Source organism: Dendrobium catenatum, unplaced genomic scaffold (genome assembly GCF_001605985.2).
Source record: "Dendrobium catenatum unplaced genomic scaffold, ASM160598v2 fragScaff_scaffold_1564, whole genome shotgun sequence".
Taxonomy (NCBI): domain Eukaryota; kingdom Viridiplantae; phylum Streptophyta; class Magnoliopsida; order Asparagales; family Orchidaceae; genus Dendrobium; species Dendrobium catenatum.
In genome coordinates, this window is record NW_021320026.1 from 279,419 (window position 1) to 341,034 (window position 61,616).

The window sequence follows — 61,616 nt, forward strand, 5'->3', positions numbered from 1 at the left end:
AACGGTAACGATTTAAAAAGGAAAGAGACGAGACATTGAATGTGGGCAGATCACTAAGCTGTATGAAGTGGAATCATTCGGTAGATCAATTTGGCTTTGCTTTTAGACTGTGGCGGTGGGAACAGGACAGACGATGGCGGCTGTCGTTTTCGAGGATGATAGAAAGTGGAGAAAGCATCCACGTGGGACCAGCGCAGACGCAACGAGCCAACGCCATGTAGAGGCACGGAATTTATGATCTCATCACCCATTCAACAAAAATTCAAGATCTAAATATTTGATCGATCAATATTATAAAAAGTTCATTTAAATTATTTAAATTATATAAGTTCACTTAATTATTGTGTGTTAACGGTAAAGAAAACGATTAACATTTAATTTTGATGGAGATTAGAAAACATAATTAAATTTATAAGATATTAAAATTTTTAAATGAAAAATTAAAAAAAAAATCATGAGACTTGCGCAATCAAAATAATTCATTATTTACCTAAGATTCTAAAAATTTGCACTGAAAGGCAGAATTACAAAATCAAAACCACTTAGTATTATATTGGGGTGATGAAGATTGGATGATGACGGTCAGGAGACGGTATTAAGACAATAATAGTCTGTTAATAGCAGTAAAAAGATAACAGTTTGGTGATAGCGATTAAATAACTATGGTTGAGACATGTCATCGATCAATTAGAGCTGAGCAAGGACAATAACAATGGTTAAACTATGTATGTTAAGCAATGACGATCAATGGATTACGATCAAGTTATAGTGGTCTCTAGCAATAATCATTAGGTTCATATATCAAGTTAAGTTTCAAAGTTCTTCAAATTTTTAAAGTAGCCTTTAATTTTACCTCCAACGTCAAGCTCCCCCGTTCATGTGAATAATATGAGTATATTTATAATTTTTAAGAGATATTATCATTATTTTTTGTCAATATCACAAAATACTGAATCAAATGGAGATTTGATCATTTTTGTCTTTCAATTAATGTCCAAAAGTTTTAAATTTTTCAAGTGCTTATTTTTAGCCAATTTCAAAGAAAAATATATCATTTTTCTAAGTTATTAGATTCGTTTATTCAAGACATTCAATTCAATTATAAGTTCATTAAAATGAGAGTTTTGATGATCCTAAATTTAATGTTAAAAGTTTTTAATTGATTTGCATCAAGATTCATATTTAATTGAATATATTTTTTGGTGATAGAACATTTTTTCCCTACTATTGGATGTTAAAATTGGTTTCATCCGAAAATGCAGTCTTTGAAAATATTCAGTGCCAAATTATAATTTTTAAAAAATTACACAATGTGACCATTCCTAAGAGGTCAATATGATCGTGAACAAAATATATATAAAAATCCTTATCAGGTTTCATTTATTTATTACAGGCTTTTTAATTTCAAGTATTCAATCCACCTTCTACCTGGCCATGCAATGCTTCAGCTGTAGAGAGAGAAAGACTAATGGGATAAAATATTGAAAGACAGAGGGAGGAATGACTTTCCATTGTGGTTGGAATGATGAAAAGAGATTTTGACGCAGAGTTGCAGTGCTATTTAATTAATTATTATTTAAAATAATTAACTATTTAAATATAATTTTATAAAAAATTTATTGTTAACTAACTATTCATTATCTAATAATAATTATTAAATATTAAATTATCACTCAATTATTTAATTATTTTTGCACTGCTAATGATCTAATTAGTTACTATGAATGATACGTTTTACTTTTCCTCACTCCTTTTGTTCAACGGAAATGTTGCAGCCTCGCACTCATGACATAGTATGAACAGATGACTTAGTATGAGAGATCGCCTCTAAAGTATTTGGCTAAAGCTAAAATTGAAAGCCTAAAGGGGGCTTAAAGCTAATTGTTTTTTTTTGTAATTCTTACTTTTAAAGTTTTTTATTAATCCAGAGAAGCTACCAGCATTTTTTTTGGACACATGACAAGCATTAATGGTTCGCTTTCCCCTTTACTCCTCTCTGGCGACTCACAAGTCATGACCTTGAATGACTTTATTTGCATTCTTAATTTTGATCTTACAGCTCATCTTGGCTTCGGTAATGATCGAGACAACAAACGGAACTATTTTAATATATTATAACCTTCCAAATGAGACGACAAATATACCTATTTTAATTTAGGCCCCCTGAACAAAATTTTTAGCTCTTCCACTGTTATTTGATATTGTAAGGAAGTAAAGTATTTTGAATAATGATTAAACATTCTCCTCCCAAGATTTAACATAAAAAGAAAAGATGTAGATGGGAGCGTGTGCTGGAATATTCATGTTAAGAGTTGCCCTCTCATGAAGAGAATGAGAGGTATTAATAGGGAAAATATAAGTCAAGCTAATTTTAAGGAAAATTAAAATATATTTTTAATTAATAATATAATATTTATTAGAAAATATAATTTATATTAAATAAATATAACATTCAAATAGTTATAAAATGGCTAGTCAAATAATAAGTCAAAAAGTCTCCATATACATCCAAAAGAATGCAAAAATGGCTAGCTTGCTTACAATATTAAAATCACCTAATGTTTAATAAATCATTAAAAATTTAAATTAATTTTAACGTTGGGCATTTAATCTATCCATTTGTATCTATGGAATCTAATGAATCTAATGGAGTGAAAAGCAAACCATAATGTAGAAGCTATAATATAATATTTATTAAAAAAAGAATTGTTATCTATTTGGATCTATTTTATAATATATTAAATATTCATACAAAATTATGATGTAATATAGATAAAATCACTTATATATCCGTAAATTCTTATGAAAAAAAAAAAATAATTCAAAATGAATACTTAATAAAATTTAAAGCATATAGGCTTGACACTTTTAATTACCCCAATTAAGTATCTTTATGTATTTGATATATTTTATGCAATATATGAAGCATTTAGAAATATCTAAATTAATATATAATTTATTTAATCAAGGATTCTTATTGATTTCTATTTTAAGCATATTATCCTTAACTAACAATATGCAAAGCATATTAATAGATAAGTTAAATTCTGAGCAAACCAAATCATACAAGTAAATATTTATGGACCTCTAAAACACTTTTAAATTAATATAACTTGAAAAATTATATCTAAATATCAAAGCTATACATTATGCATGGGTTCTTCTATGATTAAATTTTGATTGAACATGAGTTATACAATATGCATCTCATGTAACCTATCATATTGCATATCCATCAAACCAAGTTATCTAAAATATTTAGCACAAAAATTAGAATATCCAAACATGTACTCATTATCATCAAAATAAATAGACTAGGTTATAATACTCATAAATCCAATAATTGGTGATTGAAACAAAAGATTATTAAGTTTTTTATTTATTTATAATGATATATAACATATTTACAAAAAAATTCTAAAAATTAAAAAATTTGTAAGAAATTCTAACCCATTATCTTCCCTTTAATTACAAGTACTCTTTATTAGGGGGTGAGGGTGTTGACCTCAATACTAGTGTCAAGGTTGAATCAATTATGCACAGTGATTTTTGAAAGTAAAAAAGCACGACATTGTACAACTCACCCAACGTGCTTTGACAAAAAAATCTAAATAATTGAAATAGCCTCTGTCCATGAAACAAATAATTCTAAGGAGTTAGGAGGAATTAAAATAGCTAAGATCGACACTCATATCGGCTAGAATTATCAATTGACAAAAATAAAAATTATGCATGCATGGATCGAGGCAGCATTGACGTGCTTAAATAACAATTTTTTACGGTGAATTGAGTCATAATTGATATACATAAATATTTTCTATTTAATATTAATTTTATGTATTCAAAATTAAAATAAAGAGATAGAAATAGAAAAATAATTAAATAAATAAAATACACTTAATCCCTCATTCCCACTCACTCACTTAAACCTAGCCACCCCTCGAACTCACGCACACGATAGCCCTCCTCATGACACAATCATGCACACACCCCTTTATCCCTCTCAACTCCCTCTCTCACGCATGTGGCCAACTTCGGTCGTTACTAGATGCCTACCATCACTACCAGCATATAGTCCTCGACCACCTAGGTAAACCCTTCCCCTCTTCCTCTCCTTCCTCATGTTCTACTTCTTAATTCTCCTTGTTTTCCTCCTCCCTTAAACTCCATCTTCTTATTTCTTTTTCTTTTTATTTCTCCTTCACATTCCTCCATTCTTCTTTTCTTCTTCTTCTTCCCCTATTTTTCTTCACCTTCTCTCAATTTTTATATTCTTTCTTAAATCTAACCCTAACCTAAACCTAAAAAACTTTATCTCTCTATAAATCCCTCAAATCACTACCTTCACTTAAAAATAACTTTTCACACAACCTCCAACTCCTCCTCTAACAAAACATCCCATCCTATTTTACTTTCTCTCTATATACCTGATGTAATACATGAGTCAGATCAAATATTTTGATGAATAAAAATATTATTGGATGCTTCATTTACTTATTCCTACATCACATTTTGGATATTCATTTTTTTTTATGCTCCTAACCTTTTAGGTCCCACATACATTACATCAAGCAAAGATTAAAAAATCTTTTCAAGGTAGTGTAGTGTTAGGGTAAAACTTAGTCTATATATTTCAAACTCTATATTTTTCATTTTTCTTAAGTCTATTTTTATATTAAGTGTATGTTGGCATAGCAACCGTGCACACACAAAAGGGCTTAAAATTGATTATTTTAGACGTTACGACCTTAAGATGAATCCCTTGAAAGTGTACTTTTGGCATCACGTTGGGGTTTAAGTTTCGTAGTGAGGCACTGCATAATCAAAATTGATCTTGCCAAAATTGAAGTTATCTTAAATATTTTATCACCTAAGAGCCTTACTAAATTAAGGTATTTTCAGGGCAAACAAACAAAAATAGGTGAAAGTTAGTTAGGGGTGTTAAACCTTTATGAACTAGACCGAGGCTAACCAAGAGGGAGGTGAATTGGTTATCTTAAAAATTCTCAAATAGAAATCATGATTCAAACCAAAATGATCACCCACATAAAATAAAATGCAAAAATGCAATAAAAAATAGCACACCATATTTTATAGTGGTTTGGTCAACTTGACATACATCCACTCTTAGGAGCCTCTCCTTCGGGTATTGCACTAAACTCAGTGACTCTTCTTTTGCTCCCACAATAAGATGGAGAAGCCTTTGCAAAAACTCTTTTCCACCGACCCTAGTGATGTAGAGAACCCAACTCCTTTCGCTTCCTCCTGAAGTAGGCAGAGAACCCGACTTCTTTTGCTTCCTCCTGAAGCGAGAAGAAAACCTTGATCAATCACTGAAGTAGACCTCTCTAGAACCTCCAAGGAACCAGGGATGACAACTGGAGAATACGACTCAGATCTTTGCTTGGAGCAAACTTTATGAAACCCTCACAAACTCCCCCTCACAAGATCCTCTCTCTCTCTCTCTCTCTCTCTCTCTCTCTCTCTCTCTCTCTCTCTCTCTCAAGCTCTCCCTCTTCTCTTGGCTCTCTCAGGTCAGGATAACAACAAAAGATATCATCTTGAGCAAACAAGAGATCTTTAATATAAGGGCTTCAAATTTGCCCTAAATTCCAATTAATCGATAAAGATCATCCAGGACGATCGACGAATTGTCCTGTATGATCAGTACAAATTTAGCTTAATCAGTTAGGACGATCTGAGGGAGGCTGGACGATTAGAAGATTTTTTTTGTTTTGATTGTTCAAGGTGATGGGTACATCATCTTGTATGATTAGTTCAAAACATCAAATATCATCAACACCATTGCTCTTTTTGGCAAGACTTTACATATTGGATGATGAAAAAATAATTAATTATCCAGGACAATTATTAGATCATCTTATACGATAGTTCAAATCAACAAATATCATCCAACACATATAATTATGTTAGTCCCGGACGATTCAGGAAGAAACTAAGGTTTATTTAACTGATCGTCATGGACAATATTGTGATCATCCAAGATGATATGATTGATTAATCAAACATTAATTACTTTTCTTAATCATCAGATTAATTTATGCATAATTATAATGCATCATACAGGATGATGTCCTGTACGAAGCCAAAAAATAATAACATGCCTAAAAGAGTTAGTGGATGATTCTTTTTTATTTGAGCATATCGTCTAAGATAATGTAAATATTGTCTAGGATGATTTGTTTAATTCGGCTGCCTTAACTAGGATGTCCTAATTAGGGTTTCTATTTTTAACTGATCATCCGGGATAATTTTGGATCGAATTAGGGTTTCTATTTTTAACTAATCGTCTAGGACAATTTTGGATCATCTTGGACGATATGATCAAAAACAAAAAAACTCTAAATTAGACAAAAGTTTTCCCCCTGAGTGTGTGTGTAAGGTTACTTAGCATCAAGATCCACTAAATTATATTTGACCCAAGAAAATATTAAAATACTGAAAATACACTTACAAACCGACTCAGTCATAATCTACCCAATCTTGAGCTGACTTGATAAGAAATTGACATTGTGGACCTGAAACGTTAGTATGCAGGGCAATAGTAGAAAAATAGAAATGTCAGAAATATTTGATATCAACAAAATTATAATCCCTGAAAAAAGATTCGCAATAATAGGAAGATTCATTTTTAACCTCTATGGAAGATGTTAACATTTCTCCTTCCTGGCCAAAAAGGATGTCAAATTCATATGGGATGATAAATGTCAAACTGCTTTCTAAAGTATCAAGTAATACCTCTCAAATCAGACAATTTTGGAAGCCCCTATTATGGGAGAAACTCTAATCCTTTATATTGCGGCCCTCGACGAGTATCTCGATGCACTACTAGCTCAAATCAATGTTGAAGGGAATGATAATACTCTCTACTACTTGAGTCAAAGACTTTTCCTTGCAGAAATCTAATATCCTTCAATCGAGAAATATTATTTTGCTTTAGTTTTTGAAGCTAAGGCACTACATGCTTTCTCACCAAGTAAACTTAATTTTCAATGTCAATCCCCTGCAACATATTATGACATGACCTACATTATTAGGATGTCTGGAATGGTGGTCAATGATATTGCTTTAATTTGAAATCACTTTTATTTCCCTACGTACTGTGAAAGGACATGATGTTAATAACTTCCTTGTGGCACACCCTCTGTTAATAGAATCTCATCTAAATGATGATTTACTTGAGAAAAAATTATGAGTTTTGAGGAATCAAATAATTGAGTCTACTAAATATATTTTGATGGTGGAGCGTCCTCCTAGTAAGAAAATATCCATCAATCTACTATTCCCATAAAAGTTGAAGTAGGCCTTATTTTCTTAACACTAGATAAGAGAATGATGCACTTTTCATACAACTTTTCAGAGCCTTACATTAACAATGAAGCTGAGTACAAAGCACTTATAACTAGCTTATAACTTGTAATTATGGTGGAGATTAAAGAGATTAAAATCTTTGGTAATTCTCAAATGGTGATCAACCATATTTCAAGAACCTATAAAATTTAGAATCCTAAGCTCCTGAAGTACCACCAGTATACTAGTCACCTACTCGAGCAAGTTCATGTCAAACTATATATAGGATTCCTCGTGGAAGCAATTTTTTTGCGGATACCCTAACCAAACTTACAAAGGATTTGCCTGTAAGAAGACTCCATTTATATAAAGATTCAGGATCATCTGGTCCTGTCTACTATAGATTTGGAGCACATCAATAAGAAATCTTCCTAGGTGAGATCTGCCTCTTCATCGATCAATAAAGAAGGCTACTAGAGAAGATAACTGATCAACTATCTTCAAGAAGGTAAGCTCCCATATGCTAGGTCACTTGCCAATCAAATCAAGAAACATGCCTTATCATATGCACTGATGAATAATACATTGTACCATCAATTATTTAATCATTTGTTGCTTTGTTATTTAGATAAATGCGAGGCCTTGAAGATAGTAAACAAGGTCTATGCCGGACTATACAATGCTCATCCATCGGGTCCTAAGATGAAGTTTAAAATCAAAAGACTTGGTTATTATTGGACTATGATGATTGACAATTAAATGAATATTGCATAATATTATCATTAGTGCAAAGTACATGGCGTGGTTTTACATCAGCCGCCTAATGTGTTGCATCCCACGAATAGCTTCGTGGCCCTTCGAAAGTTGGGGCACTGACATTATCAAGCCTATTGACTCTCCTTCTTTAAAGGGTCATCACGACTTATTATTTTTTAAAGTTAGTGGAAATAATTCCCCATATGCAATGTAACATTACATAATGTCATAATATTCTTTCATGATCATATCGCATATCGATTCTGAGTACTCCATAAAATCATATCAGATAATGGGCCCACCATCAAGTCTACAAAAATTAATGATTTTTTTAAATTAACTAATCGATTGGCTGATGCCTTCAACAAAACTCTGGTGCAAATCATCTAAAAGATCCTGGATGATAACAAACGTCAATGGGAAGAGAGGTTGGTGAAAGCTTTGTAGGTCTATCAGACCACTAATCTCAACTACAAATATATACATCAAATTCCCTATAAACTCATTAACAAGAAGAATATCATCAACAAAATGCATACACAAAGCAAAAAATATATTATCGATGAACTTTAGCAATGGACGGAACGGAGTCAACGAACTTTAGCAACAGATGATGGTGAACATGGGAAAGGTAGGCGGTGAACATCAGTGAGGGATCTGTCGCAATGGAGGCAGTGTTCGGGGCAGGTCTCAGATGCGAGTGGAGTGAACTAAAATAAAGAGGGAAAAATGAGAAGAAAGAAGGTGGAGCGGTCAAAATAGGGCTCTCTTTATCGGACTTTATGGCTGATTTTTTATCAGTGGTTAATATGCAAGAAATGTTTTTTAGAGTTTAAGTAAGACGATAGAATTTAAGTCGCTGATTCAGCCGATAATTTTTGGCTTAAATTACACCGTAATATAAAATATACTGGTAGAATATAAACTAGTACCGTCACGTCGGAATTTAAATCGGTAGTTCCACCATAAAGTTACCATCATATATTCTGTCGGTTACTCTACCACTTTTTTTGGCCCATATATGTCTACCGAAAAGTCTGACGGTAATGACAGATTTTTCTGTAGTGAAATTCTAACAACTACCCTTAATTACATCAAAACTATGTTATTAGAAGGGAGAAAGCAATCAGGCATTCAACATCCCTATCATAGTACTGTGAAAAGAAAAAGAAGAAAAAAAGAAAAAAGTGAAAAAGTTATGAAAAGAAAATGAGTGATGGAATATAAAAAACTAGTACCATAAAAGTCAAACTTTGCTTAAAAGGACCTATAATTAAGATTCATTAGGGAAAGTGTACGCATTCTAATGCATACTAATATTGGTAATTGAATTGGAAGGTTAACTGTAGTATTAAAATTTCTTAAAAGATAAATCATTCAACCTTAATAAGTAGTCAAGAATTGCACATGCACATGTAGAAGTTGAGCTTAGTAAAAATATTAATGAAAATGATTAATTATGATATTTGCTAATGATTGCTTTGATTGAGATTGTCAACCTTTTCCTTATTGCAATTAAAAACTTGAAGTGAAACATTCTTTTGCTTTTAATTATTCTAAAATGCAATTTCATGAATAGAAAATGATATAATTTATAAATTCATTGGAATTGCTTGAGGACAAGCAATAACTTAAGTTGGGGAAATTTATAAGCTAAAATTGTTTTAATATTTTCTAGAATATATTCCTGTGAAAATATTTGTTGTGGTTGTTTTTGTGTAGAAAAATTCAAGAAAATGCCATAAAATAGGAATTTGGCTCTAGTGCCATAGAGCTCTTTCACTACTTGCCTCAATGCCAACGATGCCCCAGCGCCACTCTAGAGCCTTGTGTTGTAAGTATGTTAAAATTTATTGCATATTAATTCAACAGCCCAACATTGAACCTTTTATCATTGACCATTCAAAGCACATCAGAACTATTATTTGGGGCACCATTACACCAATTATTTCTAGAAAATACACTATTAATTCAATGCCATGTGTTCTCTTCTTAAGAGTCCCAATGCCATGGTGGCATCGGGTGCCAAATTGTTAGTAGCACCAAGGTGAGGAAGTTGGAGTAGTTCACTATTGAAGCATCATGTCAATTTAGCCCAATGTCATAATAGTTACCAGACATCAACATAGTAATGCTAGTTCATTCAAAATGTTGTGATGCATACATGTATAATGTCATGATGCATGTGTTAGGTTTCTGTATTAAGTATAAATAGTTTTCATTTCTAATTTGTAAGGTTGGCCATATAATCTTGACAGAGATCTAAGGGTGCATATACTCTAATTCAAAACATATCTTAGAAGAGTCTACTCAGGAAAATATTGCATCCTTCATGATCATAAGTTTAGAACATTTTTCTTTGATTAAGTTATCATTTCATAAGTGCAGTAGTTTATTAGAAAACTAATTTCAACATGACTTAGTAGGATAAATTTTGCTTTTGAAGTAGATAATATTATGGGTATTTCTAGGACATAATTTTTCTCACTTGATCTACACTCTACTCAAAACTTTATTAATTGATTGACATGTGCACTTGTGTAGTAGTACCAAAAGCTTTCCACACCACAAATCAATTATATCAATCAGTTAGTTTATCTAATAAATGATGACTTATCCATATGTCCTTAGGTAACACCATATCATCTCCCTTATTAGGTAAAATAAAAACATTGATGTGCTGTAAAAAAGATTTAAATTCTAATGAGTAACATGGAGCAATCATATGTTTAAAATGTTGTCATGCCATTGATAAAATAATCTAATAACTTGCTTGATGCCTAGTTAAGCTATGATCGTATTCAACTATTATAATTGCACTATGTTTCCACTGCGCATCCCTTGCTCCATTTCTTTTGAGTTGTTTTCCAATTCTACCATCCAAACCTTAATAAAATATACTCTTTTTCAATTAAGTAGAGGAGATTAATAGAGTATGGAACTATTAGTTTGTTCCTCTTGTCTAATGGATCTATAAAATCTCCAAATAAGTACTTAGGATTTATTATACCACTCTTTTGATAATATATTAACTTTTTTTTTTTTTATCATTTTTACATATATTCTAAAGAGATAGGATAACATCTTCAGCTTCATTCACTGCATTATCTTTATTATGCATATGAATTTTAGAATTAGTAAAAAATCTACATCCTATCTTCCTTCTTCTTAAATACCTCATCTCTAACCCTCAAAACCCTCACCCCCGTCCCCTCAAAAAAAAAGGGTGGCAAGGATGTCCTCACTATCCTTCCTCTCCCCATACTTATATATGCTACAATCAACATCTTTATTCTCTTTATCCTTCATATGTGTAAATCTTTAAGCAAAATTATTTAGAGCATCCAATTTCTACCACAACCTAAGTTGGTTATTCTCTAATATGAACATATTAACTTTCAGATCCCAAGCAAATGCAAGAAAGTTGCTTCAGGTAATCAGAAGAGGTCATGAATTGACTAGTTAAGGGCATGGACTTGCCTATTTTTCGTATTCCATATAGTTCCTCTCTTATCTATTTCTCATTATGACCCACACTTGCCTATAATTTGTGACATTGTCCCCTTTTTTCTTCATAATGCTAAATAGGGGAGGTTGAGGAGGAGTAGGTATGATTAACTTATTAAAAATCATCTTTATGTACATTGTGCACTAATGTAGGGCTAATAATAACTAAAAAAAAGTATTTAATGTAAGCTTAAAAGCTAATTCCAAATAAAAAATAGCCTAAATTAAAATAAAGAATTTAGTGTACGTTATGCATATAATTTACATTTTTATTCATTAATATTGGAAAAATATATTTGCATGCCACCACTTTATTACACTTTCAGCTCAACATCCTTAGTGCAATCTTTCTAAGGTACTTTACACATTTCTTCTCCAATTTTGAGATGACTTCATTAGCCTACTAGTGTAATGTATGGCATATATAGTGATATTGTAATGCATCAAGGCTTTATTCTTTACGTCATTTCTCTCACAATATATTTATTTAACCATTTCAGTGTTTTCTTTCCAGAATCTATTCGTTAGCATCCAAAGAATAATTCCTCATCTCTAACCAATAATAGCATTTCAGTGAAAACCAAACTATACTTCTTATATTCGAGCATAACTCCGTCGACAAGAAAGTATAAATTTAATTTATATAGATAATACCTATCAGCACACTGTATGATGCAATCTACAGGTTCACATTCCTAAAATTATTATGTCCCTTTAGTTATTTATTAATTTACTTATTACTTATAGTCATCTCCTAAAGTTATTTTCTCATATGATAATTCACTAAATCATGAGCAATAAAAGCAAACCCAACAATTATAAAGCTTTTGTACCTCCAATATTGAACACGATGGAGTATCCATTGTTCTCTCCATTATGAATCATCTTTGTGGAAGTTAATGAATTAGAGCACTGAAAAGCTATAGCTTTAGAGCAAAAAAAATAAAATAATCATAAAGGGGGGTTCGTCAACTATTTCAAAAACATTATAAATCTCAATCTAAGAAAACATTTTATCCATTGCAACCTTATTATATATACGACCCGAGTAGTAATACTTCTCTACATGTATGATTAGCTCAGATCTATGTACATAACAAATTAACTAAAATGAATTACTTTTATACAAGATAATAAGAAGAAAAAGTTAGAACCTCGTTTGAATAATGTTCGAATCAAATTCGAACAATGTCTGAATAAATTTTGAACAATTTCAGAATCTTGTTCTTACCAAATTTAAACCTCATTAAAACCCTATTTGAGCCATGTTGGAACCTTCATAATCATCTTGGAATCATGCTTTAACCATATATAAATTTTGTTTAAATAATAGTAAAAAATGGCTCACACAAGATTCAAACATATTATAAATATTATAAAAACATTGTTCTAATAGGTTTTTATATAGTCAAATGGAGTTAGGGGTTAGTGTGTAATCTATGTTTGAAATTCTTATTATAGGTCTTATTAAACTTTCTCAATCCTTATTTTGCATCAAATATTCATATCCTAGGCTCCAAACAAATACTTCTAAATATTGGGTTTTATTTTTATTTGCTATAAATTTTAAGATTTTTCTTTCATCTCATTATATTTTAGGATTGTTAAGGTTGAATATGCAATGATTTCATTCAAATTTATGTAACGAGAAGTATCTGAAAAATAATCTTCAGTCATTAGAAGAGCTTGGTGTGAAAACTCCTATAACCGGATTATGAAACTAGTGCATGGAAAAGAGTTAGGGAGATTTACATACATATCACCCTATAATACTCTATTTACATATTTAACATCTAAAACTTTAATATTACATACATACAACCCTTAGTTTATTTTCAAATCAAATATGAGTGATAAAAATGAAATATATGAGTGGTAGGAAGAAAATACGAGTGATATATTTGATATTAAAATAATATAGAGTGATATGCATGTAATATTAAAGTTTTAAATGTTAAATATATAAATAGGATGGTATAAAATGATATGTATGTAAATTTCCCAAAGAGTTATCCGAGTGATTTTCTTAATCCGAATTTTTATATTATTTATAAATGCATGACTCATATTTTATTAAAAAGCAATTCATACGAAAAAAAATTAAAGGAATAATTCCCTAAAAAAATAAAATAAAAGCATTTGTCAAGTAAAATTTCAGGAGGCATATTCGTTGTTCAGCCATTCGACCTTCTCATGGAGTGCCCTCACCGGATACTCCCGCCGCCGCTTAACCTCCTCCTCACCTCCTTATCATGCTCTAGCGTCAGGCTCTCGCGGCTGTGCAACACTAGCCGAGCCGTCCGAACGAGCATGCGAGCCCATCTTGCTCTAACTGCTTCCTCTCACACGAATCCTCTGCGCTCATCTCCTCGGTTGCTTCAGGGTATGCCTTCCTATATTGTGGAAATTTTTTTTCTTAAGAAAATATAATCTCATGCTTCTATTGTATTCTAACATGCGGTTTTCGTTTCCATTTACTAGAATTTATTGAATTAATTCTTTTGTCACTCTGGTTATTTATTTTCTTCAGTAAACAATTGCATTTTAAATTGATTTCTTGGCTTCTTGACCGACTTAGCAACTGGAATTATAAGTATGCCAGTTTTGTTTTTGGGTGGTATTTGAAACTCAGTTCTTCCCTTTTGAGATCAAAAGCAATGTCACTCAATCAATAGTTTCCTGATTTGTATATTTTGCTATGATTCTATTTTTCCTTAATCATTCTAGAACATTGAACTCCTGTTTTGCTACTGGCTTTCTGAAATTATATGGGTTAGTCATCATCTTCATAATGGTTTTTCGAAATACATGGTAACCTATTTATCATGGTCTTCATTCCCATGCATCAAATTGTAAAGCCGACAATAATGATTATGGATAAAAGGAAGCGTTGGCACACTAGTTATTGACACTGATAGCCTCCTACTGACATATCCAACGAAGCTATTAACGCCGCAATGGGTGTCTCACCCGGCCTACCAATGGATAAGTTGTGTCAGGTTAGCCTAGTTTGACCTAATCATGCTTCAGTTTTTTATCTCTTAGCTTCCACTAAGCCATTTTTGCTTTAGGGAATGTTTGGTTTGCGGAAAAATGAATGCAGAGCATAATAAATGTAATGTACAAAAGAATGCATTATATTTGAAATGTTTTGGAGTCATTCAGATAAGTTTAAAATAAAATGTAAGAAAAAAATATATTTTTTATTTGGGTTGAAGTTAAATGAATACATTGTAAAGTTCGGTATTGGTGGTGCCTGGCTGTAGTTGGTGGGGATGGGGCTGCGGTCAGTGGCGGCCGGTGGGGTTGTAGCCGATGATGATGTTGATGGGTGACAGATGGCAGGAGCAGTGGAGGGTGCATCACCAATGGCAGTGGTGGCTGCTGGTGGGGGGTGGAGGCTGATGGTGGGTGGTGGGGGCCTGTAGTGGGAGGCAACGATGGCAGGTGGTAGGCAGCAGGCAGGAAACAAGTAGTGGTGGAGGGCGACAATAGAAAATAATATACATTGTATATGTAATTCTTCAAATCCAACGATTTTCAAATGCACAAAATTAAACTCGAGGGTCAATTTTAAATACTTAAGAATTTTATTTTGCACTCTTTTTTACGTCAAACCAAGCACTAACATTTTTAAAACCCTTGCATTTATAATAGTATACACCCATTTTACTTTGTATCCTTTGCGATAGCTTAGCTAGAGGCATTTAATGGAGTTGTCAAATGGTCTATCCCTCTTGTTGACATCGAAATACACTCTTTATCATGTTGCCAAATGCGGTGGTGGTTAGATGGACATTTATCAGTTAGATGAGAGTGACCATGGGAAACTCTTACACATACGCGTGATAATGTCACATGGCTCTTTCACAACTAACAGTGAAGTGACGACCTTGTGAAACTGACTCAGTAATTAACTATGGTCACTTCACAATTAAGGAACATTCTTGTTATTTCCATTTTAGCTCCACCATCCTTGGGCAATTGTGTCCCCTTATGAATTTATTTGAGTAATATACACAGCAATTATTATTCGTATATGATTACTAAGTGATGTAGTATGACATGACTATATTAGGGTTCGCCCTCACCCCCTCTCAAAAACTTGATGGTTGGTTGCCACTTGTATTTTAGGTAGTTGTTAGAGGTTTAATGCGGTGGTTAAATGGCCATCACTCTTTTGGGACTTACTAGCTTGTGCCCTTTCAGTGGTATTGGACCCTTCATGAACTATTTGCAAGCAATTTGACAAGGCTACAAGTATGCACTAGTGATGATGATATTTGTCTCCTCTTTATGTAAGGGGATGGCTTCCCACAACCCATTTTCAGTCTTGCTGATTTGTTACAACATCTTAAATTAGTGCACAATAGCTATAACCTTGATTTTTCTCAAATGATTATTAGGTTGCTAATAGGTTCAAATCAATCCAAGGCCCCGTTTGACCTCCTTATCCAAGATTCAATTGTGGCCCATTATGGAATTGGGTTGGCAAAGGTCTAACGCTCCCCACGCAACTAAGTTGGCCCATCTCTTTGATCATTTGGGTGGATTGCATGCACTTTGCCACCTTTGTTGATCTTCAAGAAATCATCAATGATAATAATAACCGATTCTCTCCATCACAATCATTTGCAAAACATAGAGCGGTTGCATTATTGATTGTCTCTTTGACCAAAAAGGATCACCTTCGACAATTCACTTCCTTAGCCATCATAATAGGCCATGGTTGAAAAAAATCATCCAAACCAACACCATCTTTATTTTTCCCTTGGGTATCAACTAGGAGGGGGCGATTATCGCCCCCCTCCTTGGAAGGTTGAACCCGTTTGCCAAAGCCTTGACTAAAATGACTTGGATTGGTATAAACCTATTAACCGCTATATTATTTGGTCCTAGCTCAGTTTAGACTGACCAAGACTATTTGGGTTTAGCACTTTCTGATTCATGTCATTGCTTAATCATCCTTGTACTAATCTTTAGGATGATGCGGCAATCAAATAGGACTTCCATATGTCGGGCTACCTTAATTAGTACCAATTTATGCATGATCCTCAGGGATGATAATTTTACTTTTCTTTATATTTAAATTTCTTGGTTTATTGGGTAATCTTGAACTGTATAAAGCCTACATGCCCAATTGCACTCGCAATGCTGCTATGGGACTCACCATAACAGAACTACAGTCACTTGACTAGCATATGCACAATTACCATAATGCTTAAAATGTCTAACTTAGGCTAAGCTGGTTTTTTCTCTTCTTGTTCTTAGGCTAACAGTCAAAGAGAGGACGGTTCAAAACAGTATTCTCCTCGTGCTTTAGTTTGACCAGGTACTCATATAGTTGATTTAAGTGCAATAGGTATCTTTAGTTGACCAGGTATTGCGAAGATATAGAAAAATCTTTTGTCAAAATATTATCCTTGATATACCACGTTCATGATATAGCACTCCTTTTCACATGGTTTGATAATTTTAATATTTATCTATTTTGTGCTTTGAAAACCATGTTTGTGTTAGACCATTGAAATAACCTTATTTCTTGCCCATAGGATGTTAATAGAAGTTTGCATCTTGTTTATTGGAGATAATCACACCATCAAATATTCACTTCTTTTTTTGGGAAATTTACTTGTTATGTATGTATCAGTTTTTATAAATTACATTTAGGTTCCTATAATTTGAGTTTAGTAAAGATGGGTCTAAACTTTTCAATGTTTTCAAAATTAAATCTTGAAATTTAATTTTGGTTTTCTTCTGGGTACTTATACTGGTACTATGTTGTTGATGGATGGTTAAATATCATAATTGAGCCCATGCAATTACTAATCTACCACCCTTTTTTGTTGACAATCGCTCGTACCAACCCGTTTGCCAAAGCCTTGACTAAAAAGACTTGGATTGGTATAAACCTATTAACCGCTATATTATTTGGTCCTAGCTCAGTTTAGGCTGACCAAGACTATTTGGGTTTAACACTTTCTGATTCATGTCATTGCTTAATCATCCTTGTACTAATCTTTAGGATGATGTGGCAATCAAATAGGACTTCCATATGTCGGGCTACCTTAATTAGTACCAATCTATGCATGATCCTCAGGGATGATAATTTTTCTTATCATTATATTTAAATTTCTTAGTTTATTTGGTAATCTTGAACTGTATAAAGCCTACATGCCCAATTGCACTCGCAATGCTGCTATGGGAGTCATCATAACAGAACTACAGTCACTTGACTAGCATATGCACAATTACCATAATGCTTCAAATGTCTAACTTAGGCTATGAATAGGATCTTGGTGAACATGTTATTCATCTTAGATTTCAAAGCTAGTTTTTTCTCTTCTTGTTCTTAGGCTAACATTCAAAGAGAGGACGGTTCAAAATAGTATTCTCCTCGTGCTTTAGTTTGACCAGGTACTCATATAGGTGATTTAAGTGCAATAGGTATCTTTAGTTGACCAGGTATTGCGAAGATATAGAAGAATCTTTTGTCAAAATATTCTCCTTGATATACCACGTTCATGATATGGCACTCCTTTTCACATGGTTTGATAATTTTAATATTTATCTATTTTGTGCTTTCAAAACCATGTTTGTGTTAGACCATTGAAATAACCTTATTTCTTGCCCATAGGATGTTAATAGAAGTTTGCATCTTGTTTATTGGAGATAATCACACCATCAAATATTCACTTCTTTATGTTTGGGAAATTTACTTGTTATATATGTATCAGTTTTTATAAATTACATTTAGGTTCCTATAATTTGAGTTTAGTAAAGATGGGTCTAAACTTTTCAATGTTTTCAACATTAAATCTTGAAATTTAATTTTGGTTTTCTTCTGGGTACTTATACTGTTACTATGTTGTTGATGGATGATTAAATGTCATAATTGAGCCCATGCAATTACTAATCTACCACCCTTTTTTGTTGGCAATCACTCGTACCAATGAGTTGACTACCGATTGTTTTAGTTACTGTAGTCTTATGCGACTAAAGGTGGCAAGGGATAACCTTTGGCAATGTTGACCAATGATTAATTTTGGCATATAAAACCTTACGGTGATTTTTTTTGTCATTTAATCTAAATTGGGATCAAATTTGGGGGATATCAAGGTGAAAAATGAATAGATATTATACACAATCGTTTTAGACCCCAAATTATGAGAGTAAAGGCATAACTCGCCTATTTTTATTTATCTACATCATTTTAATTTCCTACTTATTTACTTGTGTTTCATGCTCACTATGTTTTTTTGTGATTTTGTATAATTTCCATGAAAAGGTTTGGCTTGCATATTTTATTTCGTAACATTCACTAGAGCATATTATCAATTGTCTCCTTCCTTCTTTTGTCTCTTTATTTACTCGAATAATCTATTGATTACAGCCCTAAATGCAACTGCCGGGAGCCAATCTAATGCAGCTACTTCCGAAACAACTGAATGGGCTATGCAAGGTATACTGAACATTAGGCTTCTTAGTCTGATTAGCTATAAAATTCCTTATCTTTACATAGTATAATCGTTATCATTTTTTCTCCCTCTTATTTTCTTATGTCTTTAAAAGAATGCCATAGTATTCAATACCCAGGACATGTCCATTACACTTCCTATTGGGTACTTTGAACTTTAATAATGAGAGATTATGAGAACCAATGCTAATGGCAAATTATTGTAGTATGATTGTTCATAAAACTGATTTTGAGTGTTGATTTGGAAAGGAGTAATAATTTTGAGGAGGCTATTTATAATAATCATTCTATTTTTTGTATTTAATTCCCGTTGAGCTCTATTGGTGAGTTGAGATTGATCTGAGGAAGTCACTTTAAATATTTTAGGAGTTATCATATGCAAACGCTACTCTAACTTAAATATTTTTTATAACACTTAGGGTGTATTTAGTATAGCTTTTTCACAGCTTTACAGTTTAAGCAACCTTTCTGTTTGTCCTCAACTTTCTTGCTATTTTTTTGAAAGTTTTTGTGACAAGGAGTTTCTCACAACCGGATCGGTTAGAGCTTGACACTCTAAGAAAGGTGCTATCAAATTCAGAAGGAAAAAAATATTGTAATACTCTCAATAGCTTTAAAAGATTTCATTTTTCTTACAGCAATTCTATGACTATTTTTGCTGTAGCTTTAGCCATTAGGGTCATTTGGGGAAGCTATAGTTTTCTATGTGTAAAAATTTTGTAGAGAAAATAATATTTTTTGAAAGCTGCTATGCATATTATAAGTTTTTTACTTGAAAAAGTTGGGCAATAATTTTTTCATAATTGCCACATTCTAATAAATTAGTAATAAAAGGGCTAAATTTTTGAAAGGATCACCTGTAATGCTTAATTACGCTTAAGAAACATAATAAAAAAAAAAGAATAAAAAACACAAAATGAATTTGTGATTTTAGGCCAAAGGGATAAAATGCAAAACACTCTATGGTTTTACTAAGAAAACCTTGACTTGTTTTGTGTTTTCTATTGAAAATGCAAAGCCAAATTCAGTTTTCTTAGAAAATTGAAAACATCTTTGCATTTTCTCTAGAAAACTCAAATCGGTTTTCGGTTTTATGAGAAAACTGAATTTGACTTTGCGTTTTCTTCTGTTAATTCCCTTGAGTTTTTGTTTCTGCTCGCATCATCACCGACCAATAACCCATCCATTCTCTTTAATCACGCAAGTGGGTTTGCTTTTTTGATTCCTTTCGGAGCTATAAAAAGCACCATATTTTAGCCGTAGAGAGTACAAGTTTGAAAGAAATTAGCGAGATTTCGGAAAGATAACCGAGGAGTTAAGTCGATATCATCCTGTTTTATTTCCAAATTATCAAAGTTAATTATTTTAGACCAAACTAAATCATGTTGTATTGTGATATTGATATATCTTAGATTATATTGATGAATTCACTAACAAATTTAAGTCTGGAGAAAAAGGGTGTAAGGTGGATAGTTGAAGAACTCAACATGATATATTGTGAAATATTTATATTGTGAAAATATTTGAGTGATAATAATGTATTCAATAGAGAGGAACCTTGGGCCACTGTGTTTAGGGTAGGAATATATAAGTGATCCTATAAGATAAATTGAGGCCGCTCTGCTAAATGTGATTCTTTTTGCATGTTTAGGTTTTGGTTTCATATATGAACACTAATATATTTGTAGTAAAATGTTGAAATATTCTAAGATACATTTTCTATTTTAATTTATATAATATTTTAGAAAAATATTATTTTAATTTAGTTAATTAATTTTTAAATTTGATCTACTGCCCTTCTGTCAAGGGTTATCGATCATCCCAACACAACTTAGTTAAATGTTTTATAGTGTATGCCTGATATATGTACTCCCTGATTGATCATTAGTAGAAATGTTGCGCCTGCTCTTTTTCTATGATGGAGAGCTGTAACTAACAGATGAATTTACACCAATATATATGTGGGGAAGAAGTACACCTCTAGAGATTAGTGACATGTTAACATTTGACCAATATAAATTTAGAATTCTTTGAGCCTTACATCGCGATAACAAAACATACACTTAACCTTGCATGTCGACTATATAATAATGCCGGCCACATCGCAATCCGTATGAAGGATGAGGAGGTCTGTCAGTTCGTATTGGTTGAGGCTAGGAGGAGGTCGGTGATCGTGTATGTTTATTTGAAGAGTTACCCACACAAGTACCCGAAACAGATTGCTTGTCGCCTAAGCAGTTTGATAACCCCCGACATTCCACCCATTTATATAGGTTTTTCTCGAACATGTCCTCCTATTGACTTCACGATCACTCAGTCAAGTATAACATAATTGGACATTCATCTTGGACATGTTTTGTAGGTCTACCACAATGATGGTCGATCCCCCATCAGCGCGTCCCTTGAGCGTAGGCGAGCGGCCAACGACTTCAGCTTCCCAAACTACATTCAAGGATCAAACTCCTTCATGCCTTATATTATTGGAGATCAGGTTGCTTTTGAGCACGTGCGACTCATGGAGAGCTTGAACCAATCCTGCCCACTTATGAGATCATGGATAGTGGGACAAGCGAAAACTTAGGCAGGAAGCCCAATGCACCTAGTGATCATATTTCCACCAAAAATGTGAAGCTCACATTCCTTAGACATGAAATTATTTAGAATAATAAAGCGTAGAATGTGGAAAATCTAGAAGACATGATCACAAATAGTGAGTTCATACAATTCATATGCAACATAGAGGAGTGGGATGCCATTGATGTTGTTGATGGTCTTATACGACATCACTAGGAGAACTTGGAGGCCACCTTGTTTAAAATTATGCAATATGAGAATTATCTCAACACAATTATGCTGAAAAGCGCTTTGAGGCTTATGCCTCAAGCTTTTTTATGAGGTGTTACACCGCAGTTTGGCTGAGGCGCTCCTCAAGGCATGCATCTTCTCACTAGCATGTACGCTTCACCCCATTTATATATTTTTTTATTAAAATTTATCTAAATCCTAAACTATAAGTTCCGAACAAATCATAAGTCACAACAGTTTTCTCTCGATTGCCTAAACCTCTAGCTCGCCGCCTTCGCCACAACCACCACCATCATAGTCGTCGTCAGGGATTACTTCAAAGCAACACACTACCACCTCTAAAATATTTGGAGAATTACTTTCATATTTATTTGATGACAAATATTTATAAAATAGGAGTGTAATTGAAATAATTGAAGAAGTAGGTTGCAAGGCGTTGAACTCCACAGGATGAGGCAAGGGAGTTACCAATTTATTATGATGATGACTCAAATAAAGACCCCCTTAATGATTACATTGCAGATAATTTTTGAGTTGTTGCCACTATTTCACCTGTCTTTATAAATTAAATGTCGATGAGTAGAGAATTAGGAAAAAGAAGAATTTGAAGTTGAACTTGATGTTATATGATATTTTTATGCAATTTCTATATTTTATGTTACTTTGTTATTGTAATATTTGGATTTTAATTTTATTTCATGCAATTTATCACTTGCTACTTTGGGATATTTGGGATTACAAATTATAAAGGGATCATTGAAATTTTGTGTTCAATGAGAGGTGTTTGATTTACTTAATGAGAATGAAGCAAGTACATTTGGAAAATAAGAGAATGTTGTATAGTTTTGGACTAAAAATCATAATGAGTTCGTTGAACTTTTAGGTGTTCAAATAGAGGTGTTCATTCACCCAACTTGGGTTAGGAGAATGAAAAGGAGCTAAGATGAGATTAGATTATTTATTGATTTTATTCAACAAATAAATTAGTTGGATGTACCTTTATTTTCTAAGGGTTGCTAATGCTCTCCTAAACTCTCTAAAAGCCATTTCGGAACTTTCATATGAGTTTGGGGAAGACACTAAGTAAAGAGGTAGAAGGATATTTGATAGCTCTTAGGCTAAGGGAGATGGAGAATTTTTCATAATTTTTGGGTTCATAAAAAGAGAGAGGCTAAGGGAAACTTAGGGGCTGTGAATTGGGGAAGACTCTTTGATCTTTTAGTGTTCAAAGAGAGATTCATTTGCCTAATTTGAGGCTAAGCAAATGAAGAATACTAAGATTTGACTGCTATGTCTAGGGGCAATGATAACTTGTTGATTTTATATCAACCAATATGATATACAACTTAGGATTTAATCCTAAGAATTGCTAGTGCTCTTTAGAGGTCATTTGAGAACCTACGTCAGCTTAAAAAGAAACAAGGAAAATTTGGGTATATTAAGTCAAGTTGAATTTAGTCCAACTCAAATTAGAATGCAACTAGGATATCCTTAAGGGTGCTAAGATTCATGAAATGAGATGTTGATAGGAAACACTTGAAGATTTCAAGTAAATCCTTTCAAGAGAGAAAAAACAGTGAGAAATCTCCACGATTCCAATGGAAAATCAATGAAAAATAATAATTTTATTGCAAGAAATAAAATACAGAAGAAAATAACAAGATACAATTGATCCTCTATTTGAGAGGAGGATTAATCTCTCCCAAATCACTAGATGCCGCTAGAGCCCAAAGAAAGCCTATTAGATCTCAAATTTCAGCCAAATTCCAAATGTTCTAACCCTTGGAAAACAAACTATTTAATGCTTACAAATCAAAAGAAAATTCCTAAACAGTCCCTACATTTAAATTTCCCTCCTAACTACCCCAAAAATCCTTCCCAAAAAGCTCCCTTGGACCCGACAGTTTCTAGCAGCATGTAGGAGAGGCAGAAGAGTTTCGCCTTTGTCCGTCTGAGCCGATCCCTAGTGGATCGGCTGGACCGATCCAATTATCCCCCCCGCCCCCCAAATGCCACATTTCCCTCAAGGTGGAACGAAGGAAATTGCTGCTAAAGCACTTAATCAATAACACTGGACTAAAAAATGGATTGATACTGGGTTGAATAATCCCTGCTTCCAGCATCTCCCTAATCAATCTTTCAATCTCATCCATATGGATTTGGGGATGATGATACTGATGAACATTGAGAGGTGAAACTACTTCGTTTAAGATGATAACATGCTCGTGTTCCCAAGGAGGAGGCATCCCTTGAGGCAGCTGAAAAACCTCACTGAACTGCCAAATCAATGAGTGTACTGAAAGAGGAATGTCCCTGCCCTCGTTCAATATGATTCTCTCCAGCCTATGTAGTTCCATCATATAATCTTCCCCTACCTCCTCTATGCTCCTCATTTTGGTTTTAAGTGATATCATGGCTTTGGTGAGCTCTGCATCTCCCCTAATCGCTACCTTTCTCCCTTCACCATCAGCTCCATCGTCAATGCTCCCCAGTTGACCTTGGTGTCCTCCAAGGCTTGTAGCCACTTCATCTCCATGATGACGTCAATGCTCTCTAACTCCAATGGGAGAAAATCCTCCCTCACTTGAACTCCTTGTATAGTCAACACTATTCTCCTACATATCCCTTGACCCATCTCCACCTTCCATGTACTCATCATCATTCCATAACATCCTGTATTCGCCAATGTCACCCCCAATTCAATTGATCATTGACCTGGTTGGAGATGAAGTTATGGGTAGCCCCATTGTCAATCAATACCACCATATCCCTTTCTGCTATTTCCCCCTTTACCTTCATGGTATGATTCGTAGTGAATTACACCACTAAATTTAGGGAGAACTCCATCATGTTCAGATGCAGCTTGTCCTCTATCTCTCTCTCTCGCCCATACTCTCACCTCTCTCAATTTTCTCGTCATCATATACGGTGAGAATTTGAAGAGTTCAATCCCTACACTTGTGCCATGGAGTATATTTCTCATCACATCTGAAGCATAGTCCCTTCGCCCTCTTCTCATGCATCTCCCTCTCCATTAGTCTTCTGAAGTTCCCCCAGTTCCTCCTTGTTGACCTCCATACTAGTGTCGGGCTCGAGTCGATCGCGCAAGGTGGATTTTAAAAGCGAAAGAGCTCGAAATCGCGCAAAAAACTCACCCGACGTGTGTCGACCGAAAAACCAAAATCGCCAAAATGGTCTCCGTTCATGAAACGGACAACGCCGATGCATTCGAAGCAACAGAAACAACTAAGATCGACACCCATATTGATGGGGGTCGCCAATTGGGGAAAATTTAAATTTTGAGTGTAAATCAAGGCAACGATGTGTGCGAGCTACGACATGGCGACCAATTGAATGCATGATTAACTTTTTTTTAATATTTTATGCAATATAATTTAAAAGAAAAATTTAGAGAGAGGGAGAGAAAGAGAGATTTTAATTTTTTTTAAAATAAAAAATCCCTAATATATCCCCACAACCTCTTTCCTCCCCTTTCCGTCTCTTTCACTCTCTAGAAAGAGAGTTCACTTTCTCTTTCTTGCTCTAAAATTGGAGAGTGGGATTTTCTCTCTCTAAATGTCATCCCTCGTTCTCTTACGCGTTCTACACCTCTTGCACTAAAACCCTATCTTTCCCTCTCTTTTTCTCTTTAAAAAGAGAGCTAATCTCTCTTTTCTCTTTCTAGCTCTTATTTTAAATTAAAAAAAGAGCATATGTATACTTAATTGTATTGCATAAGTGATAAAAAAATTAAATTGGGCATCACAGATTTTCCTTTATCGCCGCCATTCGCCATCGTTGCCTCGATCACTGCGCAGCTAAGATATAAACCCAATACTTGTATTTTAAATTTTTGTACATGTAATATAAGTACTCGCGACCGCTTTTATTATAGCGAGCAAGGAAACATAAGTACCCGTGACTGCTTTTATTAGCGAGCGGGGAAATTCGTAGGCATGATATTTAAGTATATATGACCGCTTTTATTAGCAAGCGGCAAAATTTATTATGTATGAAAAAAATTTAAGTACTCTTCACTGCTTATTTTTTTAGGCGGGGAAAATGTTGTGTTTTAAACAGGTACTTGAAGACCCCATAATTGCTTTTATTAGCGAATGGGGAATGAAACTGCGGCCGCGGTGTCACTTGACACCTACCGCGACTAACTTTCTTGGTAGGCGGGAAGACTTTACACATCTCGATGCAGCCCCCTATGCGGGGACGACGTTGGGGTGCTGACAAAATTTTCAATAGAACCCATGGCCTAGAAAATTTCAAAGAGATTAAAATCCACCCACAAGCGTATGTAAGGAGTTCGTGGAGACGCATTCAAATGAATAACTAAAATTTGAACATAAATGAGAACTTAATTTGAGCTCAATTTGAACATTAATTGAACCTGCAAACATTTAACTCAAACTTGAATGAACATGAACTCTAAAGAACATGAATTGGAATGGAGCATACAGAACCAAACCTTGGATCGATGAATGAACGATCAAGATTTAAGCGAATCCTAATCATTATAGTAGACATAAATGAGCACAAAGCTTGTGATGATCAATGGACTCTAAATGCAACCATATAAGGAAGGGGCGTATGATGAATAAAGCTTTAGCCCATGAAAAATAAGGCCGTTGCGATAACTAGAGGTGATGCATAGTCTAACTACAAACAAATGAACAGATACTGCAAATCATTCAAGGATGATAATTATGATATTTGTACCAATCATGTAAGCAAGTGTGCAAAAACTCGTGGTAGGAGAAGAACTCTGCATACGAACTATTCATAAGAAATGATGCAAAACCTTCAAAAGAATGTTAATAAACAAAATTATTGTGCAAACCACAAGCTACTCTTAGAAATGATATAAGGTTTGCAATCATCGACACGATTTATCTGCAATCGATAAGATCGAAGAAAATGAACTTCATGCAAGCAAACTAAACTCAATGTGAATGCAAGGACTTGTGATAGAAGGATTTGTTTAACTAAACAGATTTGCAAAAATGGGTGAGCATGAAGGATTGTGATGGCATTCTTATCACCAACAACAATCCAACTCCAAGAAGACACATTAAAGGAAAATGTCAAATACATATGAACATGCAAGAATACCTAGTGGATTAAGAACCCCAAGGACAATCCGCCTATAAGTAAAAAATCAGAGTGAAAAATGTGATGACAAGCTCGCAAGCAATGGTAAAAGATCTACAATCATTTGCCCTCTACAAACAATGAGATTTGACATGCAATGAATATGACGGTTTGATGAATTCAATGAGTTTGGAGTGAATGAAGTATATGTACAATCAATAGTGTTCAACTCCAAGCAAGTATGTTAGCTTGAATGCAAATAATAATTCTTCATGAGACAAGCTTACTAGTACATGTGGAAGTCCCCACGAGCCGCTATAAAAGACTCCTTATTTATACAGCAGTCCACTCAAATTAATGAACTGTTTATGAACGATAACAAGAGTCATACTAGTGAGGATCCAGAATCCATCATATACACAATATCTCGTATACAGGAAGAAGCATAGGATGTATAGCAAGTACAAGTTTCTATGAGCTGTTATAAAAGATCTGTAATACATACAATCTCTCTATAAACACAGATGTATGTAATGTACAACATGCCACTTATAGGTAAATGCAGAAAGACTTCAGTAAATGTAATATCCTATAATCAATTTAAGTCTGTGAATAAATACATCTACCTGCAGCAGTAGTGGATGTATTATAAGGAACAAAACCACAACGAAATGCATAAAAAAATGCAGCAAATGCAAACACCTATGGGTTATAACAGGAGATTTGTTAATGCACTACAATCCACCTGCATAAAGCAACAAGTAGTGCACGACATTCTACCTGTACAAAACACGCAAATACGGAGGGTCTATGCCAAGCACGAGCTTCTGTGAGTTGCTGTAGAAGACTCATTGAATTTTCAAAAATACCCCCGGACTTGCATGATAGTTTGTATACATATTGGTACATAAAGGTACACAAGGGGCAAACGCAATCATAAACCCGCATATGTCCCGTCGAGCGTATTGTAGGAACACACATGACGTCTAAGGATGCTGCGCAGGTCAACAGGTGAACTTAAGTTCGAACTCGATTTTTCTATGTGGGTTAATAGGAGTCGACATTGTTCAAACCATCAAACAAATATACGGTCATGAGGTCAACCGAGATATTTGTTTTAATACATTCATATTAGACATTCAAGGTCTATAATCAAGATAATTTGCTAAAAAGGCATAAAAGTCTACGAAACTCGATCCTCTGTCGATAACTCGACAGAGTTGACAAAGTTCAATCAACAAATGAAAATAACCTCAAACACCCTGATGATGACCATGTTGAATGTTTATCTCAACCGGAGGGATTCACAAATAATTTCAAATGCTTCTAAACTTCCACAAAAATTCAAATTCCTATAAAAATATAAGTGACTTTAACGTCACCCCGATGATGGCCGTATTGAATATAGATCTCAATCGAAGGGGTTAATTTTAAATATTTCAAAATGCCCTTATACTTTCACAAAATTCAAATATCTTCAAGTGATTTTAACGTCACCCCGATGATGTCCGTGTTGAATATATATCTCAAGCAGAGGGGTTCCTTCCAAACATTTCAAATGATATCCCAAATGTCCCCAAAATCCAAACTTTAAGATAAATTTCAATTCCAAATATTTAAAAATGGAAATTCATTCATAAAATACTTAAAGCAAACTCCATCCACCCTCTGCAACAATTTGTCGGGGTGGATAAATATGAATATAACTTCAGCTCACATAGAGCTAATGCATAGTCGAAAATATCACTAGGATCCATTCTCAAATAATCTCCTGTCAGTAAGGATGTGACACGTGTCCTTTGACTGACGATTTTGCCGTCAAATGGCACTGTAAGATAAACTGTTATGACCTGGGGCCCTCGAACTGAGTTGTTTTGCCACCAAATGACACCACGAAATATCGGTTATGGCCAGAGCCAATACGTTCCTTCGTGACATCAAGTCCTTGAGATATAAATCAATATGATATAATCGATAAGGCACAAAACCCTTTATTAGCTAAGGTGAATTCAAATTTGTCCCCTTTGACAAACATTCACCCCAGGTCTACAAGATCCCCTTGGACGAAACAACCCATGGCTGCCGACAAAGATCCTTTTATCAGGTTTGGTCGACTACCTCCTCTGACTAAGCAAACCAGGGACCATGATGGCCCGGGACGACAGAACCATGGGATCTTGATCGGGTCTATCATCCATTTCCCCACCCTATGCTTTAAGTGCAAGATGGTGAAATTTTCAATTTTAAATATGAACACTTTCTAAATACCTAAGCCTAATGCTACTACTATATGCAAGATAATACATATTTATACATATCTGATTGACGATTAGCCTTAATCGAAAGTTCTCTCTCGTGATCAGGGGGGTAATTAACTATAGGGGCTTGCGTCTATTGGAAACTAGAACTCAGACCATAAAGTTCTCGCAAAATGAGGGCGAAATCTCTGGGTAGTGTCTTATCTACAAACCCATCTTCCTTCCCAAAATTTACCCTGGAACTTAATTCCATTAAAACTCCAGCCCAAAGAAAAATCACAGTGGGCGGAGGACGGGGCCGAATTTTTGGAGCCCACAATCATGGTATGAAAGATGGGAAGAATTGTGCTAACATTAGATTTATTTTTAAGGAGGTAGATCCAAGAGACTCTAGTGCAATCATCAATGAATGACACAAACCAACGTGCCCTATAGATATTGGGGATTTTTTAGGGTCCCCATATATCACTATGAATAAGGTAGAAAGGAGTATCACATTTCTCACTTTTGTTTGGGAAGGAGGTTCTTTTATGTTTAGCAAACTCACAAGTTTCACAATAAAATTTTTTATTTTCTAATTTTTGAAAAAGTTGCTGATACATATATCTTAGGACATCAAAAGATGGATGTCCTAACCTATAATGATGAAGCCAAATAGTTGAATTCTTATCAACTAGGGATAACATAAAGCATTTATTTTTAGATTGGTTTGGTTATTCCAGTTAGTATAATCCTACTTTCTCCTTAACAAGTTCAATCTTCTTCCCTGATCTCTAGTCCTAAAATAAGCAATAAGTAGGGTTAAATAAGGCTTGACAATTATAATCATTGGTAAGTTCTTGTATTGATATTAAGTTTATGGATAATTGTGGTACGTGGAGCACATTTTTCAGGATGAGTGAGGGAGATAATCTTATGTCTTCTTGGCTCGCTACTGTGGTAAGAGAACTATCAACAGTGATGATTTTCTTGTTGTTTTGGGCAAGGAGTATAGTTGTGAAGTGGGTAGGTGAGTGGGTCATATGATATGTGGCTCCTGAATCAATGATTCATAATTCATTTTAAATGATTTCTAGAAGAACTTAAACTAATAGAACTTGGAGTCTTACCTGAGAGTGCAAGGGAAGAAGATGCATTTGATTTTTCAAGAGATACTAGGAGTGTTTCAATTTATAAATATCTTCTTTATTGAATTCTCCAAGGCTGGATTGTGCTTCTGGGGTGGGCTGACTTGTAGTGTTGTTGGCATGCGGCATGCTCATTGTTTCACCTTTTTGATTCCACTCCTTGCTGGGGGATTTTCCATGTATTTTCCAGCATGTTTCCTTTGTGTCTAGACTTTTTGCAATAATTGTACCAAAGTGAGTCATTGTCTTTGAATTTTGAAGAATCTTTACCTTTTTCCTTCCATTACGATTCTTTGTTCATCACCATTTCTGAACTTTTAACGAACTTTGGTTCTAACATCACTCTTCGTCGATTTTCTTCCACGCGTATGAGAGAAATGATTTCATTGAGTGATGGCATCTGGACTCTAACTTGGTCAAATTCTGCATTTAGTCTTGCAAGAAAATCATAAACTCTATCTTTTTCAATAAAGTTCTTTAGGATCACAGCATCTTCCGGACATCTGGTTTCTATGCATCTATAGTGATCAAGTTTTTGCCACAGATTTTGTAGAAGGGTGGCATACTCCGTCACGGTCTCACTCTCTTGTTTTGTGCTTCAAACTTTGACTTTAATTTCAAAGATTTGAGCCGCATCATGAGCTTTGGAGAAGGTTTGTCTAGCAGCATTCCATATGTCCTTTGTAGTGGAAAGGAACATAAATGTTTCGCTAATTTTTGGAGTCATGAAATTCCACAACCATGACGTAATCTTGGAGTATGCTTCATCCCATGCCCCAAAAGTAGGATCTCCTTGTCTTGATCCTCCTCCAAGAAGGTGGTGTATTTTTCCTTTCCCCTTTAAATAGGTCTTTACAAATCGAGACAACTTTAGATAGTTCTTCACGTTGAGATGATTGGAAGGTTGCATGCTTTGGAGGTCACCTCGTCCTTAGCGCGCCATCGACTCCTCAGTTTGATCAATGCTTTGGGATGAATTGATTTCTGACATTATGATAGTGATTAAGACTATCTGGTAGCAATGAAGGCTTCCCAAAGATTTTTTTTTGTTCGACAATAAAGGTTGAAAGGGATTTTTTTTAATAGAATGAGTCTTCCCGGACCGAGCCGATCCAAGTCTTTAAAAGACTCGGCTAGGGCACGCACGCAGGGAGCCACTCGGTTTCCTTGGTTCACAGGAGGCTCTTCGTCTCCTTCGCGGCTGTTCGTCTGCGCTCCTTTGTCGAGTTTCCCTTCCGGTTGGATCGATTTGCATGCTACTTCGATGATTTTCCCTTCTTGTCGGATCGGGCTCCCTGGCTGTTCGACTATGCTCCTTCAACGATCTTCCCTTCCTGTCGGATCAGGATGCTCGCCTTGCAGGAGGCTTCTTCAACTTCTTCCTTCATCGAGGGCAAAGCTTCCACTTCTTCTTTCGCCGACTTCGGCCTCCTGCTTCAGGCTTCGTTCGGTATGGCTTCTTCCCGCTCGGTTCCCTCTTCCCTTCATGTCTCTGATACCATGTTAGATTTAGATAATTGGAGAGGGAAAAGCTTACTTTTATTCCATAATATCTTCTCTATTTATAGATCTATACAAGATATCTTAATGATGAAACAATAAATTACATATTTAAAATAAAAAATCCCTAATATACTCTTTCCTAAATTAGTTCCTTCAATATGGCGTGATCCATGAGAGTTTCCCACGGATTGATTTTTGTGACTGTCGGATCCTTTGCAATGGGAACGGCTGGATTTCAACATTTTTAATAGCACATTTGCCATGTTTTCTGTGACTTCTCAAAATCTCCTCTCCATATATTAACCCCTCTTTTTTCTATGTTTTGATTAGTTTAGTCCAAGTGTGTCATCTTGTTTTACTACAATAAATGCTACCTTGAGAAACAGATTCTCGTAAGGCATCACGCACCTTGAAATTTGCAGATTTTTATGGCTTGAGGAAGGATGTTCAAGTTGCTGCAGAGCGTGTTGAGGAAATAAGCGCTGCTACCGGTCTGGAATGTTTAGAAGCAGATCTTAGTGTTCTGGAGAGGAAGGCTGCAGAGAGTTCTCTGTGGGATGATCCTTCTAAAGCTCAGGAAATACTTCTTGCATTGACTGATATTAAATATAAAATCAAACAGGTCAAAGAATTCAAATCTCAGGTTAGTGTTTGATACGTGTTTTTTTTTCCAGTCTTACGCACCGTACCACCATACTTTGGTTGAACAAAATAGAAGGTAATCAATTTGTAATTCTGCACGTTTTTTAAGTTTTGAAGACTCGGTTGTTTTTCTGAATGATGTTTTCCATTCCAGGGATTTGAAAAATAGTGAACGTGTTGTCATATTACTGATCAAATGATACCTACGGATCGTGGGTATCAAGCTTGACCTGTCTATATTGAGTTATTTAATTATCAGATTGTAACAATTATAGCTGATAGGAATTTGAAGGTACAAAATTTCTTGAGGTTTTTGCAGGTCCCAGTTAGTGCTAGTATGATATATGGATGTGATATGAGGTCTTCAGTTTTGCACAAAAGAAAAATTTCCAGTTTTCACAAGCGAATGTATAATACAATGGATTAATGTGCTTTTACAATGCAAGTAAACCGATAATAAGATTTTGCTAGCAGATGGGACATTTTTTATCCATCTAAAGAGAAAATTGTTTAAAATTATAATGATGCTCTGAATTCATGGACATCCAATTGAAAAACTGCGTAGAGAATCAAGAGATCCTGCCGTCCCTTTTGTTTCCAGTTCAGAAAAATGGCGTTATATAACTTTTCGATTTATACTAGGTTTACAGCAGGAGCAGATACCTAATTAAATTGCTACTCACTATTTATTTTTCTTGTCAGGCATCAAGCATAGATCATCAATTTTGAGTTTAAAACTCATGAACTAGGCCATAAACTATTTGTTTTCCATCATCTTTCCTCCCCATAAATTGATCTATGTTATAAATGGATTCTCAAATTGGGGAATTCAACTTCCAACTGTTCTTCAAATCTCATAATTCTTCAAATGCATACTTAAGCTCTAAATCTTTCTGTCTCACTCGTCTAGGAACCTGACTTTTTTAGATTATTCTACTTTCATTCAAATGAGTATTCACTGGATGATTTTACAGTATTATTATATCACATCCTCTGTTATTGGAAGCTTGTTCTTGTTTATGGGATTGCTTATGATGTCTTGCAAAACCTGGTCTCTTACAAAATGAGGGCTTGCATGCTCCATTGTAGGCGGAGAGTTGCCTAGTTTTGCTGGGTTTATAAGTTGAACAGATTAAATTAGACCGAGGAACTGATGTTCAAATCTTTGCACCAGATGACATTTGTGGTTTACCTGGCCATCACACTCTTTAGTGTTCTTTGATACTGCCCAAGTACGGACTCCTCTCACAGTTCTCATCTTCTCTGTGCATGGAATAGCCTTTAGTGGACTGCTTTATTTCAGAGTGTAAGATGTTTACAGGGGAAATGAAGAAGACTTGATCATTGACATTTAGGCCACAAATTATTAGAAGGTTTATGCAATTAAGAGCATGTTATGCTAACCTATTTGTGTGTTTTTGCGTCTGGTCCAATGCTTGAAGGAAAGAGACACCTTTCCTCACTTGCAAAGAGGTGAAATTTTTTGTGCATATGTTTGCAACAAGAACAGCAATTAATCAACATTTGTGCATGGTAAAGCACCTGTTACACCAATATGCATCTTTTTTTGGTAAGGCTACAACCACTTGGGTTTCCTGAAATTGTATGTGAGAAAATCATTCCGGTTATCTAAGTTAGATGATTTTTCGTTTGACACAACATCTTGTCGTACTGTTGTTTTAAGCTATTTCTTTTTTTAATTTTTCCCACAAAAGGTTTTCATTCCCATGTTTACCTTAACAAGCCTTCTCCTTTCTTTCTATCATAACTGGAAATGAAAGTTCTCCTTTTATTTTTCACCCTGACGAAGTGAAGTTTAGGAGTTCCCCATGGAGAACAGACTGTTGGGCAATGTAATCAACAAACTTTGGTGAAAGTTTACAGCAATGATTATATTATTGGGGTCTTTTTTGTATCTCCACCCGGCAGTTTATTCATTTTGTATTTTATTCTAATTTACTTATTTTATTTTACCCATTAAAAATGCTTAATTTTTTTTTTAGCTTAGCCAACATATTTTAGTATACAATCACTTCCCATTATAGCGTCTCAAAACATATTAGAGATAAATGGTTTTCAATTTTGGGAAGTGTCACACTCTTTTGTCAACAATTGATATAATATTTATATTTCGCAAAAAAATCAGTTCTATATTGAATTAAAAAAAAACAAAACTTCACATCTTATGAAGGGGAAGCGATCCAAAATTTATTAATAATTTATACATGCAGAGCAACTACCAAATCCTAACCCTTTATATATGTTAAATCAGCATTACACTTAAAATATAAATAATAAAGTACAAAAAAATTAGTTGAATATATTCCTACCCATCCTCAACCTTAATCTTTCATTTTCCTATAAAAATAACCAGAATAAAAATCTAATTAGTTATAAGGCTTAGAAAATATGTAGCATTAAGACAAGATTCAAGTATACAAAAGATGTAATTAACATGCAGATGCAAGTATAATAATTATATGTAAATAAGTTATGTATGCTTTATAACACTTTATTAACATATTTAAATTCTATGAATGGGATATATCCAAAGACCATGTAACACTAATATGCTCACCTAAATCAAAAGGCAAAGTACCAATTACGATACTACTAGAAAAGTAGTATCATGTTAATTGTTTTGAATCTTTCATCTTGGATTTAATCACATAGACATTTTATTTAATTGAACATATTTACTTTCACATTTCATATTTTTCTTACCTAAGGATGTGTCATATCAAGATGTCTAGTTTTAGATTATCTCTAGCCCGTGAGCTTCATCATACCGAGGTTACATTGCTTCCTGAGGTCGCATTGCCTCCATAGCCCGCAGGCTTCCTTGTACCAAGGTCGCATTGCCTCCATTTGGGTCATATTGCCCATTGGGGTTGCGCTGTGCCTCCTGCCAATCACCTTAAATGACATTTTCTTAGGACTACAGACTTTAGTCACTGCATTTGCCTTATTAATTACACTTTTCATACGTCAATTTAAAATAAATAGGTATACCATGCATTTATAAAAGAAAGCCTGTACAGATTACATGCCTTTTATTTAACTTTGCAACATGTTGTAAAACATGAAATGCTTCCAATATATTTTGTAATATGTGATTCCAATTAATACTATGTAAAATTTCTAACGAATAGCACACTAAATTGGTTACCGTGTAAGGGTACGTGAAATAGGTTAAAGTACTTGCTTTTTAAATTATAAATTACACATCTTACTCGCTTATGCGGATATAGAAGCTACAACGATCCATTCAACTTATACAATTTCTGTTAGAATCCTATAATTATAGTTTTGTTTTATTGCAGAAATGACTTTTAACTCAATATTTCCTCTCATACACTGTCTAAATCTTCAAAATTCCCCTCCTTAAATACTGTTCATATCCCAAATAACAACTGGATATTTTTAAAAGTGAACTTTTCACAAACAAATATATACAATATACTACTTTTCCTTACCTTTTTCTCCTTTCTCTTTTTTCCTTCATCTTCTTCAACTTCTTTTTATTCTTCTTTCCAGCTGAATTCCCTAATACCACCTTTGGCCTGCACCCGCTTGCCACACTTCCGCTCCTACCTGAGCTACAGCACATGCAGAAAGTCCAAAACCAAGTGATTAGCAGGCTTGCAGCCTCGGCAAAGCAGGGATGGAGGATTTTATTTTGCTTAAATAAAGAAAATTACATAATTTGTTCCTTGCCCTGCTACAGTAAATTTCATAAATAAACTGGAAAAAATAAAACTTCGGGAGTTTTATTCAAACGGGACTTTTTTTTTTGCAAGCACAACGTTGTGCTTTATTCAAACGGGACTTAATTCAATAACTTTCACATATTTTCAATTTAGCATATACTTCTATACATCAGTTTGCTCCATTCAACGAATTGAACACAATGACATGCTTTTTGATAATTTTGTGAAAGTTTGTAGTATATTTGAATTGAAGAAAATTGGCATATACCTTAGATAAATTTGGGTATAACAGGAACTCACTTGGAGAAAGTAATTGCATTAGAGAAAATTTAAAGTTCCATGTCAAAATCGAGCGAGTTATGCTGTGACACTCTTCTAATTGGGAACCAAGGGGTATAGCCAAGCAATTTTCTTACTATTATGTCTGGATGATTGGAAACAAGTGTAAAAGTATGAAAAAGAAAGAAATATTTGGATGAAAACATAAGTACTGTTAGAAGGATTGGAAAATGATTAATTAACGTTGTCAAAATTTCAACTGTCAGAGCATGCTGGCCTTGATGATAAGAGAAGCGACTATTTCTAGCCAATATGAGTGCTGCCTTTGAAAGCAGGACTTTTTTTTTCTTGAAAGCCTGAGATGAGTGGACATGACGTTATCTTTTCAAGAATTCTACAGCAGACTATATTTTTTATTTTGGCGCGCTTTGTGTGAAAGAAATATTTTTATTAATAAGCCCGCTGCAGCAAAACATGAACATACCAAATCATCTACTTCTGGATTAATAGCAGCATAGTTTTAGTATTCAAAATAATCCTCTTAAGCTTTCAGATTCCTAGTTCCATATTTACTTTCCATGTACTTTGCCATCTTGCTTCTTTTTTCTGCTCGCCTCTCCCTATTAGTCGAAAGGCTTTCTATGAATTTTGAACTTTTTCTGTGCTGTGAAAAATATGAGATACTTGAGCTGTGCACCACTACTGTTGATCATGAATTTTGGAATAAGTTATTGAGAAGTTATGATTTTCCATATGCTTTATCTCAACTGCGAAGATATGATATTTGTTTGGTTAATTGAAGAGGAAATAACTAGCGGCTTTCTTTTGCAAAATTGCAATGTTGTATGCATGAGGTCAGAGTTCAAACTCAACATAGGGAAATGAACAGTAGTTAACTGTATCAGTGTTGAATGTGAAGTATTTTGTCATTGTAAAAGTTAAGCACGAGTAATACTTATGATACACTTTTTTTTTCCCAAAATTTAATAGTGCATGAATTATTAGCATCTTTTGGATATCTTATGTACATTGTTTGCAGGTGGAGGAAGCTGAAACAATAGTTAAATTGATAGAGGAGTTTGGTTCCATTGATTCTGGGCTACTTGAGGAAGCTTCTAAGATCATTAGAGAATTAAACAAGGCATTGAATCATTTTGAGTTGGCACAACTTTTGTCTGGACCTTATGACAGGGAAGGAGCTACAATTGCTATTACTGCTGGTGCTGGGGGCACGGATGCACAGGTATGCATTCACTACAAAAAAATATTCCATTTTTGGCAGCTAATGACCATGAGACCATGCATACATACATTCACCTTGCATCCCTTAGTACCCATTTAACTTTCCTTTCTTCATGTTACATTTCTTGATATCTGTATATCTCATCGGAAGATGGAACATATAAGAAATGCAGAACTTTATGTGTTTGTCCTGTGTACGAGTATTTCGGAAGATGGAACATTATTTGGTGGCCATTTTTCAAATATTTTATACGATTTTAATATGAAAATTATCTTTTGATATATTGTTTAATTTTTTTTACCTTTTTGGAGGCGCATTGCATCTCTTATTTTTTTAATGCATCTCAGTCTAGATTATTATTTTTTCTTGGGTTGATTACAATCCTCAAATTTAGTGAATTGCTTTGAGCATTAGATCTTCTATTATGGAAAAGTTGATTTCGAGATTGATGAAGGATCATCACAGCCATCGATTTCATATTTATGGTTATTTAGTGAGGACACCTTATATCTCTCGTTGCAAGTCTGAAAATTTTTTAGCTTTGTATTTAAAATCCATAGTCTATATAAAGGGTTTTATTGTCTTTTATTGGATTAAAAGCATGGTTACTTGATCTAGCCGTTCTTCCTTTTTCTCTCTTCCTTTGGCTTGTATACCCTTCCTCCCTCTCTCTTCCTTGGGTTGAGTATCTTTCCTTACTCTCTTCCAATCCGTACCGATTTCTCAAGCTTCATAATTGTTTTAATGCATTCGAACTGCATTAGTTTGTATCAAAGCCCAATTCAATATGGTAATTCATCATCTCCTTTGGATGGCTTGTATCTGCATCACTTTATTTCACAGAATCACCTACTAGAAATCATTTTGCTACATCATGATTTCAATATCTCTGCATTGATTTCTTGCTGCCTTGACTATTGATTTGCTGGTGCAATTTTTTAAACATAATGCAATTCTGCTGTGGAAGTAAGTAGAGGTACTAGATTTGACTTATGTTAAGAAAGGTAGAGGCAGACCTAAAAAGACTTAGTTAGAAAATATTAGAAATGATCTTTCTTTATTAGATTTAAACGAGAATTTGATTTTTAATAGTACACAATAGAGAAAAATGATTCATGTAGCCGACCCCACATAGTGGGATAAAGTCTTGATGTTGTTGTTGTAATGCAATTCTGCTGTAAGTTTTGAGCATTTTCCGGAAAACCCTACTTAAATCCTGCATCGCATCGTTATCTACACCACTGCTTCATCTTGCATTTAAAACTTTATATTCTATTTGCTACTGCGTTTCAGCAGCATCCCACGTCTAATGTTTTGTTGTATGATGCATCCCTCTACCTCCTCCATCAGAAGCTTTAGAGAAATCTCTCCTTGCTTCATCCAAGACCTTTTCTCCACTTTAGTAGCCCATGAAACTCCCCGCAACATGAAAATGTGCTAAGGATACCCCAAACTCGAGTCCTGTAGCAAATAATAAACAACCCGTTGAGGTTCAGCGCCTCTTCTCTCACTTTAGAGAGAGTGCTTGCAAATATTCTTGCTAATTCAACTAAAGCACTTCCTATAAACTCCTTCCTAAGATTTCTCTCAATTCAATTTGAAGATTAATTCAATTAAAATGTTAAAATTGATATTAAACTTTAATTAACTAATTTAGTTTATTAATATTTAATAGAAATTAATTGATCAAAATTAATCGAAATAATTGATTAATTGAGATAATTTTTTTATGATCATTAGAGTTTTCTACATCATCGAATGCATGAGTGTTGAGAAGTTGCAAACATTTATCTTCATCCAGGCCAATATTTCCTTCTTTTTAATGACCTTTGCAATTATCATTGCAATTAAGTCCATTTGAGTTGTTACCAAAAGCCTATAACCAAAAATTGCCATAAGCCAGAGGAGTGAGCATGTTCTCCCATTTACTTTTATCCTACTACTCATCATTCTCCCAAATGTCATTTAGCATAAGAACTTTTTGGACATTATTTCAATCCAAAAACTATGTTAAATGGCCTCAAATGTCTCTAAATGAGACATCTCATTAAGAGAATCCATGGCATTTCAAACACTATTCCCCTATGAAATATTAGAGGTCATTGGCTGTCACAACAGCATTCTCTTCCTCTAACTAATGAAATAACAAGACTTAAAGTTAATTAAGTTAATTAAATTTGATTAAAATTAATTGATTAGTGAAAATTAATTAGTAGAAACTAATTGATTAATTTAAATTTAATTGAGATTAATTAATTAATTAAATGAAATTAATTGATTTGTCAAAATAAATTAATCAATTGAAAGTAATTGGTTAATTTAAAAATCCAAGAGCATTTGTAAAATCCAAGAGCAATTTAAAAAATTTGAGAGCAAAATTGGTTGAGTAAAATAAAAAATTTTAATTAATTAAATTGATTAAATAATCAATTAATGTGAAAAGAGCCACTCTGGTGAATTTTCATTTTCCACTAATCAACCCTATGTACAAGCTGCATTGAAACCAACACAACTCAAACTCAAGTCAACCTACACACAACACACAACTCACAACTCAACTCACAAACCCAATCTTTGTAAAAACAACTCTCAACTCAATACTGAAACTCTCAAATATTGCTCTCCAACTCAAACTCTCCAACTCAACACTCCCACTCAAACAACTCTCCAACTCTCCAGTACTTTTGAACAAGGTTCCAAAATCACACGAGCTCCTGTAACAAACAAATGAAATTAATTAAGCATTAAAATTGATTTAATATAAAAATAAATGCTAAATCAGGAAAAAGAACAAATGATACACTAAGCTACAAACAAAAAGTAGAACATGCTATTGAAAGTAGAACATTGCTAAATGAAAAAAAGAGCAGGGTAAATCATTGAACTGCTTAAACAAGAAAATAAGTACTATACCAAAAATACTAGTATCACACAACGACAATTGCTGGCTAGTAAATGTCAAATTGGTAGACAAACTGCTAGTAAATAACTGAAAATTATAATCTGGTATCAAGCTAACAAACAACTGCTGTCAACTCAAACAAACAAACAATTAAACTTATTGGGCATCATAAATTATAGGATTAGATTGTAAGACTCACTATTGTGCTACTTATAAGTGAAGTAACAAAACCCACATTTTAGAGAATCTCTAAATAAAATGCAATATTCCTTAAAATCTCAACCAAATTCAAACTAACGAACAGTTTAACCTATGGGGCTAAATTGTAAGACCCACCAATGGGCTACTTCCAAAGGGAAGCAATAAGATCCGTCATACACAAATAATTAGCCAACTTCTAATGGGAGTCATGAAACCTATTATTTAAGAAATTTCTAAATATCAAACCCTCAAACCAATAAATTCAAAGCTAACGGGCATCTTAATTTAAAGGATTAGATTGTAAGGCCCACTTTCAGGCAATTTCCAAAAGGAAGCTATAAGACCTACCCAAACAATTAAATCTCCAGGCAACCTTTCTGTAGAGTTAGGTTGTAAGTCCCACTAACGGGCAACTCCTAATAGAGTCGTAAGTCCCACTCTAAATTACACATACATACAACTTCTAAGGAAGTCGTAAGACCTGTCAATCAAATTCAAAATTAATGGATAACTTTGCTATAAAGCTTAGTTTTAAGACCCACCAATGAGCTTATTAATAGAAGCCGTAAGACCCATTTTACAGGCTATTTTCAATGAAAGTTGTAAATCCCGACCTAATTCAAACTTCTGGGTAACTTCTAAACAAAGTTATAAATCCCAAACCAAATTGATTTGTGGGTATTCTAACAGATCTAAACCCCAAAACCCAATAAAATTAAATTCATATTCAATCTCCTCAGTCTACTCGGGATCTCTGAGAGGAGGCAATCCATGACTGTTAATTAGATTTTCTGGACACTACGGTCAATGATTGTTAGTGTTGGTAGATTGAAATATTTAGCATACCCGGGATGACAGAATCATGTGATCTTAATCGGGTTTATCTCCATTTCTCCCACAATTGAGATTAAAACATCTAAAAATTATTCATCCTTAATTGAGAGTTCTCTCTTACATGTTAAGAGGGGTAATTAAATATGAGTACTTGCGAAATAAGGACTTAGATCTAATTAAACCCTAATACTACCCTCAAGAGAAATCTGGTTAACTACAATCTGACCCAATAAAGATGGAATCCTATAACTGCAAAGCGGGACTCACGCATTCGTGTCATTTTTCTTGAGCCAACAAATACCTATTCTAATATAATTGAACCTCATTCTTACTACTATAAGCTCACTATGAGCCTCATGTTACACTATTGTGGTCTCAAATAATCATTTTAAATTTTATTATCATTTTCTTAATGTAATGCTTTAGAAGACTTTTTTTGTGTAAGAAGGTTGATGCATTAATATTTTTTGGGGTATAAATATCTATTATAGCATCAGATCCCTAACTTGACGTTTCTAAACCTCAATGACATACTTGATCAAATTTCTCTCTTTGAGACATCTCTAACCAATCATTGCCCTTTAAGATACACATACTATGATCTCAGATCACTAACTTATATTATTTGACATATATTTGAGAGTCTAGTGATGAGCGACAATTGCTACATAAGATACAATGTGGATTAAATCTTACTCATAGAGCTTTGTTATTTTATTTGACTCACTTGATTGTGCATTCTAAGCTATATTATGTTGTCAATGGTTTGTTCTTAATGCCTCCTAACTTGATTAGCATGACTCATTATTCATTGTATGATATTGCATTTTCATTAGCACTTTATGCATACAGTCTTTACTAACATTTGCTAAAACATGTTGACATAAGTATTCATAATATTTCTAGAACTATTTTTCAAAAATACTCACCTGGGGTATAAAATGTAACAACAAATTATTTTTATTGCATTTTCTTTAGATTTCATGAACTTCTACTGTATAACTTTTGATATATTGTATTACTGATTATTGTTAAATTTTTTAACGGGTTGATTTTGTAATTTTACCTATTAAAAGTGTAGTTATTACATTTGTATGATTTAATAAGAAAAGTGATTTTGACATTTTAATCTGATTCTGCCTTTATTGTAAGGATAATGAATGAATATTGATTGTGATTGAGTGATAGTTGATCGTTATTGCTTATATAATATTGAATAATAATGTGTGTGAAAACAAGTAAAGGCTGTTTACTCACTAATGTTGGATGGAAATTGATTCACTTGTACAGGATGATGGATCAACGAGCTTTTTCCTTCAAATAATATGTTTTCCTTTGTTGATTTATGTAATTCACTGATTATGAGTTATAAAGAGATGATTAATAAGTTGACGGACAAAGAATGACGACTCTGTTTATTAAGCCAACGTTTATTGATTTACTACTTAAAAAAAATCGTATAAGCCAGAGCTTTTTCATTTGAGTAGATCTAAAATTGTGTCACGACCCGGCCCGGCTAGTCCGTTGATAACGGGGCGGGAACAGTCGGTCGTACGGAAGAGCATATAAAAACATAATTAAATTCATTATATATTTAACATCAGTATATAAATGTCATCCAACATTAAAAGAAAGAGTCACTAAAAGACATCAAACTCAACTGTTTCAAACTGTTCAACTCACATAACTACTAAAAACTTTAAACCATCAACATTACATAAGCTCTCACAATTACATAAACTACAAACTTAAATTTAAACTCACAAACTACACAGGAACAAACTCAAAGACTCAAACTAAAATCATAAAAAAGAATCTTTCATCCTGAGGTCCCCTACGACGATACGTATAAGGTCGTCGAGCAGCCATTACTTCTCTCTTGAAAAATATTTTTTTAAAAAAAGAATGAGCCAACGCTCAGCAGGTAATTCATATCTCAATTAATTTCATAAGATGCATAAATAAAACATTTTATAATTAGAAACTAATTCATATCATTTTACAAGTCAAAATTTTTAAAACTTTTAATCTTACTTTTCTTTAATCATTTCATTCCTTTCATAATTCTTTCATTCATCTTCTTCATATGGAGTGCAGATGCAAAAATGCTTATGTCATATGTATACACTCATCCCGGAAGTACCCTCATTCGTACTGATCATGTACGCATTCAAATTTTTTTTGGCCATTTCCTTTACCATTTGGCTTTTTGCAAGCCCTATTACCATTTGGCTTTTGCAAGCCCTTTACCATTTGGCTTTGACAAGCCCCATTACCATTTGTTGGGCACTTCCGGATCAACATGCACATGAAAATTTTATTCCATTTAAATCTTTTCATTTCTGTTCAATTCCCTTTCATAAGCCTCATATATTTTCATGCTCAAATGCTTTTCATATGGTTCATATGCTTTCCAACAATTAATGCATAATATAAGTACATGAACTTGCAGAATCATTGAATTTAAAACATTAATTAACAATAAAAATAAATTCATGAAATTTTTTTTAAGCATAAAAATTTTTAAAGCACTTATAAACTTAACTGGGGTCTGAACACCTACCTTAACGTTTTCAAAGTAGACTTCTACGACATACGACGTCGCTCTGACACTTGTCGCTCCTCTAAACAGTCAGCACCTAACATTATTTAAAAGATTCATGTTACAAAACGCAACACTAAAATTTTGTTAAATTTAATTAATATTTTCGGATTTACTAAATACCTAAATTTTGGAAAATCATAAATCTTCCATTTTATTAAAATATCGCTCCAAACTTAATCCTAAACATATAATTATAATTATATTATAAATTTTCGGATTTGCATTAATTATAAAAATACTAAAATAAAATTTTCATCCAAAAATTCAAATTCATGCTTTAAAATATTCCCAATATCCTTAGGAATAATTTTCGTATAGGTGTCTTACAAAATTTAATTTTAGGTCAAAAACCCTAATTTTTAATTCTTCAAAAATTCCTCAATTCCCTTCGTTTTCATTGTTAAAACAATCCTCTAAACATTCCCTAAAGGTTTCGTAAAGAGATTTTTGGGAGAAAAGCATTTTTTGTAGAAACCCTAAAATTTCGATCTCAAATAACTTGAGATTTAGGTAGTTTTGTTCTAAAATAATCGTACCTGAGTGTTTCTCTCGTCGTCCTCTTCGATTTGACCTAAAACTCTCGTCATAGAGACCCTCGCGGAACCCGTCCGTCCGCCCGTTCCTCCGCTCTGTTTCGGTCGTTTGCGTGAAATGAGAGGGGAAAGATGGCTCGGTTGGCTATAATAGGAAGAATAGGGAAATGCTAAAAGACCAATTTGCCCTTAAATAATTCCGGCAATTCAATTGATTAGGGGTTAAACTGGTATTTAGAGACTTCAAACATTTTTAATTCCATATTTAGGCAAAAATTGGGTATATGTGTTATATATCAAAATGATCAAAATTTCGCATAGGATTTTCTAAAATTATTATCGCTAAATTCCGTTAACGTTGAAAATTTTACTTAAATCTCGTCGCGGTGCTTTGAAAAGCGTGCGAGATCTAAAACAAAAATTTTTGGGTTTTACAATTATCCCCTCCTAATAAAAATTTCGTTCTCGAAATTTAAAGGAAAAAACTTACAGTAAAGCCATACCTTAGCCAAATAAATGAGGGTGGTTCTCCCTCATTTCTGACTCTTTCTCCCAGGTGGCATCATTCTCTGAACTGTACTTCCAAAGCACCTTAGCAAAAGGAATCGCTCTGCTCCTCAACTGCTTAACCTCATAATTAAGGATTTTCTCTGGCTCATTCACAAATGTCAAATCAGGTTGAATGTCTACCACATCAGTACTAATCCTCTGAGCCTCATCTGAAATATCTTTCCTTAAAGAGGAAATATGAAATACATTATGCACTCCACTCATGTGTGCTGATAGAATCAACCTATAGGCCACCTTTCCAATCCTTTCTGAAATCTCAAAAGAACCTACAAATCTTGGACTTAGCTTTCCCACTTTGCCAAATCTCTTCACTCCCTTCATTGACTGACTTTGAGGAATACAAACTCTCCCACATCAAACTCAACTCATCGATGTTTGGCATCATAATATTTCTTTTGTCTATCATGCACTGCTTTCAATTTATCTCTGATTAATCTGATCTTTTCTGTAGCATCATCAACCAGATCAGCACCAATTACCTTCCTTTCCCCTGTCTCAGCCCATCTTAAAGGTGTCCTACACCTTCTCCCATAAAAGGCCTCATAAGGAGCCATACCAATACTTGCTAGGAAGTTGTTGTTGTAGGCAAATTCAATCAAAGGTACATATGCCTCCCACTTACCACCAAAATCCAGAACACTGGAGCAGTTATGTAAGTGAATCTCCCATAAAGTAAGTCTTGTAAGGTCTGGATGGAAAGGCCTCACCTGAGCAAATCTTCTAAGGTCTGGATGGTTCTTTCTGACTGTCCATTTGTCTGGGGGTGGAAAGCTGTACTAAAAGTAAGTCTTGTACCCAAAGCTTCCTGAACCTTCTTCCAAAATCTGGAAGTGAATCTCCCATCATGATCTGACACTATAGTCTTAGGTACCCCATGCAATCTGACAATATGATCAACATACAGACTTGCTAATTTTTCAACTGGATCAGATTATTTAATAGGTATAAAGTGTGCAGACTTAGTCAACCTATCAATAATCACCCATAAAGTATCACATCCTCTTTTGGATCTGGGTAAAGCAACCACAAAATTCATAGTAATGTCTTTCCATTTCCACTATAGTATGGGTAAGGGCTGTAGAAATCCTCCTGGCTTCTGATGTTCAGCCTTAACCATCTGACATGAAATACATTTGGATACAGTATCTGCCATGCTTCTCTTCATTCCTGGCCACCAAACACCTCTTTCAAATCCTGATACATCTTATTACTACCTGGGTGAATGGTGTAACTGGCGTAGTGAGCTTCTTGAAGGACTTCTTTTCTCAAATCATCCACATCTGGAATGCACAATCCGCCCTTATATCGATGCAATCCTTCACCATTAAGCTCAAAATCTTCAATATGTCCCATACTAACCATATCCAGTATCTTCTTAAAATCTGCATCAAGTAGCAAAGCTTCTCGTACCCTTTCTGGAAAGGTTGATATAATTGTAGTCTGATTCAACCTTATAATTTCTGCATCACTGGGCTGAACCACTGAAATCTCCAACTTCTCCAAATCCTTTATCAACTCCTGCTGCTGTGTAATCATCCAGTTTGCACTACTAGAATTCTTTCTGCTCAATGCATCAACAACCACATTTGCTTTGCCCTGGTGATACTGAATATCCAGCTCATAATTCTTAATGAGTTCTAGCCATCTCCTCTGCCTTAGATTCAGTTCATTATGAGTGAACATATACTTCAAACTCTTGTGGTCAGTAAAAACTTCATACCGAACTCCGTACAAGTAATGCCTCCAGATCTTCAAGGCAAAAACTACTGCAGCTAACTCCAGATCGTGGGTTGGGTAGTTCCTCTCATGATTCTTCAATTGCTTAGAAGCATAGACAATAACTCTTCCATTCTGCATCAGTACACAACCCAACCCTTTATGTGAGGCATCACTGTAAAGCTGAAACCCATCTGTCTCTGAGGGAATAATCAGCACTGGAGCAGTTATCAAACACTGCTTTAACCTCTGAAAAGCTTCCTCACACTGAGCTGTCCAATCAAATTTCATTGCTTTCTGAGTCAGTCTGGATAGTGGCATAGCTATCTGTGAAAACCCTTCAACAAACCTCCTGTAGTAGCCTGCCAATCCCAAAAAGCTCCTAACCTCAGTCACTGTAGCGGGTCTTGGCCAGTCTGCTATTGCTTGAACCTTATGCTGATCCGCAGCTATCTTCCCATCAGCAATCACATTCCCCAAAAATTTCACTCTTCAGCTAAAATTCACACTTGGAGAACTTAGCATAGAGTTCATTCCCCTTCAATGCATGTAACACCATCCTTAAGTGATTTGCATGTAGTTCCTCATCTAGGGAGTATACTAGTATGTCATCTATGAACACAATCACGAATAAATCCATAAATGGCTTAAAGATTCTATTCATGAGGTCCATAAATACTGTAAGGGGCATTTGTCAAACCAAAGGGCATCACTACAAACTCATAATGCCCGTATCTGATACTGAAAGCAGTCTTTGCAACATCTTCCTCTCTAATCCTGAGCTGGTGATACCTTGACCTCAAATCAATCTTGGAAAACACTGAGGCACCTTCCAACTGATCAAGTAAATTATCTATCCTTGGGAGAGGATACTTATTCTTCACTGTTAACTTGTTCAGCTCTCTGTAATCTATACAGAGTCTTAGGCTTCCATCCTTCTTCTTCACAAACAGTACAGGAGCACCCCAAGAAGAGGTACTTGGCCTGATGAAACCCTTCTCAAGCAGCTCTTGTAGTTGCTCCTTCAACTCCTTAAGCTCCTTAATTGCCATTCTGTAAGGAGCCTTAGCAACAGGTAGATCATCTGAAAATACTTATGGAAATTCCTGAACAATAGGAATGTCCTTCAACTCTCTTTCTTCTTTCTTCTCCTCCTTAACATAGGCCAAAAAGCCTTCACAATCTTTCTTTAACATCTAAAAAGCCTTTAAGGATGACACAATCACTGCAGTTACTCCCTTATCCCCTTTAAATTCAAACTTCTCATCTCCTGGCATACAGAACTTAACCTCTTTTTTGTTACAATCTATAGTCACGAAATGACAAGATAACAAATCCATGCCTAAGATTGCATCAAACTCAGATAGAGGTAAGACAATCAGATCAGCCTCAAAGTTCTTATCACAAATCCTCAAACTCACTTGACATCTCTGCTTAGCTTTCATGTGACTTCCATTAGGCATCAAAACTGACAGTGATTTAATCATAACTGTAGGAAGCAATTTAGCAGATCTAACAAACTCTTCAGACACAAAGGAGTGTGACGCTCCAGTATCAAACAGAATTCTAATGGGTCTATCACACATAAAGATTGTCCCTAATCATAAACAAGTACAGCATTCATTTACAAAATATGTCATTCATTAATTATTCATTTCATTTTCATTCATTGTTCATTTCATGTCATAAAAAAAATTATTCATTGCAATTAATTAAATTACGTACCAGTAACCACATCAGGAGATCCCTTAGCTTCTTGCTGGGACAATCCATGACTCGTGGTTGAACATTCTGACGAGACTGACCTTGAGAAGGCACAGAAGCAGTAGACTCCACAGCTTTTAGTCTTGCCTGACCTCACCTCTGAAGTAGATCTCTGTCCCAAAAGAGGATAAGACTTCGCCATGTGCCTAAGTTGATGGCACCATTAACAAGTATTAGTGCCTGAGAGACACTCTCCCTTATGCATTCTCCCACACTTACTGCACAAAATAGCAGTTGAAGCACTGCTGTCAGAACCACTGGACCTGGGCTTCTTCCAAGTAGAAACCCCTGACTAAGAAGACTGGGCAAATTGGGAAGGTTTTGACCTGCCCTCCATTTTCCTCTTCTGAGTTGCTTGCATGTCCATCTCGATCCTTCTGGCTCTTTCCACCAAAGTGGGATAATCCTCAATTTCAAAAGGCACAAGAGGCTGCCTTATCACATCCTTCAATCCATTCAGAAAACGGTAGCACTTCTCCTCAGCATTGGGAATCAGGTGAGGGGCATACCTGGACAACATTATAAACTCCGCCTCATACTGAGAAACAGATCGATCTACTTGAATCAATCTGTTGAACTTATCCTGCATCTGTCTCCTGGTTGTCATAGGTACATACCAGCCTCTAAATACATTCACAAATTCTTCCCAGGAGACTTGGTTGCTTGGTCTTCCTCCAAAAGTTTCTTCTAGCTGACTCCTCCGCCACCTCTTAGCTTCGCCATCAAAAGCATAAGCAGCCAGTGTAACTCTCCTATCCTCTGGGCAAGACATGCCCTCAAGGATATTCTCAATCCGCATTAGCTAGTCCTCAGCCTCTATAGGTCTGCCACCTGAAAACAGCGGAGGCTTTATATCCTGAAACAGCTTCAGGTTCTTATCCATAGGTCGGCCTCCACTTCCACTGCCACTACTATGATTTTGGGAAGTCCTAATCATCTGAGTCATCGCTTCCATTATCTGAGCGAATGACTCCATAGTGTTGATCCTTTGAGGTTATGCTACTTCTGGTAGCTCCATCCCTTCCTCCATATTAATGCCATCAGTGGCATTCTGCTCAGGATCCATGTTCCTGAGATAAAACACATCAATCATAAGACACATAATTCATAAAATTACACTTCATACACATTCTAAGACTAAATCAATCATCATATAGGCTCTTTCATTGATCATTACTAAACCTTTGCTCTGATACCACTTGTCACGACCCGGCCCGGCTAGCCCGTTGATAATTGGATGGGAACAGTCGGTCGTACGGAAGAGCATATAAAAACATAATCCAATTCATTATATATTTAACATTAGTATATAAATGTCATCCAACATTAAAAGAAAGAATCACTAAAAGACATCAAACTCAACTATTTCAAACTGTTCAACTCATATAATTACTAAAAACTTTAAACCATCAACATTACATAAGCTCTCACAATTACATAAACTCTAAACTCAAACTTAAACTCACAAACTACACATGAACAAACTCAAAGACTCAAACTGAAATCATAAAAAGGAACCTTTCATCCTGAGGTCCCCTACGACGATATGTATAAGATCGTCGAGCAGCCATTACTTCTCTACTGAAAAACATTTTTTTTAAAAAAAAAGAATGAGCCAACGCTCAGTAGGTAATTCATATCTAAATTAATTTCATAAGATGCATAAATAAAACATTTTATAATTAGAAACTAATTCATATTATTTTACAAGTCAAAATTTTTAAAACTGTCAATCTTACTTTTCTTTAATCATTTCATTAACATTTCATTCATTTCATAATTCTTTTCTTTCATCTTTTTCATATGCAGTGCAGGTGCAAAAATGCTTATGTCATATGTATACACCTATCCCGGAAGTACCCTCATTCGTACTAATCAGGTACGCAGTCAAAATTTTTTTGGTCATTTCCTTTACCATTTGGGTTTTTGCAAGCCCCATTACCATTTGGCTTTTGCAAGCCCTTTACTATTTGGCTTTGGCAAGCCTCATTACCATTTGTTGGGCACTTCCGGATCAACATGCACATGAAAATTTTATTCCATTTAAATCTTTTTATTTATGTTCAATTTTCTTTCATAAGTCTCATATATTTTCATGCTCAAATGATTTTCATATGGTTCATATGTTTTTCAACAATTAATGTATAATATAAAGACACGAACTTGCAGAATCATTGAATTTAAAACATTAATTAACAATAAAAATAAATACATGAAATTTCATTTAAGCATAAAAATTTTTAAAGCACTTATAAACTTAACTGGGGTCTGAACACCTACCTTATCGTTTTCAAAGTATAATTCTACTACATACGACGTCGCTCCAACACTTGTCGCTCCTCTAAACAGTCAGCACCTAACATTATTTAAAAGATTCATGTTACAAAACACAACACTAAAATTTTGTTAAATTTAATTAATATTTTCGGATTTAATAAATACCTAAATTATTTTTGGGAGAAAAGCATTATTGTAAAAACCCTAAAATTTTGATCTCAAATAACTTGAGATTTAGGTAGTTTCGTTCTAAAATAATCATACCTGAGTGTTTCTCTCGTCGTCCTCTTCGATTTGACCTAAAACTCTCGCCGGAAAATCGTTGCTGGAGACACCCTCGTGGAACCCGTCCGTCCGCCCGTTCCTTTGCTCTGTTTCGGTCGTTCGCATGAAATGAGAGGGGAAAGAGGGCTCGATTGTCTATAATAGGAAGAATAGGGAAATGCTAAAAGACCAATTTGCCCTTAAATAATTCCGGCAATTCAATTGATTAGGGGTAAAATCGGTATTTAGAGACTTCAAACATTTTTAATTCCATATTTAGGCAAAAATTGGGCATATGTGTTATATATTAAAACGATCAGAATTTCGCGTAGGATTTTCTAAAATTATTATTGCTAAATTCCGTTAACGTTGAAAATTTTACTTAAATCTCGTCGCGGCGCTTTGAAAAGCGTGCGAGGTCTAAAACAAAAATTTTCGGGTTTTACAAATTGAATACATAGAGTATAATTTTAGTAGTAATAGATCTAGTGGGTGGACTGTAACTTTGGGCAATCAAGTCATTAAAAAAGAATATGCTAAAAGTGATGGTGAAATAGATGAGGTTATATTAGTAGAATTCAAGTTGGATGGTTGAAGTGGAAGAATGCATCGGGTCTGTTGTGTGATAGAAAAGTACTCCTTAAACTTAAGAAAATATTCTATAAGATGGTGGTGAGACCTACAATATTTTATGGCGCAGAATGTTGGCCATTAAAAGAGAAGTATAAAATTAAGTTAAGTGTCACAAATATGAGGATGCTCAGGTGTATGAGTGACTTTACTTTTAGAGATATAATACGGAATGAGTATTTACATGAAAAGGTTGGAGTAGCTCTAGTGGCAGATAAAATTAGAGAGAGTCACCTCAGATGGTTTGGTCACATAAAATGTCGGCCTTCCGATGACTCAGTTAGGAGAGTAGATGTATTAGATATGACCTATGTTAAGAAAGGCAGAGGTAGATCTAAAAATACTTGGTTAGAAAATATTAGAAATATTTTTTTTATTAGAATTAAATAAATATTTGACTCTTAATAGGACAATGGAGAAAAAAGGATTCATATTGATGACCCCACATAGTGGGATAAAGGCTTGATGTTGTTGTTGTTATGCTAGCTGGGAGGGATTAACTTGGAGGAATATCCCAAAATTCTATATCATTTGTCGTAATTTCCTGCTTGCTCGAATTCTATGTTTGCTATAATCTTGTAATGCTGTTTGCATCACCTCAGTGCAGGATTGGGCTGATATGTTGTTAAGAATGTACGTAAGATGGGGAGAAAAACAGGGTTACAAAAGTAGAGTAGTTGAGAAATCTGCGGGAGACGAAGCTGGGATCAAGTCAGCCACAATTGAAATTGATGGGCGTTTTGCTTATGGATACCTCTCTGGGGAGAAAGGAACACACCGAATTGTTCGTCAATCTCCATTTAATGCTAAAGGTCTTCGCCAGGTATGTTAAGTTCATACCTTGTGTTAAATCTTCTAAGAAAGAGAATGCTCAATTATATTGTACATGTTACTTGTAGACAAGCTTTGCTGGTGTGGAGGTCATGCCGCTTCTTCGTGAAGGATCCATAAACCTTGACATACCAGAAGAAGACCTGGAGATAAGCTTCTCTCGAGCAGGAGGAAAAGGAGGCCAGAATGTGAATAAGGTTGAAACTGCTGTTCGGATTGTTCATATTCCAACTGGTGTTACTGTCCGCTGCACAGGTACATGTGTGGACGAAAATGACTTTTGTTCAATGCTATTGTAATTTTCTTTTTGTTAATTAGTATATTTTTCATTAAGCCAACACACTTTCAAAAATCTAGAATTAACTACTTATGATAAATAGGTAATTTTGGAGTTGATTAAGTATATGGGATGCATCTCAAATTTCACTTTAGAGGCTTTTATTTGGTTAGGTTCATTGTTTTGAATAAGATAAAGTTTTTGTTAGTTAATTATCACTTCTAGACGGAGCAAATATCTGACGAGTTCCTGTAAAATAAATTCTGACTGATGTCTTAATTCATTATAATTGTATCTTACTTATTTGGTGGAGGTAATTTGGTGTATGGTCCGGGGAATAAGCTTTTTCAAGTTCTCAATTTTCTGTTATCCAGGGCTATTTGTATTGAATTTTAGTCATTGGTATTGGGGAGCATGGCTATGAGTTGCATCATTTCTTTCTAGGAGTCTCATCCAATAAGCTTTCTACTATGTTTGTGATTGAGGTTTGATTATCCTTCTTTGGCACGGCTTCTGAAAAATACTCATTCTAGAATGGAACTTGAGACCAAGGTTTTTGAGCTTGCTTTCAGTTTTGATCCATCACAGAAGTTTTGCTAGTTTTGCTGTTTTTGACATTCAGTTTCACTAGTAGGTTGGTTTTCTTTTTTATTTTTACAAATATCATTAAAATATAAAAAATAACTTTTCAATATAATTTATAGATGATTTTTAGCTTAACAATATTCTATTTTTCGTGTAGCTTTAGTTGAGTTTTAGTAGTTTTGGCCAAGTTAGGTTATTATGGCTCTATTGTTGTCTCATTATTATGTATAATTCACTAAAGGTTCCCTTTATTTTTAAGAAATGAGCGAGTCACCATTCCAAGGTACAATAAAATAAATATACACCACTCATTAGGAATACCAATCGGTTTGCAGCCTAGAAAACCAATTTCTGTAAGAAGAATAGTATAATATTTTCAAGATTTGCCAAGACGGAAACAGAATCCTGGATATATTGGCACATTTGAGATTATTGAAAGAGTAGAATGGTGGCTTATATATTAGCATAACATGCAGACATGTTTGATGTACACAATATTTTTTATGTATCAATGCGCAGAAAATGAGTTAGAAATGAAAAATCAGGGAGTCCCGCAAGATGAAATTGAGCTACTGAGTAATTTGACATATATGGAGAAGCCTCAAAAGATATTAGAGATTGATTTTTGTAAATTGTGAATTAGAACAATTTCTTATGTGAAAGTGCAATAGAAGCACAAATCATTTAAAGAGACTACATGAGAAAAAGATATAGATATGAGATAAAAGTTCCCTCACCTATTTGAGAAAATATAGAAAGATGAATTTCGGGGACAAAATTCTAATGAGGGAAAAATTGTAATAGCTAATTTTTATAAGGTAAAAATACTTTTTTTTTTCTTAATTAAAATATTAACTTTCATAAAATCATTAAAAAATCATTTTGTTGTGTTCTACTAATCAATTGGAGCATATTGGTATGTAGAACTGTATGTTAAATTGTAAAGGTTTGAATGTTATTGAATTAGTTTTGAATTTTAAATCTGCTTTACTGTTCAACTATAGAAGTTACTGTAGCGGGATAGTGAATTAAGGATGGAAATTCCACTTAAAATGGCATGCACTGGTGGAGGCTTTGGGTATAATGGGAATTATGTATTAACTAAAGCCTTTAAAAGTCTGCTTAACCGAAGCCTCATTCTGAGTTGGAATGCTCGGTTTGACTTCTGTTGAGGGCTGGAGCGGAGAATGTCGTAAGGTTGAGGTGAGAAATTCGGTGGAGCAGGAAGAAGAGAAAAAGGGAGAAGAAGAAGAAGTAAGAAATGTAAGTTTGGTAGATTTTTTTTTTTAATTTATGTAAAAGTTCCTAATTTAGATTATGTCCAAATGTTATTTAGGAGTTTTTGGCATATGAGGAAAAGAAATTTTGAGGTAAAATATTATTTTAGACTATATAGATTTTATTCATATTATTAGAAAAATGAATTGTACTAATTATAGAAATTGAGAAGTGTGGATTGTGTAGCTGATTTACAAGGGTAAAAGGTTATGAGGAGTTGGAATTGAAGAAGCAACTCACCGCGGTGGTAAGATATGCAATTTTATTAATATAGTAATCTATTGCATACGTGTAATTTTAATTAGTTGTGTAATATTGATTTCTACAATATACATTTGTAATTAGCCTAAAATTGTGATTTAGGTAATTATGTCATATATAATTAGCCATATATGATGATTCTATTATATTATGCGATTATGTGCACATCTATTATGTTGTATCCTGTGATAGGTAATTCGTAGTCATACTTGCCTGTATGTTGATACACCAGATTTTTTTATATCTAAATTTCTTGTATATGCATGGCAATATATGTAGGCAAATGTCACACAATTTGAAAGGGAAAATACAGTGATAATAAATGCCTGAGAATGTGTCATGTGAGGTGGTATGTGAATAGTGCAAAGCGACCCTAATGGGCAGTGGATCTAATAGAGGCAGTGCGACCTTGATCTGATATGAATCATACGGGCTATAATATAAAGCCTACGAGCGATAGAGGCTGTGCAATCTCAAAATATGACATGAGACCTACGGGCGATAGAGGCAGTTCGTCCTCAAGTGCCTATAGGATGTTGACTTAAATCTAACCATGTGGACATGACACTTTTTAAGGTTGGAAAAAGAAGTTATTTGATGAATTGAAATGTATGATTTACCCATTGAATGCATTTGGCATCATCGATAATGTTGGTAGTATGTGACATGGGCCGATGATATTGGCATGATGAGATATACTCGAATTGTTGTGCGACATTATTTTTATATGTTTAATGATTCCATACTATGCATATTTCCTTTTTAAATGGGTACATGCAATTCTTACTTATGCCTGTTGATACTCCGGTTAGTATTGTGTTTCACATACTTGAATATTGTATTAGGGTTGAATACTTTTTTGAGCTCATAGCTCACCAAATTTTTATTATGATTATTATTACAGGGAAGTGCAATGATAATATATAAAAGCTGACTAACTTAGGCTAAATTGTATTATGAGATGAGTCCCGAGTAGAGATATGCGAACTATTGTTATAAAATGTTTTTGGGTGGTTAGTTGCTTTGTAAGTATAACTTATGATATAAAGGAAAGATTTTAAATGCTTCTGTTTTATAAAGGAATGTAACAAAAATATTAAATTTGACATGATTTTGAGCCTTGAAAATTAGGTATTATATGATTTCTTTATTGCAGCCTATTTGGTTGGGGGTCGACGTTGGGCGTGACAATTTGAATTTAAAACTTAGGACAAACCAGTAGAGATAGCTATAATGGATCTAATGAAAGTGATGATATCGAATGCTACGTGGGATGTTTGAGATTGTTGAAACAATCGATCATAGTTTTCTTGAGAGATAATAGAGATGGATATGGACATACCATAAGGAGTTGGTAGGGGTATCACCAATTGTCGAAACTAGTTGGAAAGTGGAGGGATACTCAAACTTTTTCTAGTAATATTTAAAAGGATGTTTTGTTAGACTCTGTTGTAAGTCTAAGGAGAAAGGCAGTACGACTTCCAACACAACCGCGACTAGTTCATACACCATCTCCAAGAGTTCATGACCACTCATAGAGCCAACAACCAAGGAAAAATTAGTTAGGAGTTGGGGATTGAGGAGTTGAGAGCTCAGTCCAGTGGTTAAATTGTATTATGAGATGAGTCCGGAGCAGAGGTATGTGAACTATTATTAGAAAATTTTTTTGGGTGGTTAGTTGCTCTGTAAGTATAACTTGTGATATAAAAAAATATTTTAAATGCTTCTGTTTTATAAAGGAATGTGACAAAAATATTAAACTTGACAGGATTTTGATCCTTGAATATTAGGAATTATATGATTTTCTCTGTTGCATCCTAACATTATTTGGTCAGGGGTTAGGGGTCGACGTTGGGCGTGACAATTTGAATTTAAAACTTAGGACAACCAGTAGAGATAGCTATAATGGATCTAATGAAAGTAATGATATGGAATGCTACGTGGGTGTTGACGAATATTTCGCACCGACTCGACCCCGATCGAGCCCGACTAGGCTTGATCGCGCTCGATCAACTCGATCGATCGACGTCGAGACAAAATCGACTCAAATTAGACTCCAATTTAATTAAATTAAATCAATTTAATTAAATTAAAATTAAATCAAATCAATTAAGAGAACTAAAAAGAAAGAGAAAAACTTCTATCACAAGAGATAATTTATATTATTAAATTTGATTGTGGTACCAATGGTAGTGGGGTTTGAGTCATTAAGATGAGGTCAAAAGGCCATGACAACATGATAGGGAGACTCGTAATCCGATGGTTAACGCAAATAATTAATAACAATAGATGAGTGTTGCATGAAGTATTCGTTCCCTATGATAGTGAATAAATGACAGGACGTGTAATAGGTGACTGAATTTTGTGATGCAGCAAGCGAACATAGTTGTGAAAGTGCATCAAGTAGGCATAGGAGTGCCCGCATGGTAATGGCACATGGGTGGCATGCCACTTGGCTACACATGGGAAGGAGACACACTATGTGGAGGTTTGCATAAGTGAGATTGGTCATTAGTGGGTGGGATCATAAAAGGGAGGTCCAGTCATTAGTCGTATTGTAAGTGTGAAGTTGAGTTGTCGGTTGAATAAAAGGAAAGTGGTGAGGTTTGCGGATGGAGGGAGAGAAGGGGAGCGGTTGAGGTTTTGTAACCTCATTCTAATACCATAATGGAGTGGGAAGCTCTTTTTTGTATTATTCACTAGAGGACTTCTTTATTATAAATAGAGGAACAAGCACAACGTTCTATTGTAGAACTAAGCATACAACACCCACAAAATATGCTCCTTCAGTAGTTTAGATCATTTTCGATAGTTCTAGCTAAATCAACCTGAAGTTTTCAAAATACCAAATCACCTTTGAGATACTGTGCCACTACCTCATTAGTTTGTTTATGGTGGTTTGGGCCTTGACAAACTTTTTTTGTGTATATTTGGTTTCTTTACATGATTTTTTGTATGGAATTGATGTGGGTGTTGGAAAATGTTTTGGGTCACTAGTTTGATTATCATCAAACTAATTCAATTGAAATGATATAATTCAAAACTATGTTTGGAGTGAGTTGTGGGATCTATTAATTAGTTTAGAATCATTCGTGACCTAATTTGGCTAAGTCAATTATTTTGGTTTATAGTCAATTAGAATTGCCAAGTTATTTGTTTTAATTGGGTTACTTTGAGGATGATCAGGTAATTTCTAGCGACAAGGTTAATTACCTTGGAACTAAATTGTTTAATTTCAACTCAACTACTTTGATTTATGGTTAATGATATTGAACGAAGTTATGTCGGGCTTTGTTTGTTTAATTTAGAGTTATTTGAGGAAAAAATAAGTATTTTGTAGTATAACAATTCTATTTAAAGTTAATTAGGATTGAACAAGGTTAATTTGGGTGAAACTTATTGATTTACGGTTAACTTGGATTGAATCATATTATTGAAAAATAAATTCTTTTATTTATCGTTAACCAAGGTCAAATCGAGTCGAAATGGAATATCCAATTTAATTTTGGGTATATGACACATCAATCATGATTTGATCATGATGAGAATTATGATATTTTCAATAGATGTAGCATAAAAGCTAAGAGTATTAGCATTATTTATGTCAATCTTAAACAAAATTATAAGAATTACGCGAATTTTGGGGTTAATTCCAATTTGTTTGTTGGCAGTTACTAGAACTTTTCTAACAAAAATGAGGACTAAACATGGGGAAGGAGGGAATCTAAAATGCGAGGTTATGGAATTTTACTTTATTGGGAAAAGTTCAAAGTTTATGCAAATGATTCGATAGAATTGGCTCATCATTTGACCTCCTATAAGCTCAGGTGGAGTCTCAATGCTATAGGAGAAGCTACATTTCAGTAGCACTAGTAAAATTATATCGCAAGGCCGAAAAAGTGCTTGGTGTAAATGAATGGTCTTATTTAACTTGTAGCTGTTAGGTAATATAGAGTACAAATGCTAATTTCTAGGTGAGGGTCAATTTCCACGTGAAGTTGCTTGCCAATTTTCTCAAAGCTAGCCGAATTCTGGCGAGTAGCTGTGGAATCTTGTGCGAGTTGTCTTGCTGAGTTATGTGAATAGCTTTGACGACTTGAGTGACTAGAATGGTTTTTCCCTATCTTCAGATGGAGTATGATCAAATTGATAGTTTTGAACGATTGAAGTCAATTGCCAGTTCATCACGTTTTTTTTTTCTTTGCATCTTTCACTTATAGATCCTTCCTGACTAACTAGCTTTGAATCTGGTAAATGATTTTTAGCAAAACTGGTTATCTCTACCTGGGCGATATTTGGGTGTACAATTGGATTAACAGAATCTTATTAACTGTAATATGTAATCAATAAATGGAAACACAACAACAACAACAACCTTTATCCCAATATGTGGGGTCGGCTACATGAATCTTTTTTCTCCATTGTGTCCTATTAAAAGTCAAATTCTTGTTTAAATCTAAAAAAAAAGGTAATTCCTAATATTTTCTAACCAAGTCTTTTTAGGTCCGCCTCTACCTTTTTTAACATAAGTTAAATATAATATCTCTACTCTCCTAACCGGGTCATCGGGAGGCCGCCGTTTTATGTGACCAAACCATCTAAGGCGACTCTCTCTAATCTTATCTTCTACTGAAACTACTCTCAAGAGCATGATCCAACATCCCATGTATTGTTAAAATATGTTATTCCAAGTACCAACTGTTTTGGATCAATAGCTAATGTTACTAGCAACTGAGGCACTTACTTTCTGTTCCCCAGAGGAGAGGTCTCAGCTGGCTAACAAGATCAAGGCTCTCAGCCGTCTAAAGGCAAAGTTGCTTGTCATAGCTGAAGAACAGAGAGCAGCCGAGATAAAACAGATAAGAGGTGATGCTGTGAAGGCCGAATGGGGGCAACAGATAAGAAACTACGTTTTTCACCCTTACAAACTTGTGAAAGATGTGAGGACTGGGAACGAGACTTCTGATATCACTTCTGTAATGGATGGAGATTTGGAGTCTTTCATCAAAGCTTACCTTAAATACAAGTACAGTGCAGTTGCGAGCGAAGGGAGCACAATTTGATTCAAGTGAGCCGAGTTGTACTGTTCAGAAAATGGTCAAGTAGTTTCAAGCAGTGTGCTCACGATTTGGACTTTGAGTTGCCATAGAAAAGTATTTAGAATTGAAATGCTTTAGTGAGCTGTTGTTTCTCCTAGAAAATTTGAAGGGCGGAATAGGAGGATGTATCAGTATTGTTTTCGGACTCATCATCAGATTCGACTCCGGTTAATTACTTGATACAAATTTATGTATAATATAAGTGTAATCATATACTTGCAGATTGAGATGATTCTTACAATGTAATCTTTTTCTTTTTCTTTTTTTTATGGTGGATCTGTTTGATCATTTTCATTTTTTAAATGTAAATCTCTCTAATAGCTATGGATTCTTATAAAGATTTTGTTTAGAACTTCAGAATAAGATCAATATTTCGTTGTTGAGGAGGAAAATTCTTCCTCTAAGATGGTTTAAACATCATGATATTTATTTCTAAAAATGTGGCAAATTAAATCCGTCTATAAACATAGAGGATTAGGTTTATCTTAGAAATTAAACCCGAAATGAGAAAAAGATCTCACGGTGCAGGCAAAATGATCTCTATTTCATCCTTTCAATGTAATGATCTAGAAGATATTAATGACCTCAATAGTATCCCTTCTGAATTCATCGCTGAAGTCGTTAATGCACCTCTAGATTTATGTGCTCATTGAGATCAATTTCGGTATTAAGGGTATGTTTGGAACGGCTTTCGCACTGCTGCTTAAAGCAGTTTTCGTACTGCTAATTAAATTTTTTTATTAAAAAATTACTTTAGGAAGCAGTAAGAAAGTCGTTCCAAATGAAGTCTAAAAGATGATCCTTGACCTATTTTTATTGGAAAATTAACAGCTTTTTGAAAATTTATCTTTGTAAATAATTCATGTTTTAAGGGACTATTGAGACTTTTTTTTCTTAAGGGTTATTTTGAAATGCTTGATTTGGCTCATAATCTCATACTTTTGGTTAATCCTGGCTTCTCACCTATGAAGAATGCACACGGAAGAATGCATCCTGACATTAAGAATTGGCCTTATCTGAAAATGGAAAGGTGATATTTGGGTCTATATTTAATTCAGAGACTTGATACATTATGCCTAAACAGTGAGTTCTCTTTGCTTAGACCATCTCCAACCGTTCGGCAAACAGCCGAATGGAGGCCCTCAAACGTCGCAACCGAACGCCATTTTTTCCGCCATTTGATTGCAGTTGAACAGTGCAACGTCAATATTGGCGTCCCACTGTTCACTTGCGCCATTTCTTTCTCTCTATCGAACTCGTCTGAGAAAGGC

The 61,616-nt window shown here is 34.4% G+C and overlaps 2 protein-coding genes across 2 annotated transcripts in view; one reads left to right on the forward strand and one right to left on the reverse strand.

The window, feature by feature from the left end:
- LOC110093402 (ankyrin repeat-containing protein At5g02620) overlaps positions 1 to 79 on the reverse strand; it is a 21,597-nt gene extending 21,518 nt beyond the window's left edge. Inside the window, exon 1 of the mRNA XM_020818283.2 lies at positions 1 to 79. This exon is cut by the window's left edge and continues 1,088 nt beyond it. The gene's annotated coding sequence lies outside the window, so the exon portion shown is untranslated.
- A 13,633-nt stretch (positions 80 to 13,712) lies between these two features.
- Positions 13,713 to 60,633, forward strand: LOC110093409 (peptide chain release factor PrfB1, chloroplastic). The gene is made up of 7 exons (XM_020818292.2): positions 13,713 to 13,957; positions 18,968 to 19,036; positions 32,267 to 32,487; positions 37,515 to 37,718; positions 52,622 to 52,837; positions 52,914 to 53,100; positions 60,005 to 60,633. The coding sequence occupies exons 1-7, from the start codon at positions 13,768 to 13,770 to the stop codon at positions 60,307 to 60,309; spliced, it is 1,392 nt and encodes a 463-aa protein (XP_020673951.1). The 5' UTR covers positions 13,713 to 13,767; the 3' UTR covers positions 60,310 to 60,633.
- Positions 60,634 to 61,616: the final 983 nt, after the last annotated feature.

Excerpts from the sequence above, each read along its gene's own strand:
- LOC110093409 (XM_020818292.2), top strand. The coding sequence starts at position 13,768 with ATGGAGTGCCCTCACCGGATACTCCCGCCGCCGCTTAACCTCCTCCTC. Across the intron at positions 32,488-37,514 it reads TCAAAGAATTCAAATCTCAG|GTGGAGGAAGCTGAAACAAT; the intron begins GTTAGTGTTTGA and ends CATTGTTTGCAG. Across the intron at positions 53,101-60,004 it reads TGTTACTGTCCGCTGCACAG|AGGAGAGGTCTCAGCTGGCT; the intron begins GTACATGTGTGG and ends TCTGTTCCCCAG.